General features: G+C 41.9%; 3 protein-coding genes across 8 annotated transcripts; 1 reads left to right on the top strand and 2 right to left on the bottom strand.

Annotated features, from left to right (window-relative positions):
* Window positions 1–11965: 11965 nt before the first annotated feature.
* Window positions 11966–24494, bottom strand: CBX3 (chromobox 3). 6 transcript variants are annotated; one of them, XM_054384718.1, is made up of 6 exons: window positions 23481–23588; window positions 21721–21771; window positions 17782–17924; window positions 15750–15915; window positions 14302–14396; window positions 11966–12757 (listed from the first exon to the last, which is right to left on the bottom strand). In XM_054384718.1, exons 2-6 carry the CDS (start codon window positions 21742–21744, stop codon window positions 12631–12633), a joined length of 555 nt encoding a protein of 184 aa, XP_054240693.1. In that variant the 5' UTR covers window positions 21745–21771; window positions 23481–23588; the 3' UTR covers window positions 11966–12630. The 6 variants fall into 6 exon arrangements, with proteins under 6 accessions (XP_054240693.1, XP_054240692.1, XP_054240696.1 ...); XM_054384717.1 differs by lacking the exon at window positions 23481–23588 and adding an exon at window positions 19766–19890 and having other exon boundaries at window positions 21721–21753; XM_054384721.1 differs by lacking the exons at window positions 21721–21771; window positions 23481–23588 and adding an exon at window positions 24397–24494.
* Window positions 23779–35891, top strand: HNRNPA2B1 (heterogeneous nuclear ribonucleoprotein A2/B1). The gene is made up of 11 exons (XM_054384715.1): window positions 23779–23924; window positions 29196–29306; window positions 30196–30342; window positions 31646–31856; window positions 32091–32192; window positions 32275–32355; window positions 32972–33034; window positions 33486–33605; window positions 33890–34012; window positions 34976–35058; window positions 35213–35891. The coding sequence occupies exons 1-10, from the start codon at window positions 23895–23897 to the stop codon at window positions 35035–35037; spliced, it is 1050 nt and encodes a 349-aa protein (XP_054240690.1). The 5' UTR covers window positions 23779–23894; the 3' UTR covers window positions 35038–35058; window positions 35213–35891.
* Window positions 35892–43854: 7963 nt separating this feature from the next.
* On the bottom strand, window positions 43855–57526 carry NFE2L3 (NFE2 like bZIP transcription factor 3). Its single transcript, XM_054384836.1, has 6 exons — window positions 57517–57526; window positions 57189–57250; window positions 56631–57140; window positions 48391–48480; window positions 47424–47507; window positions 43855–45063 (listed from the first exon to the last, which is right to left on the bottom strand). The coding sequence occupies exons 1-6, from the start codon at window positions 57524–57526 to the stop codon at window positions 43855–43857; spliced, it is 1965 nt and encodes a 654-aa protein (XP_054240811.1).
* Window positions 57527–65516: the final 7990 nt, after the last annotated feature.

Below are 65516 nucleotides of genomic sequence, written 5' to 3'. Positions count from 1 at the left end.
CTGTCTTGGCTAGCCAGGTGTTTTGATATGGGAGCCCCAGCATTGGTGGTAGGTGACAAGTCGGCCTCTCAGTTGGGGATGCTCTCAAAGGATACAGGCATAGACAGGCACCTAGGCAAGTGCATTGGTAAAGTTTCTCTGTGGGCACGCCTCCTACTGGCAGTCTCGCTGAGGTACCCCAGCAGAGATGATTTACCATGGAACCCTAAGCCTTGGACCACAATAGCTGAGGGAATCAAGCGTCTGAGAGAGTTTGCTGTGAGAGAAGTAATGTATGGAGATCATAAGACTCTGAATCCTGATGAAATTCCTGTTGGAACAGGCCTTGCCAAAAAGCTCATTAAGCTTGCTCCTCCTAATTATGCTACTATTCTGGCAAGCAGGATTGTGGCAAGAAATTATGGTGGAGTGCCTCCCACTGTTGGCCATTTCACTGACCAAATGAGGCAATTGGAGGATAGCCTTGCACGTACTTCTTTGGTTTCAGCCACTGAAACTCTGTCTGGAAAGATGGAGAATTGCATGAAAGAGCTGAAGGAGGAACGTAAAACCTCCATATCCAACTTGATGAAGAGGGATGATTCTGATTCCTCTTCCTCCAGATGGATACAAGTTTCAGCTGTCAGAAACAGACGTGCTCCAAGAAGGCCATTCCAGAATAGGTCAAACCAAAACAGACAGCAGAGGCAATCACGTGGCAGTATCTGGATAACTCTACGTGATCAGTTTGGTGAGAACATGAACAGATGGGATGGTCAACCAACTTCTGATCTTTTCAAGAGGTTACGGGAGCTGCAGAGGGGCAGATCCCGAGGTAGCAATACCAGGAGGGTAGCTGTCGCTTCCTCAGTTTCCCAGAACAACTCTGATAGCTCCAACAGTGATCCTAATTCTGGTGCTGGACGTTGTGCCAGCTGTACATGTGGAGGTAATCCCCACCATTAGGGGTGCCCTGCCTTCCGCCAGGGGGAGGTAAGGGATAATGGAGATAACAGAATCTATTGGGATGTGTACATCCAGTGGCCTGGCACTTCAAAATTTCAGAAGTACAGGGCCTTGGTTGACACAGGAGCTCAGTGCACCATAATACCATCAAATTATCAAGGGGGAGAATCTCTAACTATTCAGGGAATCACTGGTGGATCTCAAGAATTGTTTAAGATAGAGGTTGATATAAGCTTAACTGGGAAGCAGTGGAAGAAACATACTATTGTAACAGGACCTAATGCACCTTGTATTTTGGGAATTGATTTTCTGAGAGAAGGGCGTTTTAAAGACCCTAAGGGTTACAAATGGGCTTTTGGAATAGCAACTGTAGAAATTGATGGAGGAAAATTGAAGTTGTCCATTAGACCTGAGCTTTCAGATGAATCTGCAGTTGTGGGACAACATGAGATAGAGGATGTAAAGCTGCCGGTTGCTTCTCAAACTGTGCATCACAGACAATACAGAACCAACCATGACTCTTTGGTGCCCATTCAAAACTTGATTCGTCAGTTGGAGAGTCAGAAGGTCATCAGCAAAACTCATTCACCTTTCAACAGTCCAATCTGGCCTGTGAGAAAGCAGAATGCAGAGTGGCGTCTGACAGTTGATTTCCGTGCCTTGAATGAAGTAACTCCACCCATGAGTGCAGCTGTACCAGACATGATGGAACTCCAATATGAGCTGGAATCCAAGCAGGCCAAATGGTATGCTACCATAGACATTGCTAATGCTTTCTTCTCTATTCCCATAGCAGAGGAATGCAGGCCTCAGTTTGCTTTCACCTGGAGAGGCATTCAGTACACATTCAATCGTTTGCCCCAGGGGTGGATTCACAGTTCAACCATCTGCCATGCAGTGATCCATGATGCTTTGGAGAAAGGTGGAGCTCCAGAACACATTCAGTTCATCGATGACATCATCGTCTGGGGTGAGACTGCTGAAGAAGTCTTCGAGAAAGGTAACAAAATCCTTGACATTCTCTTGCAAGCTGGTTTCGCTATCAAGCGAGACAAGGTGAAAGGACCTGCCAGAGAAATCCAGTTTCTGGGAGTGCGGTGGCAAGATGGTCGCCGTCACATCCCAATGGATGTGATAAACAGAGTCTCCACCATGGCAAATCCCATCAACAAGAAAGAAACTCTGCGTTTCTTAGGCATAGTGGGATTTTGGAGACTGCACATTCCTGGATACAGTCAGATTGTGAAACCTCTCTATGATGTGACTCGAAAGAGAAACAGTTTCCAATGGGGTCCTGAGCAACAAGCAGCCTTTGACCAGATCAAGCGAGAGGTAGTCCAAGCGATGGGTCTGGGACCTGTCCGAACTGGTCCAGACATTAAGAACATTCTGTACACGGCCGCGAGTGACAATGGTCCAACCTGGTGCTTATGGCAAAGAGCTCCAGGGGAGACACGAGGACGTCCTCTTGGTTTCTGGGGTCGTGGCTACAGAGGCTCAGAGGCAAACTACACTCCAACAGAGAAAGAGATTTTAGCTGCTTATGAAGGAGTGAAAGCTGCTTCTGAAGTGATCGGAACTGAGTCACAACTTCTTCTAGCTCCTAGATTGCCAGTTCTGAATTGGATGTTCAAAGGCAAAGGTTCTTCACCACATCATGCAACAGATGCTACCTGGTCTAAGTGGATGGCTCTGATAACACAGAGAGCTCGAATGGGAAATCTCGAAAGGCCTGGTTTGGTGGAGGTGATCACAAACTGGCCAGAAGGCACAAGCTGTGCAAAACCTCCAGAGGAGAGAGTAACTCGTGCTGAGGAAGCTCCTCCTTACAGTGATCTGTCTGATGAGGAAAAGAGATATGCTTTGTTCACAGACGGTTCCTGTCGTCTTGTTGGGAAAAAGCGGAGATGGAAATCTGCAGTGTGGAGCCCAACGCGCAGAGTTGCAGAAGCGAGAGATGGAGAAGAAGAATCCAGTCAATTTGCAGAGGTAAAAGCTGTCCAGCTAGCTCTTAACGTAGCTGAACGTGAGAGATGGCCAAAGCTTTATCTCTACACCGACTCGTGGATGGTAGCCAATGCCTTGTGGGGTTGGCTGAAAGACTGGAAGAAGAATGGCTGGCAGAGGAAAGGAAAGCCAATCTGGGCTGCAGATCTGTGGCAAGACATTGCTGCTCGCATTGAGAGAATCCCAGTGAAAGTGAGACACATCGATGCTCACATTCCTAAGAGCAAAGCTACTGAGGAACAACAACACAACCATCAGGCAGATCTAGCTGCAAGAGTTTCCCAGGTGGACACAAACTCTGATCCTGATCCTGATCTTGACTGGAAACACCGAGGTGAGCTGTTCTTAGCTCGGTGGGCCCATGACTCGTCAGGACATCAAGGCAGAGATGCAACCTACCGATGGGCTCGTGACAGATCCATTGACATTTCCATGGATGCTATCACACAAGTCATGCATGACTGTGACATCTGTGCTGCTATTAAGCAGGCAAAGCGGATCAAGCCCTTGTGGTACGGTGACCGATGGTCCAAGTACAAGTATGGTGAAGCCTGGCAGATTGACTACATCACTCTACCTCGTTCTCGATCTGGTAAGCAGTATGTGCTGACTATGGTAGAGGCAAGCACTGGATGGCTGGAAACTTATCCAGTTCCTCATGCAACTGCACGTAACACCATTCCTGGTCTGGAGAGACAAATCCTGTGGAGACACGGAACTCCAGAGAGGATTGAGTCGGACAACGGAACTCATTTCAAGAACAATCTTGTAAAAAACCAGGCCAAAGAGCACGGCATCGAGTGGATATTCCACATTCCCTACTATGCACCAGCTGCAGGGAAGATCGAACGCTACAACGGTTTGCTGAAAACCACTCTCAAAGCCATGGGGGGTGGATCTTTGAAAAACTGGGAGAAACATTTAGCACAAGCAACCTGGTTGGTGAATAGTAGAGGTTCAGTGAATCGAGCTGGACCTGCCCAATCAGATTTGTTGCGAAAGGAAGAAGGTGATAGAGTTCCTGTTATCAGAGAAAAGAATCTGTTAGGCAAAACTGTTTGGGTATTTTCTCCTTCAGGAGAGGCCAAACCTGTCCGAGGGGTGGTTTCTGCTGAAGGTCCTGGTCACACCTATTGGGTGATGCAAGAAAATGGTGAAATTCAGTGCATTCCACAAAGAAATCTAACTTTGGCTGAGAGAGGTTAAATTCAGAGTGTTGCGCAGATACAGCATCGCGCCCAAGAGGAGAGTCCATGAGATCTACGGTGCACGAACCCTGAGAGCCCTGAGTCACCTGAGAGTCCCTGTTCCTTTCTTCGCTCCATCTGCGAGGAAACAAGCTGTTTGCTGTTTTTCCTGTGATTTGACTCTTTTGAATCATCTACATCTGAAATAGCCGGAATGGACTATGGTCTTTATTCACCTATTGTTGTAGATATTATTTTAGATTAGATAAATGGTAGTAGCAGCCAATGGAATTGTTTAGAAGGGGTGGACTGTGATGGTTTGAAACTGTCTTTTTAATTTTTTCCTTGCAAAGTTCAGAACAGAGAAAGTGAAAGAATGTAAATAAGTCACTATTGGGGGTAAGAAAGCAAAATACTGATTGTTCTAAACACTTCCATTGGATAGATAGAAATGTTTAAGAACTATTACCCAAAACAAAGTGGAGTACTCTGCACATTCTGCGTTCGGCAGTGGGGGCAGTTGCTGGGCTGTCTGGCTGCTGTTTCTTCTTCTCTTCTGGCTGAAGATAGCACGTACTGACCTTGGCAGCTAAGTTAACAACTTTCTGCTTAACAAACTCTGCTTCTCTGTCCAGGGGAGGTCTGGGGGGAAGCTCCTGGGAGAGAGAGGCCCCTTTGGGAGGGTCCCCTTGGGGGGAAGCAAAGGGAGATCGGTTGTGCTTTTCTGTTGATTGTATATATTTGTAAGTGTTGTGAATTTTGTATATTTGTACATATTCATTGCATTTCATCATAGATTTTAGACTCTGCTTGTAAATACAGCCTTCATTTGCTTCCAGACTGGGCTAGCCTGGTTACTTGTTGGTGGGGGGGGGGTGGAATTTCAGCTCACACCGACACAGACAGATATCACAGAATCACGAAATGTTAGGGGTTGGAAGGAACCCCCAGAGATCACCAAGTCCACCCCCCCTGCCAAAGCAGTATCACTTACGGCAGGCCCCACAGGAACATATCCAAGCAGGTTTTGAATCTCCAGAGGAGACTCCGCAACCTCTGTGGGCAGCCTGTTCCAGTGCTTCTTCACCCTCACTGTAAAGAAGTTTCTCCTCATGTTGAGCTGGAACCTCCTGTGTTCTAGCTTGTACCTGTTGTTCCTTGTGCTATCACTGGGCACCACCAAAAAGAGACCATCACCTTCATCTTGATACCCAGCTGTTGATAAGATCCCCTCTCAGCCTTCTGAAGACTAAACAGCCTCAGGTCTCTCAGTCTCTCTCCATAGGAGAGATGTTCAAGTCCCACAGTCATCCTGATAGCTCTCCCTTGGACTCTCTTCAGCAGATCCCTCTCTCTCTTGAATTGGGAAGCCCGAAACTGGAGACAGTATTCCAACCTGTAATTCCTAGTTCCTTAAAGAAGCAAGTCTCTTTATTCAACTTTACATATGTCTCAGGTGTATTTTTGTAGTATCTTTTTTTTTCTTCACTTTCCCCACCTGTAGAGTTGCACTGAGCCATTTCTTTGCTGGAATTTAATACTGCAGTTAGAGCAATGAGGTGATTTCCACATACAAAATCCTGAATTGAGAGAGGTGCATTTACTGGAAGTCAACCATACTACAACTTACCGAAATCAAGAAGTGTTCACCAATAGCATCCCAAACAGTAATCAGATACAGCAGGTGGAATCATACAGAGTAATAACAAATGCTGCTCAGTAAAAGCTAGTGATGCTTCTGCAACAATTGCAGAATGTCTGGGACCTCAGGGTGAGATGCTGTTTCCCCTACAAATATCTGATTTTACTGCCTTCACAGGATTCATACAGCAATTGGAGTATTGTGTTTAAAAGTTCAGCATATAAGGGGATTTCTTTCCTTGCCCTGGTGAAAAGTGTCTCATTTCTTCTTTTACACATATGTGTGTCTGTTTATTTTGACTAATCAAATAATTGGAAATTAACTGCAATCCCAAGGTCTGCTCATATAATCCAAAACTAATTACTTAATACAAGTGTTATTTCTTAGTTATGCAAAAAGGTTTCCCTTTTGTAGCTATGATTTTACCAATATACATTTTTCTGTATTGAGCCATAAGGTCTCCCCTAAGCCTCCTTTTCTCCAGGTTAAACAACCCCAGTTCACTCAGCCACTCCTCACGTGCCTCGGGCTCTACAGCCTTCACCAGTTTTGTTGCTCTTCCTCCAGCCCAAGATGTCCCAGGTGATGTTCTCCCCAGCAAACTGGCATAGCTCAGGATTTTTATACTGTTCCTGGTTCATTCATCCTAGCTCCACTTGGCCCACACCCTGGTCACATTACAATGCATATGTGACTGCCAGGTGTGCTATCTCAGTGAGCAGAGCTCACACATCAGGTGGGTTGTTCAGGATGATCTTATCTTTGTTGAGGCACTTCTCACCTTCTTAATGTAATCATCCCTTTCACAAGGTGATTTACATGTTCAAGAGAGGATTCCCTCACATGGGTTTATGAAAGGCAGGTTCTGCTTGACCAGTCTGATCTCCTTCTATGACAAGGGAACGTACTTAGTGGCTGTTGTTTTCCTAGGCTTTAGTAAAGCCTTTGACACCATTTCCCACAGCATTCTCCTGAAGAAACTTTCTGCTCATGGCTTGGACAAGCATACACTTTGCTAGGTAAAAAACTGGCTTGATGGCCAAGCCCAAAGTCTTAAAGACCTTTAAACACAACCAGGCTTGGGGACTCAACCACCTCTCTGGGCAGGTTCCAATACCTGACCACTCTTTCCCTGAAAAAATGTTTCCTAATGTCCAGTCTAAATCTACCCAGTTGTAGCTTGAGGCCATTCCCGCTTGTTCTATCACTAATTGCCAGTGAGAAGAGACCAGCACCAGCCTCTGCACAACGTCCTTTCAGGTATTTGTGGACAGCAATGAGGTCTCCCCTCAGCCTCCTCTTTTCCAAACTAACCATCCCCAGCTCCTTCAGTTGCTCTTCATAAGATGTTTTCTCCAGTCCCTTCCCCAGTTTCATTGCCCTCCTCTGCACTCACTCCAGCACCTCCACATCTCTCTTGTATTGAGGTGCCCAAAACTGAACACAATACTCAAGGTGTGGCCTCACCAGAGCTGAGTACAAGGGGACAATCACCTCCCTACTCCTACTGAACACAGCAGTTTTGATACAAGCCAGGATGCCATTGGCTTTTTTAGCCACCTGGGCACACTGCTTGCTCATATTCAGTTGCTTGTCGATTAGAACCCCCAAGTCCCTTTCTGCCAGACAGCTCTCCAGCCACACTTCCCCAGGCTGGTAGCATTGCTACCACAGCTCTGTCCAGAGGGATCTGGATCAATGGGTTGATACCAATGATATGAGGTTCAACAAGGCCAAGTGCCAGGTCCTGCACTTGAGTCACATCCACCCTATGCAACACTACAGGCTTGGGGAAAGCTGCCCAGCAGAGAAAGACCTAGGTCTGAATATGAAGCAGGAGTGTGCCCAGGTGGCCAAGAAGGCCTACAGCATTCTAGCTTGTGTCAGAAATAGTGTGACCAGCAGGACTAAGGAAGTGATTGTCCCCCTGCACTCGACACTGCTGAGGCTACACCTGAATACTGGGTTCAGCTTTGATCCCCTCACTACAAGGATGTTGAGGTGCTGCAACAAGTCCAAAGAAGAGCAACATGACTGGTGAAGGGTGTGGAGCCCGAGGCACATGAGGAGTGGCTGAGTCAACTGGGATTGTTTAGCCTGGAGAGAGAAAAGGAGGTTTAGGGAAGACCTTACTGCTCACTACAAATCCCCAAAAGGAGGTTGTAACAATGTGGGTGGCAGTCTCTTTTCACAGGTTAACAAGTGCTAAAATGAAAGGAAACAGTCTCAAGTTGCACCAGCAGAGGTTTAGACTAGATATTGGGGAAAATTTCTTCACTGAAAGGGTTGTAAAGCATCGGAACAGGCTGTCCAGGGAAGCAGTTGAGTCATCATCCCTGGAAATACATGAAAGGCATACAGATGGGGCACTCAGGGATATGGTTTTGTGTTAGACTTGGTAGTTCTTAGGTTAATGATTTGACTCTTGAGAGTCTTTTCCAGCCTAACTGATTTTATGGTTAGAAGTTTTTTTTATAATTCATTCTCTTTATACAGACAAAACTTCCCTACTGTTAACCCTACTTATAAAGTCAGGCAACAAGGCTCAGTGTTTCTGATGAAGATTTTGAAGCAAAATACACAAAGATTTCAAATTGGAACTCTGTGCAGAGCAGCTTACCTGAACAAGAAAACTATTTTGGGTAGGATAAGTCAGACACAGAGGCCAATGAAGCCTGTGCTGGTCACATTGCACCAAGGAAATAAACCAAAACCTGCCATCCAATGCTGTACCCAGAAGGGCTACCTTTACACCAGCTTACATTAATTTTTCAGACACTGCAACGACTGGAAGTACTAAAAGCAGTTACCTAGCAAGAAAGTCCATCACAAAAGGTTACTGCATGCTCGAACGCCATGCCATCAACACCAGCATCTTTTGACACAAGAATATCAGCTCCCATCTGGCAGGTGCCATCTGGAGCCCTGGGAATCGTATCCAATTCTCTAACCACATTAATAATTCCCACAGCACTTTACAAGGAAGAAAAGCACCATTTCTGCTAGCATGGGGGTGGACCAATTGCAGGCTTTTTTTTTTTTTCTGGGACAGGTGCTTCAATTTTCCTCCTTTTTTTTTTAGCTTAAACCATCTATCATTTATTTGAAATTGGAGCTCGAAGTGTGTTGATAGGAAACTCTGAAAGAGAATTTGGGAGATGCAAATTTTTCGTTTGAACTTCAAATGGATCTGATGTTTCACAAGCTGACTGCTGGGATTGTCCCAACAGGAAGGAGGAGCAGGAGCAAACCCCAAAGCTCTTGCAGGTGTTTCCCAGTCTTGTTGAGAACACCTCAGCCACTCCACACCCTCTCAAGTCTAGTTACAGCTGAAGGCTGGGAGAACAGCAAAACACTCAGGCAGAAACTACCCGAAAACACATGAGACAGATACACTGACGAGCAGCTCATGCTTATTTGCTCTGCAAAACAACTGCAGCAAATGGAAGCATGGCTTCATAAGCCTGCAGGGAAAAACATTGGCTGTTTGATCCTGCAGTGTTTCGGTCCAGGAACCAGCCAAACATACTTCCATGGTACTGCACTTCATCTTGTAAGGTGCAGTAAGACTTTTTGTTTTGGGGAAGGCACCTCAGAAACAGATTTGGGGACATGTGGCTTTGCTAATAGCCCAAGTTTAGAGGCCTGTCAGCAGACATCTGTTAACATAAGCAGCTAAATTCAATAAAAAGTGTCAGTTTGAGAAGAAATTCCAGAGAGGCAACACTAATGGTAAGGAAAACACTGAGGACATTTGAGAAAGCTCACAAGGACAGGAAAAACCTTTTACAGTTCAAGAGCTCAAAACAAGATGAGTGATGACTTGCATTTAAAGGACAAAACAGTAAAAAAATTACTTCTAGTTATATTTGAAGTTCTGGCAGCATACCTTGAGTCAAAAACATGCTATAATCTATTGTTAAGAAACTGCCGAGCAGTTTTTAAGGAGAACTGGACCATAAATTTAGAATCACCATGAAGCATGCAGAAACACTTTGTGCTGAACAGATAAAGTTCACTTGCAATGCTGATAATTTTTTTTTTCCAGGTACTAGGAATACTTGCATTATTCCATTTAACAGCAATTACTTTTTGATTAATTTGCAATTAATTCAATACAAATTAGGAGTTTTATTATTTCCTAGCAAAGAACCACCAGGCTGTGAGAGGATGATGTCATAACTGATCTTGATTTGAATTTTGCATAATCTAGCACTACCAGGTTATGTTTAGCTCAAATGTATTTTCTTCATCTGGGGTGAGTAGTGGTGCAAGAACAACTTGGGGGAAAATAGCAAAGTGTTCTTTTTTTTTTAAGGGTATAAGCATCAACACAAAAGTAATCATGAAATGACAGTCTGGAACCTCTTTGTCTTGGTGTAAGAATAGACAATTACCAGAAATCTCTGCACAAATCACTAACTACAGAAGATACCTCATTTATTTAATCAGTCAGTTTTAAATTAGTAACATTTGTTAATTTTTTTTGCATATGTATGCAGCACATTCAGCATAACCTCACATAACTCAGAACTTTAAAGTCTTGCATTTCATTGCTATCAAAATGTAGTTTGACACAAAGTGGGGGGGGGGGAAGGCAAACAGACACCAATCAGCATTTCCACTGTCATTAACGTAAAAAGAATCACAAATCTAAATAATTGTCTAACAAGCTGTAAAGTTGTTTAGATGTAAATACAATGCATTTTTAGGCATAGTCAGAAAGAAGAACCAAATAAAATGTAAAAGCTCTATCTAGTCTTAAATCTGTATTTTAAAGGTTACACTTTGAGAATGCATTAAAAAAACAAATAAAACCTACCATTTAACCAATCATTTAAATCAACTGCTTAAAAACCCTGCAACTTCATGTAAGCATTTGCAACGAAGTACAGAAACTGCAGTTTCAGACAGTAAAACCCAAACTGTAGAAATAATGGTTTTAAGACTCTTCTAAAAAGCACTCCACACTGAAAAAAAGCAGGCAGGAAAACATCATCTGCTTTGGGATTCTTGTTTAGCCCACTTCCCAAGCTACTAGGCAAAACAAAAAGCAAGGATTTCAGGATCATTGCCTGTATAAATATTTCTATTATAGGCCCCAATGAGTTAAGCCATTAACTGTTAACATACAACAAATTTGGGGTAATTTGTCTAAGGAACAGGCAAGAGAAGCTAGCTAAACTCTGAAATTATCATTACCTGGTGCAAGGGAAGCCCTGCACTAACTGGGGTAACAAATTTTTCCTGAAGTCACAAACAGTAACTGAATTCTGCCCATATCCAGAAATAAGAAACCTTGACAAGACAAAGCAGTTACACACAAAAAAGTAATTTGACCTTAGTTGCTGCTGCAGTATTGAACTCTAAAGTGTTGTATGACAAGTTTTGATTTTGAAACTATGAGGACAAATAATTATAGTAAAAGTCTGTGAAACAGTATCAAAAGAGCATCAAGCACACACTAAATTTCTTCAGCACACCATATAAAGGTTTCCAGCAACGCTCTACTCCTACTCTACTACTAGCGTAGTACAGGATTTTAACTGTTTTTAGCTGAAACTCTAAATTGAGGGAATTCTGGAACAAGCTTGACCATTGACACATGGACAAGCACAGCTCAAGGCAAACATCACCATGGTACTTAAAACACAAATAAAATGTGTGTTAGATGAAAGCAAGTGAAAAGAGGAGTGGCAACTGGATTAAGAACAGAAAAAGGCAACTTTCCTCCTCCTGAGTTCTCCACCCTTTACTTCTGCCTATCTGAAGGCATTCTCCAAGCAGCTGATGACAAAAGTCTTTTATTTAAAGTATATGACTTAAGTATATGCATTAACACGTTTCACTTTAAACGTAGAGCAATAGAAGCACTTTTCAGGCAACAGCCTGAAGAATAATCCCATCCTAATCACTTCTAGTTACACTATAGCCTTGTATTAATATCTGAAATCAAAGCAAAAGCTGATACTGTCAACGTGTCAAATATTTCCTCACACATCTGTAGAGGCAACTTGGCCTTATGACCAGTAGCCATTATCTAGGCAGTATGATTGCTATCTGTGACTTAAAACAAGTACCCAAAGCACATCAATTTCACAGGCTCTTCCTGGCTAAAAAAAACCCCGACTTATCTGCCAGGCACAGGTCACTGAAAAAATACAAAGAATCAAAGCATAGTATTTATCTGATTACAGAGTAGCAACAGGGTAGTATAAATTGATCAATCCACCCAAAAAAACCCAACTTACAGTAAATTCTGAATCGAGAGCTTAATGTATCAAAAGCTCAAGAAATATAACATTTCAAAAGAGTCACAGCCTACCAGTATAAAGGAAGTATATAAAACTATTTTATTGACCACTGTTCACCAGTATTTACAATAAAGTAAACAATATACGGTCTGATAACATTCAAATTACTACAAAGTTAGTTTTCACTTGGTCTTCTTGAGACCAAGTGATCCCAAATACTAAAAAGAATGATTCTACAGGTTTAAAGAGCTAGGTTTGGGTAAAGAAGATACATGCACATCGATAGTACAGAAGACAAAAAACATCTGTGAGTTTGTTTAGACATTCATTATGATTTTGTAGTAACTATGGAAGTTTATGAATGTTTTATAAAAGCTTTTAGTAATATGGAGGAAGTAGTAGTATCAAATGTGATAAATGAAACAAGTCGCAGAAAGCTTTTATTTACTTGCTGTTGATGCAAAACATACTACTTCAAAAAAATATCAAATTTGATTCGTTAGAACATATGCTTCTCACATTGCTAATAAATCAAATTTCAGGTTTTAATATTCATATATATAAAAACAACAAAAAAAAAAATCAATGCAAACAATTATTGTGCTTCATCTTCTGGGCATGAGTGCCAAGTTAGTCGCTCTTCATAAAAAGCGATTACGATCTGAGGACACTTCACATTAGCTTCTTTGGCCAGCACCAGATCTGCCTCATCAGAATCTTTCCTGTTGTAGAAGAAAACGGGATTTAAGCAAATGCATACTTGTCAGTTCAGTACATTTAGCAGCTCTAAATAAGGTCAGTAAATTCTGAAAAGACTGTCAGCTAGAAATCAGTTTTCAGTATACGTTTCACTGTAGCTACCAAGGATTTCCATGCTAATGGCAAGGTTTCATAGCTGCATCTAACTGCCTTTTTTTTTTGTTCTGTTTGAAAGGAAAACGCTACTCAAAAGGAGCCATTTACACAATTACCCATTGCAGTATGTAATGAAAGAAGTAATTTTGTCTTTTAAAGCATAATCAAAACTTCAAGGTGAGCCTTTAGTAAAATCAGTATCAGAAGTCTTAAGAGACGGTATTTACAATCAAAATGTTATTACTGTTTATGCAATTGACTTCCTGTGTTTCATACCACTACTATTGATGCTGCCTCAGGGTAATAAAACAAATTTTTCAGTCTGACATGCTTCAGATTCCATTTTCAAGTGCATGCTGCCTTTGTAAGCCAGTTTTGTGCATACATATTCATATCTATCTTTGTTGCCTACAATCAAGTACAAAAACCTAATCCGTTGCAATGCAAGTAACAAAAAAAGTGCTTCTTTTTTAAGTTTCCTTGGTTTCATTTTGCCAATTGTCACTACAGAAATTCAGACGGTCATGATCTGTATTTTCCAACATTTTTAAGTTTCACATCAAATTTATGAAAAATTTAAAAAGGCAGAAGTGAGACAGAATGTTCCAAAGCACTAATGTACAGTAGTCTAGGCACATCACATGACAAATCATTTTTCTGGAGAACACTCAATTTAGCCCCAGAAAATGATGCCCTTCACAAAGTCTGTGGAAAGCTATCATTCTCATCCCACCACCGTAAGAATTTTGACCCCCAGCAAATGTGAATTCAATCTCTTGTATTCTCAGGACTGGAAAAAAGTACTAATTTTATCCTACTGGTTCACAGGGCAAGAAGTCCTTCTGTCCACACTATAGGTGACAAAATTTGTCTCCACCTACTCTCCCCACAAGACAAACTCACTCCATCCTTTTCCCCATCTTACTAGGCCACGATGATAAATCTCTCCTTCATATTGTTTATTCTTCATTTCAAATGCAGCTCCCTCTACATTATCTGCATCCATTTCCACTTGGTTGCAGCAGAATAGCTGGCATTATAGTTGGTTAAATGGTTGGCTATCTAGCAGCTGGCTTCTGCATTTTGGAACATGTAAAGCTGATTTCTGCCTGCCATTCCCTCAGTAAGAGCACTACCAAGATCCAGCTTTTCCACAAAAATGACAATTTTTCCGTATTTTACCAGAATGTATCTTTCAAATTTCTACTTCTGTAAAACTGAACCAACAGAAACTGAAGTTATTTTAGGTTCTGAAGGAAGAGGGATTAACTGATTACAGAAGCTTTGCTTTTTAAGAATGCAAGGTTAATAAGCAGACTACCAGCCTCTCTACCTCACTTTTGAAGTCGTCTCATTAGCTTAATTGCAGCATGCCCTCAAGATGGACAAAAACTGTGGATGTAAGACTTACCATTTCATGAGAAACATAAGCTCCCCACTGCTATCTGTAGCCCCAATTATTCTCTCAGGATCAAGACCCCTTGCAAACCCTCTTGGTTTATCAACCTGTTGAGTAAGCGAGAAGATTGTTACCTCGGTTAGGATAAAACTCAGTTTTGGCATAAAGCTACATATATGCATTCTTGTATATATATATATATATATATATATGTGCACATCAGAACAAAATACATAGGCTTACATAATTATACAAGCTATAATTAGACATAAACGTCTGAAGATGGCATTAATTTTATTTTTTTCAAGATTGATCTTTAGGTCAAGTCATTTACATGTGAAGTCACAATGAAGGAATTTTACATCCATGTTTCTAAGCAATTCTGAAAACTCAATAGATGAAACAAGTGATTTAAAAATCTTTGTAACACATAAACAAAAGAGCATGGCCAGTAAAAGAAACAAAATAGGCAAAGCAAAAATGCACTCCTAGAAGTGGGAAAAACACACCATTTTCAGCAAAACAACAGGTTTGGGTTGGCTTAAGCCAACCGTAAAACTGCACCCTTGAGGAATATCTTAACTCTTCTTGGCTCACTGAGATTGCACTAGTAGTAAGGAATGTCACAACTACTTCCTGTATTATTTCCTCTAGATTCACAATATTCATTTTGAGACAGGGGCTGCTACTGGACCAGAAGAAGACACACAACTGACTTCGTAATGAAATTAGAATATTCTTTGTATCATCAACTAATCCTTCTTATGCCTTCCAAGATTTTCTTACAATAACCACACATCCAACAGTTGTCTTCAGTAAACCACTGACACTGCCAACCAGTTTCATTGCAAATTGCTAGTCTGAAAAGTTAAGACAGGAAAGTGAACTACTGAGCATGTAATTACGTTAAGGGTACTTATCAGCACTAAAATTTGTCCTATCATTTGTTCCTTTAAATTGTACAAGAAACCCAGAAAGGTAGGCTTTCTTCAATCTCCCTTTCTACTCCCTCTCCACCACCATGTCTGGTCCTAACCTACATTAACTGCCTCATCTTCCTGTTTTGCCGTCTTCCCACTCTCCTATTTAAAGTCATATCCTAAATATGAAAGCTAAACCAGAACTTCATCTTTTCTCCATTCATGAACCTTTCGCTCTAATGCAAAGTTGGGTACTTAGTATTATTCATAAATAACTCTTAACCTGTCTTGCTTTCAATTTCTCAGTAGGAGTCATGGGACAATGCAAGAACTTCTACTCATCATTTGGCTAGTCTCATTAACCACCATGATTTATTACTCTTTTCAAGCCACAGTTCCAGAGGCTGTGTTTTTTTACAGTTTTAAACCTGTGTTTGGTCTCATTCTCAAAGTCACAACAGGATTTTGAGGGGGACAGGGATGGAAAGGTAGGGAAGAGATGCAGGAAAAACAAAGCTTAGCACATGAACATATACTTACAGAATCACGCTTTTTCTTTGATTTACTATCATCAGATTCGCTATCTGACAAAGCTTTTCTTTTGGCACCATCTGTTTTTTCTTTACCAGCTTTCTGAGAGTTCAGAAAAGCTTCGATTAACTCTGGACAATCTAAGTTTTCTTCAGGTTCCCATGTGTTGTCAGCACTGAAACATACACACATTTATGTAAAACTAGGAAAAGAAGAAAAACGTAAAACTAGCCACATGGCTCACCTTAAGCAATTTAATTTTTTTCTCATTATGTAAGGCAGGCTTCTTAAATTTAAGGATGCTTATCTTGCCATCTTTAGTAACTTTCATGTACTGCATTTAGTGACTGAAAGCCATATGCTCTATTGCTGAAGAACAATGTTCTTAATCTGGAGATACAGAATAAGCAGCTCTATTAACTCCCATCATCTGGGTGGGATCATAGGAGTTAAAAAGAATGATTCCTACTTTAGCAAAACCTATCTGTCCATTTAAACTGACTCCCTTCCCTGGTTCCTCTAAAGACTGTCCATGCAAACAAACTATATTACATAAACACTAAGACTTACAGAGAACCGAATGTACAGAACACTCACTACCTACAACCTAAGTTATCTACGTCTAAGCTTCTATACATGAGGTACACTCTCAAAGGCTGTCTGCAAGCACTGATCTCAACTATACCTACAACTACCTTCCTCCTTCAAGCGACTACAGGAGGAACAAAGGTTTCATGTCCAGAGCTGGTCGCTGCAAATGTTCCAATCAGTGTGCATTTTGTTAATTAAAATTTCAATAAGGCCATGAATGCTCCCTACAACAGCTAAGGACTCCATCAGAAATCCTCTCGCACATATACTACCAGTGCTACTGCACAAGCAGGGTGCCTACAAATTGTTTTCAGTTACTGAAATATATTTTTGTAACTTCAAATCTGATGCTGAAATACTAAATGCATTGCATGTTGCTCTTATGCAGTTACCACTACACAAATTTCAGGTGCTAGAATGGAGAATGTTGCAATGCTGTCACTTATTTTCAAATGCTAGGTGCATCACCTTTTTTCAGCTAGTAGTCTGCCAGAAAGTGTCAAGAGAGAGAGAGGAAGGAAGGGAGGGAGGGAGGGAGAGGAGGGGGATGAAAGGGATAGGGAGGAAGGGAGGGAGGGAGTGGGGATAACTGTGTCTTTAACAATCAACTTTTTAAGTCCACTACAAGGTCTTCTCGTACTTCCTTAAGTCCTGGAAAAAGAGACTCAAAAGAGACCTTTTTGGGTATACCTAATAATGGCAACCATGACACAGCATTCCTTATGCAGATTCATCTAATTTAAGAGTAGTTCAAAGAAGTGAGTAATAAGTAAACTGTCTTCTTCAAATTCATTGCTTCAGGGATGCATTTTAAAACCTTGCAAATTTCTTACTCGGAAGTAATACTCATTCCACCACACTTCCAACAACTGACAGACTAGCTGACTTTGGCAAGATACTGACACAAGTTAAATCAAGGGACAGTGGTAAAAGAATAATCACTAAGGAGTTGGTGAAAGCCTTGGAACATTTTGTGAGCACAAACACTAAGCTACCTATCTTTTGTTTTATTTCCATGCTTTACTGCCCTACTTGACGCAATGTACGGACATCATACTATTGTTTCGGTTGGAAATGACCTTTAAGATCACCTGGTCCAACCGTTCCCTAACTCTATCAAGTCTGGTGCTAAACCACGTCCCTCAGCACCACATCTACAAGCCTTTTAAACACCTCCAGGGATGGGGATTCAATCACCTCCCTGGGAAGCGCATTCCAGTGTTCAATTAACCCTTCCAGCAAAGAGTTTTCTTCTAATATCCAGTCTAAACCTTCCCTAGTACAACTTAAGGCCATTTCTTCTGTCTTTCCCTTGAAGTTTTTAAAAATATATCCCTATAATCCAATTCCCTCTCTGCACAGATATTTCAAATAAATGGTTAGTATGCACCATTCTATCAAAAAAAAGGGGAAAAAAAAAAGGGAAAAAAAAAAAAAGGTAATGCCTTACTCTGTAAATCCTTTCCACTTCAAGTAGTATTCCACCTTTCCATTTACAACACGTCTGTCCAGGACTTTCTCCACAACAAACTCTTCAGGCTCTGCCTCTTCAACTTTTTTACCTTTGCCATTCTGTTTCTTTCCCATTTTGTGCTACAAAAGAAATTCAGAATGACATTATTCATTCTTTTGTTTTATACATTTACTTCACTGGCCAAATCCAACTTTGCTTAGTAACAGCAAAGAATCATGTATTTATTCACACTAAAGCCAGAAGCTCAGACTCCTTTTATGTTAGGGCATGTGGTCAGGTAACCTGAGCAAGACATGGGTTTTTTCAGTTGCTTAATGAGATACCCAACGCCACTTTCGTTAGAAGGTGAAATATTTTTCTCCATACACTCAGTGCCTCTACTTCCCTTGTAAATTTACTTCTTGGTGCTACATGCTCAAAAATTTATGAAGCTTCTAAAAGTTAACTGTATGCCTGTGAAAAGGCAGAGGGCAAGAAACAGCATAAGGCAGAAGTAAAGAAAAGTGATAAGGGAACTGTGAAAATGTGTAAAATAGAAAAGGGGTGGTACTCAAAAAATGGTGGTTACTACCTTTTCCAACAACAACAACAACAACAAAAAAGAAGCTGATGGGAGCAAAGTTTATGATGTATTGCTACGATAGACAAAATACTCAACCCATAACTACTGAACAGGATGCATGCTAGGAGCATTCCATTACTATAGTCCCTTCTCATTCTTAGCCATGCACCAATGTAACTCACATTCAAACAGAGGTCACAAAGGTGCAGAAATTTAAGACAGCTACACTTAAGTACAGCACTTAACACGTAAACAAAATTTTGCTAACTTTAAAAACTTTGTAAGCGTTTGAAGTTTACATTTCATACCTCAAATAATATTAAGTTCTTAATATAAATATTACATCCACATCATCCTCAAGGCATTCCCAGTTTCATAAGGCACGATTAAATAGTAATGAGACAGATTGCAGAATTTCCTCATTTGTAATCTTAAAAATGTTGGAACGAGCCTATCATGTTATTGCATTGTGTTTCTGGAGCACTAGCAGACCAAAAGCAGTTTGCTTGCCATTTTGGACTGCACCTTATAAGGAAACTGTTGAAGTGGCAGCCACAAACTAATGAGAGCAGTATTAAGCTCCTAAAACATATAGTCATACAGCACCCCAAATCAAACCAGACAGAACTAATTCCTCACTAATGCACTTCCTATAAAACAGAAAACAAACAAGCAAAAATCACAAAGCATCTCTATTTGCTCAGTGGCCTTTCTCTGGTCCTCCCTAGAATTAATGTAGATTAGATTGAGAATACTGCGAAGCACTTTTGAAACTGTAAAATTTTTAGACTTTGTCTTGATGTGAAATGTAAAATTTAGGTGAGACACAAGGAAAACTGTCTTCTTTTTGGGAACTGAAGATTTTGAGCCAATTCATTCTTTCCAAAGCCCTGTCTTTGTCTCCTTAATTTTCGTAATTTTCCCTTCTCTCCCCAGAATAGCTTTACTCCGGCTAGCAACACATAAATTGAAAGTGCAAACAAAGAGGAGGAAAAGCTTCCAGCTTCTCTTTCAAACAGCAAGTTTCTGTATAGATCTCAAGTGATACATGTTTTGATTCAGAAGTATAGAGGAGAGATTATCTAAAACAGAGCATGTATTTCCAATTAGAGTTTAACTGCCTGCATATCCCAGGTGTATTTTGACCACAGCATTCACGTCTGAAAAATGTCAGCTTAAGCACACTGGCTTTTTTTGCCTCCACAGGAAAAAGTAAGAAAGACTGAAATTGAAGGAAAACAGAAACATGAATATGTCCAATGCTTCTATGAAGGTAGCTTCTTTCAAGAAATGGAAGTGTGAAAAAGAGAAACAGGTGGAGATGAGAAAAATAAAAATAGAAGCAAAGGAAAAAAAGACACAGACTCACTATACCATAGTAATAACAATTATAATTACTGGTGATGAGGAAAGCAGGCTACAAGTGGGGAACATCTCCATCTGTGCTCTCCGTTGGACTAAAATTCTTTGATTCAATGGAAGACTGCTTCCTGGTACTCTTTCGGCTTCACTAATTCTTGTCACTTAAAGACAAACGTATTGGATGTCTGTATCAAAGCAACTTTTTAAATTAAATTTCTAAGACTTAAGTATCTACATGATCTTCCACAGCAGAAAATCAATGTCACGAGAAACTATTTTTCTCTTGAAGTAAAAAAAAAAAAAAGAACATAATTCAAAATATGTTGCTTTTTGGTTTTAAATATTAGATATTTAATAAGTTCTTGTGCGCATCAGCGCTGCTTTCCAGACTCTGGAACCTTTCCAACCTATTAAAACAATAGTTGATTGCAGAACCTGCAGAAATACTGAACATGTTAAAAATCTATGCATTTTGAGATTACACAAGGCAACCTTAATCTTGGCCCACAAGTGAACATGGTACCTGACTGAAATTAAAGGGTATTAAATGTCCACTAGATCCCTGAAGTTTCCTTCTCTAGGGTTGCATGTTGTAAGCTGCAACTTGGCCATGTGACCACTGAATGCTAATTTACAGAGTGTTTCCCTTTCTGCATTTAGAAGTCACATATGACAGATGCAGATCTGTGGATAACTACTTTCTTTGAGGAACAAGATTTTAATCTTAGATCTTTAATCAAGATTTCAACACTGATGTGACACTGTGGCAAAAGATTTTAACGTACAAGAGGTAACAAAATGGGAATTACAGTTCCAGAGCTACACTCTCTCTTAATGCATTTATGTTTTGCATGCAAATACACAATGAAGCAGTATTAGTTATGGTTCCCATGGGAACCATAACTGATTTTCTGACCTGTGCAGCAAAATTTTCAACATCATCAGAAGATTAAAAATACTGCATTCACAGATTGTTTCCTCTCCCTGAAGCACCTCTTCCCCAGGCTAACTCATTCTCTTTTTCAAGTCAGGGAAAAATGGGCAATAAATTACTAAGAGAAAGTCCAGGCATTCACCTTGGTGAAATCTTGTAAAATAGTTTGTCATCATACAACACAGAGGAAGCACTCCAATTGCACTTCTAAGACAAGAGTTAATGTAAGTTTTCAACTTATCTTGATCTGGGTCAACCAGAAATCATTCCAGTAAATTTAAGAACAGACCTTTTGTGTGCATTATAAATCCATTGTTCTGCTTTCCAAATTTCAAATTCTGTGTATTTTTGCTTCCTTCCCCACCTCAACCTCAGATGCATCTCACGCTATACTTTTTAAGTTATGTCTTTCACAAAGCTATGTATCATTATTAGCCAAATGGTAACCAGCAACCAACTGCCCTCAGAAGTCCATATTTTAATGTCAAGCAAAGCTTTACAGGACTTGAGATCCATGAATGCATCATTATAACCGTCCAGGAGGGGTTGACATCTGATAATCTCTGCTCCTATGAAATTCAAAGAAACTGTTATTTGTTAAAAATAATTTCAAAGGCATCTTAACTATGCCGCGTCATTTCCCAAATATGTTATTTTTCATCTATAAAAATTGCCTTTTCTCAGGCAATTAGTTTTCCCCAAATACACTGGGAGAAATTAAATGAATACATGATTTGATTTTTCACAAATATGATAAATTACATGGTGTGCTGAAAGGAGTCTAAAAAAATCCTTAGTATTTTCCACTGCAGAACAGGTGAAATAGCACAAAGTCCTTTAATTATTTTTTTTCCCAACAAGTCTCTTTAGAAATGGCAGATTTATTAAAGCCAATGTCCTTTCTAGTAGCCTTACTTTCTGGACCTGAAATTCTGGTCAGAATAATGCTGGGGAGGGGAGATGTGGATGTATCTTTTAAATGGAGATGCCAAGTTATAAGTTTGAAGAAAAATATGTTGATTAAATCCTTATATACTTTAGGTGTGCATGAACTTACCAATGCAGTTTTATTGGAGGCCATTTTTATTGCAGACTTGCAGAGCTTTTACTAGAAAAATGCATGACAATTAAAAGGAAGTTTACATTACTCAAAGAAAGGCATCCCAATACAAGCATGGTCCTTGTTCCAACCCCCATGTATTCACTGCATATAACATTTCTAATACGGATTAAATCCAGAACAAAAAGTAGGTTACTACTTTGTCCGGTGTAACCCAGTAACGCACCGATATGATAACCAGGATAAACGATACTGACAAAGTGGTATTAGGGTTGAAAAAAAGGTTTTTCCCAAGGCCTTCTAAGGCATAGAGATGTTTCTAGGGAAAAGGGGGAGGACCATCAGGGATGCTTTTTTTCCTGAAACCCAACAGAACAAGAGCTCAGATTCTGGCAGTTGAGATATACCCCTAGGCATATTAACTGCGAATCTGGTGGGCAGCAGCTACATAATCTGAGGTGTAATAATGAGTCACCCATAATCTTACATTGTATTATATGCTTAAAACAGCAAGTATTTATCTTAGTGCAACTATAACGTTGCCTTCTGCTTCTCAAGTTTGCGAGAGTTAAGGTCCTAGAGCAATATTAACTCAGCTAAGCTGTACATGACATTTTTAACCTATGCAAATGATGCTGAACACAATCCATCCCCTTTTCCATGTCATTTCTCTTACTCGCCACCTCCTTAGGCATGTATTGTCCCCGCCCCACTGCAAACTATATAACTGTTAGGATTCCCCATACGCCTGGGCAAGGCAAAAGAGAAAAGTCGTTCAAGGCCAGAACACCGCCCGGACTCTGCAATCCCGCTGGACTCTTCCCTGACACGGGAGGCATATTTGGGCAGTCCCATAGGCGGTGGGGCAGGTGCAGTGGGAGAGGAGCTGGGGCTAGGGCCCCGGCGCCGAGGTGCTTGTCGTGTCCCCGTTTGAAAAGCAAGAGAAAGGGGAAAATAAACAGCAAGAATAGTAACAAAACCCCCGTGCCACCCCACCAGAAAATAAAGGCGGCCCTGCGGAGGCCTGCTGGGGAAGGCTGCGCCTCGGGCCTGTGGTGGGCGCACGTGAGGCCAACAGGGACGCACCGTGCAAGCTAACGGGACTACCCCGGGCGGCATGGGGCCTGCCCGCCGCCCCACAGCCAGGGCTAGGGCCGGGGCGGGGGTCCGCCGCTCCCGCACAAGGCAGCACTGGCTGCCCGGCAGGCCCCGTGCGCCGCGCACCCGGTGCCAGGGCCCCTTACATGCCGCCTCCCCCACCCCGCCACGTTTTCCCCGGGCCCGGCACACGCCGGAGAGCGGAAACGCCCGGCCGTGGAGGCCGCCCCTCAGCGGTGGCGGGCTGGCTTTGTCTCCCAAGCGTATCCGCCACCGCCGCGCGGGTGCTGCTTGCCCCTGTCCCTGCCCCCGCCCCCCAGCGCAACCCTTCTTCCCCGCGTCAAAGCCCACTCGCTCCGAGGCCTTCCTTCCCTCCCTCCCTGCCGCGGAGGCCGGGAGGCGCCGTCACAGCGCCGAGGCCGCGGCCCCCGGGCAGCCCTGCTCCGCCCGTTACCCCCCGCCGCCAAGGAAGCGGCAGCGTACTGACGGGGTTTTCGGGGCGGGGGGGGGAAGCGGGCGGGCTGCGCCCCGTATCTTCCCGCAACGGCCCGCAGGCAAGGCTTGCGCAGCGGGGCGCAAAGGGGAATCGGGGCGGGGGAAGGGGGAAAAGGAGACGGATGGAGCAAGAGTAAGAGGGAGAAAGAGAGAAGGATACAGACTTCAATGGTGTCCAGCCGCTCGGGTCTCCCGTCTCCTCCTTGCTCTCGCCCTGCGCGCACTGAGCAACGGCGGCAACAGCGACATCTGAGGGGGGTTGAGGCGGGGGATGGGGGAAGGGAGGGAGGGAGGGAGAGAGAGAGAGAGAGAGAGAGAGAGAGAGGGAGGGAGGGAAGGAGAGGGGGGGAGCGACTGGGCGGTAGCGCGGCGCAGGGCAGGGCGTGCACGGTGGCTGGTGGGGCTGGGCTGGCCGAGGACTGCGCGCCGGCGGCTGACGGGGCAGAGCACACGGCGCCGCCTACACGCGAGCTGTAGCCTCATACCATCGTCGTCGCCGCCAGCACAGGAGTGGGGCCAAGACGTCTCTCCAACGAGGGGCTAGCGCAGGACCGCGTCAGGCGTCCAAAAGAAGGAAGATGCCTCGCGGCGACAGAGAAAGCGACTGGGTAAGCCGGGGGCGGCGGGCGGGGGAACGGGCCCGTGGCACCCGGTAATTGCGGCCGCCATGATGGCTGCCGCCATGAGGGCGTATTGGGCCTGAGCGGACGCCGCCCGCAGCAAGCGGGGCTCTCAGTCGGTGCGGCCTTGGCAAGCTCTAGGAGCGGGGAGAGTGGGCAGGGAGCGCGGGAGTATGTTTGAAGCTTGTTGCGGCGTGTCTGAGGGGCCGTTTGGAGCGCAGCCATTTCCCGCGTTGCGGTGGGGAAGGCCTAATCGTTAGGGTGTTGGGGGGGAGGAACTTAAAAAGTCATTTATTGGTAATGAAAAGAGTCGAAATCGGCGGGAGTAGCTTTGCTCCGAATAAGGAGCGTTGATCGGTGTTGGCATTCCCCAGGAGCTGGGGAGGGGGGAAAAGAGGGGGCGGGAAGAAAGGAGCAGTTTCCAGCGCCATTTCCTTACGGCGCGGGAGGCAGCACTCACCCTTTGTCGCTGTGCGTGCGGGCCTGATGAAGAGAGAAAAATGGAGGGATAGGGGAAAGGAAGGATGACTGGAGTGCCAGAGCGGGCTGCGCGCCCGATGTCGGCGGTGCGGGGTAAAGTGGAGCGGGCTGCGGCGAAGTCCGCCTTTTTTTGCTGGTTCCCCGGCCCCCGCAATGTGTTGGTGCTGGCGCCAAAATCTGGGTAGTTACCACTTCCTCCTGCACGGGCGGAGGGGGAAGGGGACGGGGGGAAGGCTTCGGGGGTGCGCTTTGCTCGGCTCTTGCCTGCTCCCAGTCGGTACCACGGGTGACAGCGGGGAGCGCAATGGCCAGGGGAGGGAAGGCGATGCGGTGCTGCCTTCGACTAATTATAACCCTTCGCATTGAGTTTTGAGCTTTCGGGGGCCGCTCGGTAATTTCCGGAGAAAAAGCGGCACGGTGCCAATCGTGATCGGGGCGTTTCGGTTCCGTTCGGGCACGTATTGTGAGTCTCTTCCGTTGTCGGAAATTGCCGAACGAGCTGGATAGTCGAGGACTACTGCGTCTTTTTCTCCGGAAATTGCCGAACGGGGTACGAGCGTCATTATTTTCTGGTTCGGCAAATCCCGGAAATTGCCGAAGGGAGTCGAATGGGCTTCCAGTCTCGTTTCGGCTTTTTCCGGCGGCTGTCGAAGCAGATAAGCTAGACGACGGCAGCTCCTTCGGCTCATTTCGGAGACAGCCATTACTAACGGAGTTGATGAGTTTTTATTACGTGATAAAAACACGTAGGGGCGTTATACAGAACTGCTACCCCTTTGAAGACATTTAAGCTCAAGATTCAAGCTTTTTTTTTTTTTTTTTAAAAAAAAGCAAACCTAAAATCTCGGAAGCGAGCCTGGGCTGGAGGAGGGCGCTAGTACTACGCGGAGCTGAATTTCAAATTACGTAACAGTTAAGGCAGCCATTACTGACCAACCGTACGGTACTCTCTAGAAGGAACGCGTAAACCATGAAGAATATGGTACGTGAAAAGGGGAAATGAAGCGTTTGCTTTAAGGAGCGTGGCGCGCTTGGTTATGGATACGGAGTGAATTTTTCTTAGGTCTGGGCGTTACGACCGAGTAAAGATCTCTTCTCGGCGCAGGTCTGGGTGCCGCTACTAGCTCCCGGTCGGTACGCCCCGTGTTAGGGGGCTGGGTATCTTTCTGGAGAAGGAGGCGTTAGCGGGAAGGAAGGTTCTAGAAGCGGCAGTTGGGGCTAGCGTGCAGCTGAGAGGCGGAAGATGAAGTAGCCGTGCATGGCAAGTTGGCGAGTTCCTAAATCGCTTGCCCGTTGGCCGAGCCGCCGTTAAAGTGGTACTGGAGGAGGGGGTATACGGCTATGGAGGTCAGTCAGTGTGTGGTCTGGGGAATCGCCTTTGCCCTGCTAGGTGCTGACCGGCCGCGGTGGCGCTGCTGGTAATGGCGGTGGTGGAGCGGGGGAGGGGGGGTGGGGAGTTGGGGGTGGTAAAATGGCGGCCCCGAGATTCGCTGTGCCGGAGGTTGTGAAGATCGCCCCGGCGGCAAGAAAGCAAATAAGGTGGAAGGAGTAGTAAGGGATACGAGGCGGGCTGGCAGCTATAGCGTCTAGTACCTGTCGTGGGCGGAAAACAGCGCTTACAAGCTCTTCCTGGTCCCGTCTGTTAGGACACATTAGAAGCAGGATTTGGTTTCTCTTCGGCCTGAAGAGACACGGGTAATGGTTTTATTCTTGTTCATGGTGTTTTGTTTTGTGGGTGTTTGTTTTTTTTTTTTTTCCATTTTTTTTTCTTTCTAATTTTGCTTCTGTCTGGGCTCGGTGCATCCAGGATTTCTTTCCTTCCCGCCTCATCGCTGTCCCTGGAGGCGGCGGTTGCTTCTGGGCGCCATTTTCCCCTTCTAGCTTCGGGGGCCTTGTCTTCCTGCTGTCCGCCACATGGCGGAGCCGGCACGGTAGCCGCTTCCCCGACGTCCGGCAGTGGGGGAAGGGGCAGTACCAGGCACCAGGCTGTTGGATTGCAAAGACCTGTAGAACCTGGAGGGGCTAACTGGGTGCTTCGGCCGGGGCGAAAAGAGAGCGAGCGAGCCATGTCTTTCTAGTTTGGGACCAGTAAAAGGCAGCTTCGTTTTTAGCAGCGGGCGTAGCCATAATTCTTGCTTGTCTCTGTACTATTTGTTACTACTCAGGTTCGTAACTCTGGAGAAATCTGTGGGCACCTTGGAGTGTTTGTGCATATGTTATTGTTATATGAAATACATATTCTTGCTCTTACAATGAATTTCGCAGCAAGGCCGTGCGTTTTCCAGTCCTTCGAAGTGTTGCTTTAAGCCTGTGAAGGAAGGCTAAAAATAAGCACTAATGAAGATTCTACAGTTGATGGATTTCCTCTTGCATTGTGTTTCTGCCACAGAGTGTGTGATGTTTTTACCAAATGAGAATTTACATCAAGATTTTGAGAGGGACTGGAGTGGTAATTTTTAGCGTACATTTTACAGCTTTAGCATAAACTTCAGATGGTCAGAGCTCCCTGGACCGTCTAATGCTAGACTAACCGGAGCTTCTTAAAACTGACACATTTACGACAAGTAGTCTCTCTACATCCAGAGGCTGCGTGTATATTAGTGGAACATCATGTTCACGATGTTTTCACATAGTTTTTTATTTGAAGAACTAGTAATGAATTTCATTACTTCCATGTCCTGCCTGGTTGTTGTTCTGGCTACAGCATGATCTGCGTAACAGTACATGGTAAATTACAGCTTTTGCGAATTTAGATCTGTAAAGTGTGTTCTTAACAGTTTAATTAGTAATGTATGGTATTTTTGTTCCCTAAAAATAATTCAGTTGTTACAGCTGATAGATTCCATTAATTCCTTAGAGTTTTATTTACGTGTTTTAAAGGTAAACGTAACTTTCTGGAAAAATCCTACTAGCCTACTAAACTCACTTGATTTTTGTAATATAAATTTGCATTATTAGACACATGACAATCAGTTACATAGGACCACAGAAGATAAGTTCTGCATGCAAGTAGTCCCTAATTTTAAGCAGAACTGAAGCAATTTGAAGGAAGGGTTGGGTTTTTTGGTTTTGCCTAAAATTATTTATCCACTAGCCTAGTCAAATTACGAATTTGAACTGCAGCATAGGATTTTAGTCCGAGTCTGGTGTGCAACATCCTTTATTCTTTTAACATGAGGTGTTAAAAGGAAGCTTGTACAGACAGTGCTAGTTTACTTTTTGTTCCTTAGAAGAAAAAAGAAATCAGATCCAATAGCAGATTCCAAGTCTTCCTAACATTTAAGATAACTGTTCTCAAATACAGTATTTGGGGGGTGGTGGTGGGAAAGAAGGGGATTATTTTTGTCATGGTTGACCTCCTTGTTGGACTTCAGTATCCCAAGCTGTTAATAGGATAATGCATTTTGAACGAAAACCCGTATTACTTAGAGTAACTGTCTCCCTGTTGCATGCATCTAGCTCCAGAGCTGCCTTGGACAGCTTAAGAAAACACGTTTGATAGTCTGAATGCAGATTGGCTTAATATTTCTAAAAACATTTGTACATGGAACTATTCTACTTGTTTTCCAGATATCCTTGTTTGTTATTGGTAGTCTATTTTCTGATGTCATCTGCATAGTTGATCATGCTGTGTAAGTCAGTTACAGCTCTAAGGGTGAGGTATTTGGGTTGTTTATAAAAGTTCTACCACCCTAGAGAAAACACAAACCCAAACACCCAAGCAGACGTGTATATGTAAAATTATGTAGTAGTACAAAACTGAAGCAATCATTACGTTTGAGTTCTCTTGTCCCTAGCAGGATTGTTGTTTTTGAAGCAGCATTCGGAAATCTTAAGTTTTGTGGAAAGGGACTACTTCCTAACACGTTTTTTCTGATTGTTGCTCTTTGACGTGAAATGGCAAAACTCATGATCTAGTGATGCTATTGTGTATAGAAAATTACAACTATGATGTTTAATTAGTATAGTAGGTACCAAGTCATTATAAAAGTATGTTTATCTAGTAGAGGTTGGAAGGTTTTCCCTTATGCTTTGATAGAATACCACATAGAGAATAAATATAATACCTTACTATTGGTCTTAAAATTTTTAATTATGTACTTGTTGTTCCAGCAGAAATGTCTGCTGGACAGTTGTAGCAATAATTTCTCGGAAAGGTAATAGAACAAAGTCTTACTGAAAGCATAATTATGTTAGTGGATACATATGTGAGTAAATGCTATTCATATCACTGTTTTAAAGGGAACCCACTTAGTTTTGAGAACTGTGCCTCTTGAAGGTGGATTGGTTTGCCTCTACTTCCAGATTAATTTTACCGATGCTCCCTCTTTAGCTATTATTAGTATCTTAATTTAATTTTTAATGCTTTGGGTAAACAGCAAGACAGTGTTCATGTACAATAATTCAAGCCATCTGGAATAGAATCGGGCTGTGATAATGTTACCTGTAACAAGAACTTCTGATCTGTGTTTTATTTTCATTTTCTTTAAAAAGCCTCTCCTAAAAATCTTTGAAAAGACTGCTCTGGAAATCTTCGAGAGTGGTGTTCCTCAGTGTTACTGGAGGAAGGAGAGATAGGAAGAAGGACATTATTAAAATCTCTGTAGTAGAAGTGCATGAATTACTTAATTTCTTCAGCAGTGGGAGAAAGTTAAGAGCCAAACCTCATTTTGAAAAATGTCTTACTGAAAGTTTTTGACCCTTAGGAGACTCTTCAGTGTCTGATGACACTGATCCAGACAAGGTATTATATTAATGTAATCTTCTTTTCTGTGACAGAGGGAAAAGGAGCAGTTCCGCAAACTGTTTATTGGCGGCTTAAGCTTTGAAACAACAGAGGAGAGCTTAAGGAGTTACTATGAGCAATGGGGGAAGCTTACAGACTGTGTGGTAAGTTTGGCATACCAGGATGCAGTGATGGCATAGAATGTTTAGAAATTGTAAAAGTGGGGTGTTTGTTTTCTGGATAGTTTAATGAAAAGATGGAATATTAAATTTCCTTAAGTGTGTGGTCCATTGAAGCTGTGCACAGACTTGCCCTTGCAAATTCTGTTGATAAGAGTAAGGAATCATTCTTAATATATTTCCTATAAAATCTGGATTATCTCTAACCACCAATTTCAGCACCTCACCTACTGAAGTGCATTCAGGAGTGCTTATACAAAGCACTATTTACATGTGTGTGATTGATAAGCTTTGGCAGAAAATTGGTAATCATGGTAAACAGGAAGAGGATGTCTTTCTGTGTGATACTTTCATAGCATCATTTAGGTTGCAAAGACCCTTAAGATTGTAGAGTTCAAGTACAAACGTAACACTGCCAAGTCCACTGCTAAACCATGTCTGTAAGCATCTTGTCTATATGTCTTAAATACCTTGAGGTAGTTGGCTCTTGCTGAAGTTTTTCCACTGAGTTGTTGTTGGGAGCAGTGAATACATACTTCAAAACATGAATTTAAATTGTGATCTTCAGAAAGCTTAAAAAAAAAAGTTCTAAATTTTTTAAAAGAAAAAACATAATTAGTAACACGTGTCACTAATACAGCAGCATTTGTGACTTGCAGGTGAAGTCCTGAAGGACAATGGTTTAAATGTCTTTAATAGTAAACAGCGCCATTCACTTATTTAATCAGCATGGCCTGCTATTTCATTAGAATTGTGTTTTGAAATCCAGTCAAGGAAGATGTAAATTAAGTTTGCATGCTTTATGTACGTGTTGTTGGTGTTAAGCTTAACACAAACCACATAAAAATGGTTTAAATGCGTTCATTGTTTTTAGGTAATGAGAGATCCTGCAAGCAAGAGATCAAGAGGGTTTGGTTTTGTAACATTCTCATCCATGGCTGAAGTTGATGCAGCCATGGCTGCAAGACCTCACACAATTGATGGAAGGGTGGTTGAGCCTAAAAGGGCTGTGGCCAGAGAGGTAAGCATGGTTTTGAAAACAAATACATTTTATGCCATGAAAAAGGAGTCTCTGTTTTAGACAGTTAAGCTTGTTCATGTTTAGTTAAAAGCCTGTAGTTGTGGCATGATTCCCCACGCTTATGATCTGTTAAATGATGCTGTTACATAAATTTATATCATTGCAATGAATTGCAAAGTTATTCCGATGGAAGAATCATGCAAGGGACACAACTAGAGTGTCAAAAGTATTGTTAGTGGATACATACTGGAACACCTCTGATTATGCAAACTATTCCTTGAAACAGCTACTGTTGCTAAACCTTAAATCAGTAAACTCCCATCAATGTCTTCTGACTGTCAGGTATTTCTAAAATGTGTAAAACTGAAGTGGCTAAAATTAGAGAACATAGAAATAAGAACTCTTCCAGTGGTGATGTATAGAGTCATCTTAGGATTGTGCTCGTTTTAGCTGAAGATGTACTTGGTTTTGAACTTCAGGGTGCCACGTAATTGTATGCACAGGAATGCAGCACATCTGTAAATTTTTCAGTGAGGTTACTGTTTTACAGGGATACTCAAGGAGCAAGTGCAAGTTTTGTGTCTTTTGTTTTACTGCATTGTGAGAACCCTGGGAGGGTTTATCAATTTAAAGTTGGACACAGATGTTCAACACATTTGAACTGATTAACTGAAATTTACTGAGCTATCCCAGAGGTCAAGGGAAATGGAAATTTTAACTACTGGTAGCCCTGTTAGCTGTGCTAGTTTTCTTAACCATTTACTGCAGAATGCATGAATAAGTAATTTCTTACCTGGTGCAACACTTTGGTTCTGATGCTCAAAGTGTAAAAATAACCCATGAATATGAGAAGTTGTCTTCTTATTTTGCAAAGAGTTTGCAATGCACAGCTGTGGATTTGCTAAGATTGAAGGAGCCTATGTGGTTGACATGAGTGGAATGTGGGTTTCACTGCTGTTGGAAAAATAGGAAGCAGATCCATCTTTGTTACAATTTTTAAAATGATTTATGTTCTGAAATACTTGCAGTTCTTTGAAACAGTTGATCTTAACATTTTGTCTAAACATGTTTAGATTTTGTAGCATTTCTGTCTGTATCTTTCAATGATTTTAAGGCTTTGACATAGGGGAGGAAAAACCTCCAAATTGCCCCATGTTACTGCTCTTCTAGAATGAACTTAAAGCAAGGTTGCAGGGACGTGTTATAAGAGGGCTACCGCACTGAAAATCTCAGTATTTCTGAAATCCTTACAAAACAGTGATTTGGGGAATTATTTTTATTTGTGGTAATACTCTTTTAACAGGAATCTGGAAAACCTGGTGCTCATGTTACTGTGAAAAAACTGTTTGTTGGTGGTATTAAAGAGGATACTGAAGAGCACCACCTTCGTGACTACTTTGAGGAGTATGGAAAAATTGACACTATTGAAATCATTACCGACAGACAGTCTGGTAAAAAGAGAGGGTTTGGATTTGTCACATTTGATGACCATGATCCCGTGGATAAAATTGTATGTAAGTAAGCTTCATTTCATTTTTTTTTTTTCATTTGATGGTTCTGGCGAATTATATGGGAACATGTATTTTAAATAAACTACTAGCTTCTTAGCTTAAAAATCGTGTGGTATTTTAGTGTGTTGGGTTTTTTTAAGGAGAAGGAGTATGTGGGGATGAATTTGCAAATCACTTAATTTTTGGAAGCCTGATACACTCTTGATTTGTTGCTGATGGTATCTTCTAACATTACAGTGCAGAAGTATCACACCATCAATGGCCATAATGCAGAAGTAAGGAAAGCTCTCTCTAGACAGGAAATGCAGGAAGTTCAAAATTCTAGGAGTGGGAGAGGAGGTAAGTACAAGTAATGGGTAGTGGTTTGTGATTGATTTTTATGTTCATTTTCCACGATCTCACTGCTTTTAAATGTTTACAGGGAACTTCGGTTTTGGTGATGCGCGTGGAGGTGGTGGCAACTTTGGTCCAGGACCTGGCAGCAATTTTAGAGGGGGAGCTGGTAAGACAGGCCTATTTGTACCCTTTGGTTGGTGCTGGTTGTTTTTTGGGTGGTTTTTTGTTTTTTGGGTGTTTTTTTTTTTTTTTTTTTTTTTTTTTTTTTGTCCCCTGCACTCCCCCTTTATTTACACTGTGTTTCTGGTTCTGGGTAACCTGTAAACTACTGCTGTTTAATTTTAAGTGCAGCTGCAGCAGTCAGAGAATTTATTTTTTTTTAAAAGTTGAAAACCTCTTCTGTAGTACACAAATTGATTATGTAGATATCTAGTAAAATTAAGTTGGAGAGGGTAGGGGGTGAGTTTGGTTGGGTTTTGTATTTAACTAAAAGCCAAAATTAATCTAAACGTGTAAGGAATTCAGAGGCTTCTTTGTAATTCTATACGGCATTTGGCTGACTTTTGCAGTGGAAGGGCTCTGAAATTAAAACTGGGTTGCCTTACAAATGAAAGAAAATGCAGAGCAATGACTGGATGTGTTAATTCACAAACGCTTTTCTAAATTCATGTGTATGTGTGCTTCATTGGTAATCCTGCAGTTTGGTCCTTAGGGCTACAGTGATTTGAGAATTCAGTTCGCTTCAGATGAAATACTTGTTGTTTGTCTTTTTTCTCCAACAGATGGATATGGAAGTGGCCGTGGATTTGGTGATGGGTATAATGGATATGGTGGAGGACCTGGAGGTTAGTTCACTACTTCGGTGGTAAGGTTGTTTTTCTCTCATGTAGAAATGTTTTTGCATTTACACACCATTTGTATCAATTGCTAAAGTCGTCGTCTTAAAGAAGCACATGTGACTGTTGCCTTGTGTTAAACCTTTATATGACAAATTGCGTGGTTATTTCTTGGATAAGCAGGCAATTTTATTTTCTTTAGAATAGTAATGTTTCTTAAATTTTCTGCAAAACCAGGATTTTAATTAAGCCTTTTTCAGTTGAGGCTTGTAGGCAGTTTAGGTTTCAGTCACAATTCCTTTGGGGTAGGAATTGGTATGTGCTTTTAGCAACAACGTTCACAGAAAGTTCTACCCTTCAGCTGTAGAGTTACAAAAAGAGAAAAAATACCCTCTGATGCCATAGAATTTGGTTGCTTTCTACACTGAAAAGCTTATTTTAAAGGATTGTATTGTCACAGGTGGCAACTTTGGTGGCAGTCCTGGTTACGGAGGTGGAAGAGGAGGATATGGTGGAGGAGGACCTGGATATGGCAACCAGGGTGGGGGCTATGGAGGTGGTTATGACAACTATGGAGGAGGTAACTTACTGGCTTGAAACAACCAAGCATTTCAATTGTAACTAAGTACAAATCATTGGAGATTGCGGGGGGCTAGGGAGGGATGCTGGGTGAAAATGTTGTCTCAGGAAGCTCTTTTTTTCCAAATAGTATGAAACAGTTTGAAAAAGCAGTCTTACATACGATGTTGGGATGCTTCTGTGAGTTTGTACTTTATTTAAAATTTTAATAATGAGATAATTAAGGAGCACTGTACATGTTCTAGATCACCTAAGAATTTATCCATTTTTGTGTTGATAATGCAGGCAATTATGGAAGTGGAAATTATAATGATTTTGGAAACTATAACCAACAACCTTCAAATTATGGTCCAATGAAGAGTGGAAATTTTGGTGGCAGCAGGAACATGGGGGGACCATATGGTGGAGGTACTGTATATGTCCTGACATGCCTTGGAGGCAGAGGGGCTGGACTTTAGTCTTTTGAGGAGGTGGGAGGGAACCAAAAGAGGATGGATTATGATGGGTACAAAGAAGAAATTCGTTACAATGATGGTGGTGAGGCACTAGAATGGGTTGTCCAGGAAGTTATGGATTCCTCATCTCTGGAAAAAAGTGTTCATGGTTGGGCTGGATGGAGCTTTGAGCAGCCTGATGTAGTGGAAGGTGTCCTGCTTATGTCAGAGCCCTGACCTTTAAAGAGCACTTCCAACCCGAACCATTGAATGAGTCTAAGATCGATACGTAGAAATTGGATAACTTGTGCAATGGATGGACTGCAATGCTCACATGCTTTTTGAAAGTTTGCTACAGTTTCTCATATTGAGGCTGTTGTAAAGCTTGTCTCAAGGAAAATTTCCTATTTTTTTAAAAGATAAATTATAGTATTTTCTTCTTCCAGAATATTATGAAATGTTTTGCAGTTTGCAGACTGTAAAGATGCTAGTCAAGTTACATGTTCTTTTTTATCAACTAAGACTGTTTGTAGAATCTACTTAATGTCTGCTAAACTTGATTGGATTGCTTCCTCCCTCCCCCCCCCCTTTGTTGCAGTTTTTTTAATGCTCTCACCTTTTTGTTGTCTGTGTTACTTAATATGGTGTGTGGAGCTTATGAGATGGAAACTGAAACATAAAGCCGTTTCTTAAAAGGCTTAGCATGCAAATAAAGTCAACCCAAGACAGTGCAGTGCATCAAATTGCGTGTGACTCTTGAGTCTGCTAAGGTTTCAGCATGTAGTTCTTGTGGTAATTGTTGGAGGCTATTTAGAGGAAGACAGCAAAATGTTAAAATCTCTTGTCTATGCAGTCTCTGGGAGCAAAGGGGATGTTAATCTTCAGAAAGAATTTTAAAAACGTACTGATTCTGTTTCTTACTTTTTTACAATTGCAGGGAACTATGGTCCAGGGGGTAGTGGAGGGAGTGGTGGTTATGGAGGGAGGAGCCGTTACTGAGTTTCTACAAGCATGCCATGGGTAAGTATGTTTATAAATGTTAAAATTGCAGTGATTCTTGAGAGTAGCTGCAGGAGTTATAAGATTTTTAGGATCGTATTATCTTTCCTTTAAAAAATGGTTAGATGAATAATTTCATAACCTATTTTTTTACTCTTTACTTCTGTTGAAACAGGCTTCACTGTATAAATAGGAGAGGATGAGAGCCCAGAGGTAACAGAACAGCTTCAGGTTATCGAAATAACAATGTTAAGGAAACACTTATCTCAGTCATGCATAAATATGCAGTGATATGGCAGAAGACACCAGAGCAGATGCAGAGAGCCATTTTGTGAATGGATTTGGATTATTTAATAACATTACCTTACTGTGGAGGAAGGATTGTAAAAATGCCTTTGAGACAGTTTCTTAGCTTTTTAATTGTTGTTTCTTTCTAGTGGTCTTTGTAAGTGTAGAAGCATTCCTTTGATAATGTTAAATTTGTAAGTTTCAGGTGACATGTGAAACCTTTTTTAAGATTTTTCTCAAAGTTTTGAAAAGCTATTAGCCAGGATCATGGTGTAATAAGACATAACGTTTTCCTTTTAAAAATTTAAGTGCGTGTGTAGAGTTAAGAAGCTGTTGTACATTTATGATTTAATAAAATAATTCTAAAGGAAATATTGTGTAATTTTAGATTTTTTTTTAATACTGTAAAATAAGGCAAGGAGTGGGTAGTATAAGGTCCCACAAATTATATAAAGCTATTGTTGTACATGTAAAATTAAATGCTGGTCAGAAAATATGTTGTCTGTAAATTACCAGGTTTAAAGTATCTAGATAACTTAAGGGATATCTCTGCAAGGAGAAACACCTTTTTAGATCTTTTAGATGCTGCTTCTTCAATGGCAAGGAAAGGAAATATCCCCAGCGAGGTACTCTTCCAGGGACACAGGTCTAGTACAAGAGAAGTCTTGAAAACGTCACTAAGTTCAGCCAGTCTTAAAAAGCTGCGCTGTATTTCTGCAAAGCTTTAACTACAGTAGTTTATAAGGATGCCAACGAAGGCTGAGGGTCTAGAGCAAAGTAGTTCTAAGCTTCAGTTAAACTTCTTTAGGTAAGATCTTATTTACTTTTTTCTTTCTTAATGTTTCAAAACCAAGAAACTAATATTGTATGACAGTATTCTTTCAGTATAGTGATTGTCGTTATGTAGTTTAACATAGCAATGAATTGAGTTAACAATTACCAATTGAAAAATCTGTGAATCCTGTTTTCTTGTATTAAATTTTTTTACAAACAAATTTTTGTTAATTTCAGCTACTTAACATATTTTTTTCCTACTGGAATCTAGCTATGATATGAACCCTGGACAAGCATAGACTGCTGCCACTGTACACTGCTACAGTTGAACAAATGAGACCTGCAAGTGTCCATTAGTAAAGCTTTGCAAGGGTTCCATCCCTGGTGTTGGTAGTTAAAATGGTAGGTCACAAGTTAATTAAATCATACAACTTTATTTTTGCATCCTACAACATTTATTTTTTTTCTTGGGAGTCTGTGCATTATGGTGGTTGCAAGGTAATGCAGTGACGCTAGTTCTGTGCTGTTGAAAATGAACTCTGTTGTTGTGTCTTGTCTACTGTAATCTATTTTATATAACACGTTTCATCCTGAAGGTTCCCAAGTAACTGTAGACTGTTTACGTGTAAGGAAAAAAATTACACCACAGAATACATCTGCCTCTGTGAAGGAATCTGTCGTCCATTCTTTAACGACTGCATAAGCAGTTCTTTAGGAGAGGAAGTGAAAACTTCAAATGAAACTGCAGGTGGTATTTCACAAGTGTACAATGTCACTGTGTAAATTGGAATTGGCTAGAATGTTGAGGTTTCCACCATTTTTTATAGTTCTTGCAGCTAGTAAACCTTAGTGCCAAATTCAGCCAGCCTTACTCTCTCACTACATTGAATGCTTGCACCTCAAATTAATGAAAATTTGTGGAGTAATGAGTTACTCGGAGTAAGGATGGCATACTCTGTTAGATTTGTTTTTTAAATAAAATAACAAAACCCAACAAAAGAAGGCACCCAAAAATGCCCTAATTTCAAACTTCCATTGCCTTTAAAAGGCTACTCATTGAAGAATGTGGACTCAGCTAACAAGTCTTTGTGTTACAGACACACCAGTGAACTGCTTATACTTTTTTTTATAAATTTAAAAAAAAAAAAGAAGGCTGAAGTTCCCCTATTGGTAATTTGGTTTAGACATATGTGATAAACATCTTCAGATACACTTTTTTTTTCTTTGGCAGGAAGGTGCCATGCTGCAGGTAACTAATGAAGAAGTGGTCAACCACAGAAACGCTTCAAGAAATAAGAAATTCTGTATCATCAGAAAATAGTTGTTTTTTGCTGCCTTCAGTAAAAAAATTAGTGGTTAAATGAATAATGATAAAACATCACAATTAGTACAGCTCCCTGTAATGCTGGGTTTTTTAAAAAATATAGTAATAATGTCTTGTAAACATTTCTAATAAAATTCAGATTTGTTAGGAAAAACAAATTGCTAATGTTAAAATAGCAAACATTCTGTGAGTAGAAAGTTTAACTACATATTTTTATAACTTTCATAGCTTTAAAATAAAGTATTTTTTATACCAAAGTAGTTCTAGTGTAATGCTTAATAAAACATAGTGTGTGTCTAACATTAAATAATGTTTATGTGCAGCTTTTAGACCCTTTCATGATTGGAAACATTCCATTTTAAGGTGGATTTAAAACAAAGTCAACTTGACAAGTGTATTTACAGAAGTTGTATCTGACCACAGGCATCTGTTCCCTGTTGGGAGAAACAGTGCTATAAATTAAAAATGCTGATCTTTTTGCTGTTGGACACAATTGCTTTAAAATAGCTTTTTGGCTGTGTTTTATATCACTTCATAAAATTAACTCCTCCTTTCCTGTTAATGAAACTAACCGCTTAAGACTGTCAAAACAATAGCTTTTTAGCTTTTTCATTTGTAAAGAGCTTTTAGCATCGAGAGAAAAGACAATGGAATGTAGAGTTCCTGCTCTACCAGAACTGTGTTACTGATAGCTGCATCCTGTGGAGAAAAAAACCCAAACCACAAAAAACCCAAACCCAAAAACCATCAAACCAAATAATTTTGAGAGAGCTTCAGTTTGGAATGTCACTGAGGAAAGTTACCTTCAGTCTGTGCTGTTTAACCTGTTGCCTACATATGTGGTTTCTTTTAAACTTGAACTTTACGTGCTTTACTTCGGCAGAACCGTGATGTCTTTAACCTTCTTAAATATTTCTGAATTATATAAAGGTTTTATACATGACTTTTTTTTTTTTTTTCCCCTGGTTTTTAAGTTGAACTTTGGAATACTTGCATAGGTCATCAGTGGGCTGCAGTGGAAGCAGAAAATGAAGACGCACAAAATTGCTTTATTTTCTTCTTTCCAACAGAATGAGTTGACCAGATGATCAGGAATTTGCCTTTTTCCCTGTAACTTAGATTTAGTTGAAGTTTTTCTTTACAGTTGCCAAGTCCACATTCATATGATGTTAAAACACCACAAACTTCAAAGGGGGTTAATGATTCTTTTTGTTTGAGATGCTTATAATCTTTTCAGTGACTTTGCAACAAGGTTTAAGATTTTAAGTATTACGTTTTTCTGCAATGAGGTTGTTTTAATTTTGATGTATTAGCAGTGGGGGGAAGGGAGTGCAGGGGACAGGACATGCAAAAATATTTAAAGTCTTGAAAGCGTGGAGTATTTGAATAAGTTTCCTTTTTGTCTTACTGTTGGACTTCCATAACTTTACTTTCTTGGTACAGTCTTAAGAATTAAAGTCAGTGACAATCTCAGTGTTCACTGATGAATTCAGTGAGAGAAGTCACCATTTTGAGGCAGTCTGATACTGAAAGCTGGCAGGTTTGAATGAAAACAACGGTGTGTGGTCAGTTGGTGGTCCTAATTTTTAATTCCTGAGAAATTGGGTTTATGTCACTCTACAGACTGTTTTCAAAAAGGGACACATTGCCAGTCAGTACTAAGCCCAGCTCATTCCCAGCAAACTGCAGCGAACTGAGGAAAGAATGTGAATGACAAATGACAACTTAGTGGAAACCAGTATGGGAGGAGGGGTAAAAAAAAACAAAACAACTGTGTGTTACTTAAAGTGGTGAAAAGAGGCCATTACCGGGGTCCTGGCCACTCAGACTGTTCTGTGTGTTACAGTGAAAGTTGAATTTTACTCAATCACAGGTTATTTGTGCTTCAGGTGTTGGAAAGTATTTAGGAAAACAATAAAAAATGGTATTTTAAAACTAACAGGAATTGAACTTGGTCACGCGTGGGGAGGGAGAGCGTATTCTTTTGTGATGAACATATGTGGGGATGAAATCATACCACTCCTGGAGAAGAAAAATCCCCCAAAACATGGATTAGGATTTTGAAATAGCTGTCAGCTTGCGTGTGTTTTGACAGCTTGACCACATTTGAAAGAGAATTTGCTGAGAACATACTGGAATGGACATTCCCTGTAGCTTTAGCATTTTGGTTTGTTTGGCAAAGCAGAGTGCGTGATGCCAGTGAAATCCTGTAGTGATGCTGTTAACTTTTCTTTCTAAGGGAGGTGTGAATTTCCGTTCTCGTGTATCCAGTAATACTGGTAGGAATGTGCAGGACTATGACATGGAAGGGTTTTTCCTGGGTAACATCGATCTGTTTTACCAGAAACCATACTGCTGCTTTTAACAGCTGTGTTCTTGCTATATAGCTAGTGTTGATTTGTACCGCACCAGAAGTTTCTGGTGTTATTCCAGTAGATGTAGGTAGAACTGGTTTATTTATCAACACTAGAAATGCTCCAATGGTTGTGTGACTTGCCTGAGAGGTGCTATGAACATACTGGGTCAACAGCATTTGGGTTGTGTACAGACTGGCTTGTGTGACTTCCCATGCTGCTTCACTGTATGAATGCAACTATGGGCGCATCCTAGAAAATGGTTGTGGTCGCCCACAAATTCTCACCAACACATCCATTCTCTCCTTTTCCTCCTGCTTCTTATGTGGTCTGCTCTTTCTTGGTCCATTTTTGGGCTTTCTTGTATGAAAATGATGCATTCACTGGAGTTCCAGTAGCTGTAGCAGGTATTGAGTTGCAGTGCATTTATGAAGTGTTCTCCAGTAATATGACTCCACGTGGTTTCATGTGTCATAACCAATTGATTTAATAAATAGTTTCACAAGAACCCGGTTCCAAGTGTCCTGTTGACTCATTTAGAAACTTTTACCTACTCTTGCCCTCAAGGTTTCCATTAGAACCATACTTCTGACTCCTGTGACTAGTGCAGAGTGTGTGTTTTGGGACAAACTTAAAACTGATAACACTGATCTTGATAAGGTTATTTTGTTCCTGTTCCTTATTCTGGTTACCCCATCTAAAACTAGATTGTAAGCTCTTGACCAGAAAGAGTCTTAACTTGGTTTCTGTAAAAAGCCATGTCTGTTAAATAAACCCGAAGGTGACGCTGCACTCCTCTGCGGTACTGTCAGCAGCAGAACGCCACCACTCGCCTGTGAGTGCCTGTTTGCATTGTGACTGTACGTGAGTGTCAGGAACAATACTCGCGGTATTGCATTCTAATGAAGTGCTAAACTGACTTGTTTGTAATGGGCGTTTCTCTAGGTGTGATCTAAGGGCAGCGACTGTTCTATAGTGCATTTATGTGTTGTTACCAGCAGTAATGGGGAAGGCAATCAGCGTGCTTTGTGATTTTCCCCACCACCCAGTGTTTTCCTCTGTACTTGGCTCAGTCGGACCTTCTGTAACCTTTTGCAGATAATCTGATAACCTGTCACTTTCCGTTATTAACGTAACAAACCCAATGTTCACCACTCAAATCTTACAGATTGCTTAGTAACTTGACCATGGGAACAATAAGGAGCACTCCCACACTGGTGTTTTGTTTTGTTGTTTATTGCATTATCAACAGGTAAATTGACAATCCTCTGCTTTGCAGTTTGCCAGCAGCATAGCAAGTCTGAAAGTGTTCTCATTGTTTCTTCAGAGAGATGCCTTTCTCCATGTTGGTGTTAAGTGAGGCAGGACAGCCTTAATAGCTCTTCTGCTAGACACCTGGCTCCAGAGTAAGTTTGATACTGCAACATGTCCTTTTACACAGCATAGTTTCTGGTTTGTACACTTGGGATTTTGGTTTTAAGCTAAATCTCATCAGTAAGAAAGCCAAGACAAACTTCAGTCAGGAGGTTCCTGCTTTTTCCAACCATTTGAGTTGGTAGTTTTGACAGCTATTTTCTTGTATAGCTGCTTGCTTCCTGTACAGTGTGTCCTTGTCATACATAGGTTGAAAGGCCATTATAGGAACATAGTAGCCTCAGGAACTGTTTATCTTGGGATGAAAGCTTACTACAAATCCTGCTCTCTTCTCCGTTGTCTAGCTGAGCTTCCACAAATAAAGAGGTGAAAATGTAAGGCCTATCCAAGACGATGTTTGGGGTTGGTTTTGTTTCTCAACACAGGCTAGTCACAGAATGGGAAGATACTTCAAAAGTGTTGCCAGGTTAGGGTAAAAATGGCAGCCTACTAAAAGGGGAAAAAGCAGGACATTGTTCTGAATTCTGCCTATGGTTTTGTCTTCCCTGAGCTGGTAGGTGAAGGTTTGAGAAAAGCGTATAGTGCATCCAGACCTAATGCTCCATGTTGTGTCACCAGCAGTGTTACAATTCTCAGTTCACTCAGTAACTCACCTGAGAGGTTTTGAAGAGATACAGGTGTTAGCTGACCACAGGAATTGAGATTATAAAAGAAGAAATGCAACTTTGGAGCAATAACAAGTGGCATTTGCTGAGAGCAGCTCATGATACTTTATAATATGCAAATTTACATGGAATGGAATGGGGCTGGGACTGATGACTTCACTTTATCTGCATCATTATGCTGCTTTCTGTTGGGGTTGCTTGCTGAAACTCAGAATTGCAACATGCTTCCTTATTTTCAGCATATGCCAAAATGTAACCATGTAACTATTACCCAGTTGGCCTGCTTGCTTTACTTCATTAGCAGGTGGCTTTACAGACGTCTGCAGCACTGTCTGTACTGAAAGACTGAGCATCACAAGGTGAAGCCTTTTCTCCTTTTTTTTCTCCCTCTTTCATCATAAGACCAGAAACCTGCAATGCCCTAAACCAGCAATACACGGGGTTTGGGGTTTACCAGTTACGGGCCTCATTCTAATCCTTAACAGAACTTGTGTACATAGGGCCATGCACAGACTCAAATGCTTACTATGTCAATTAAAACGTGGCAATTGAACTGACTCAGACATGTACTCTGGTGTTCTGTTGTTTGTTTGTTGGTTTTTCCCCTGATACTAGAAATAAAGTTCCTCACCTGTACCTGTTGCATGTTTTGGTTGAAGTTGCTGAAGTAGTGGTTCAATAAATTCCTTGTGAATACCAGTTCAGACAGGTGTGCTTCACACTGCTGCTTAACCAACCTTTCAGGGCATCACTCAGGAGTTTCCACTGTGAATTTACCCTATTGATTTGAGGCTGTGGCAAAACTGATAACAAATGCACACATCTAAAGACACTTATTTTTGTTAATACAAAATGCTATTTGTTCAAACTGGCTGATGTAATTATCAGTAATTCAGCACGCGTTTTGCACTTTCTCTTTAGAAAGAATCACTCAGTGATACCAGTTACTGTAAACACAAGTGCAAACAAAGGTGATTTTGCATGTTGATGGCAGAGTTTTATCTTGAAAAAGTATCGTTTACCTTTTAAATTTCTATAGGGTGTATGTGTAGTGTTGAAGTGTTTGATCCAACTGCTTTTTTTTTTTTAGCATACTGACCATAAAGTTACTATGTTGTCATGACATGACCAATGGTTTTGTTTGTCTTTTAATACCACTTTCATGGAGTTTGTTTACAAAATATGTAAAGAGTGTTGCTGTCTAGTCGTTAGTATCTTGCAAACTAACACACCTCTTGCCATTCATTGCATGTCTTTTTTTTTTTTTTAATTGTAGACACTTTCCAAGTTGTAAAATAGAAAAGGCTAAGTGGTTCTAAGCGTATAAGTGAAAGAAATGTCTTTTTCGTAGCATAAATAAATATTAAACCCAAAAGCTCTTCATTGAAAGCCAACTATCAGAGTGTAACCTCATTAGCACAAGTACAGACAAATAGTAATTTGGTTTGATTTAATTTACTTTAATGATCTGGGGGAAAGCTAAAGCAAATTAAATCCGTAACTTTGAAGATGCTTTAAAAATAGCAGAATGGTTCTGGATAAATGCAAAGCCTCTCTTAGAAACACAGAGATCCACAGTGAATTTAATGTGAAGATGAACATGAGCTACTCTTTCAGTGCTAAACTAAATAAGGTCACTTTGTGTATGAAGAATCAAACACTGAAGACTCAAACACGTTTTTTGTCCCTGTGCAAGCTAAAGCTTGTTGCTTGGGGCCAAAGCAGATTTTGTCCCACTGATGTTCTTCCCTCCCCCAGCAACAGAACCTAAACTACCAGTTTTACATAGGTCTGTATAACTACTCCTATGCTGCTGGCCTAGCTTCTTTGATTAAAACTAAACATTTCCTCATTTAGAAGCTTCAGCTGGTAGACAATTCTAGCACCACAATTCTCTGTGTTTGCCAGACCCTTGACCATGCAGTCTTCCTCCTTAAATGTAGTTGTCTTTCTGTAATGCAGTAATCACCAGCCTCCAGTCCTCACACAAATACCTTTGGCCTTCCTTTGGAAAAATAAAATGTGATGTTCAGCCACCTTATTTTGGTATCTGCTCTTTTTCATTAGGTTGTTTCTGTTCTGCTTTGACCGAGTATTTGGGTATTAGGAGAACGCTGCCGTCACTGCTGCAGTGAATGACATACTGGTAGGGGTTAACAGGTCTGCCTTGGTCATCCCTCAGGTGACTGAAAATGTCACGGTGCAAGCCTTTCAACTTTTGCTTCAGCCGGCTGATGGATCTGCTACACTGGGAGTGCTCCCTTTTAAGGCTCTCCTTTTGTGTTTGAAGGTTACACACTGCTTCTTCCAAGTTCAGAATTGCCTTCAGTTTGCGTTTGCGACAGTTTTGGGCAGCGACTTTGTTTTTTCCTCGTCGTCTGATGTCGCGCAGAAGCGATACCTGAGTATGTGGCAGCTGGTTCTTTGCTAGCATGGTGTTGAAAGAGTCAACAGGCATGCTCACAATTTCATCAACTGAAAAGGGTATTGTCAGAGAGTTTGCGTGGTGTGCATCACTGCTGAGCTTTTTATCAGTTGTGTTACAGCACCTCTCCTTTACTTCCTTTGATGGCTTCATCCACATCTGTTGATGGAGAACTGGAGTGGATGCTGCTTGACTTGGCAGCTGATGATAAGTGTGTTTATGAAGAAACTGCTTGAGTGTGGCTTTTTTAGAACACTCTGAGTCACCTGGATATTCCACATGGTCATATTTAGTGTGTTCTTGGCTATGGCCACCAATGGCTTCTAACCCATGTGAAGAAGCAGAATTAGCATCACTGTTGTACCCAATAGCAGCACCTTCACTGCTGACTGAGTAAGAGGCAGTGCTGTGACCTGAATTCAAAACCAGTGCCAAATCTAGGCTAGATTCTTCAAAAAGCTGAGAAACTTCTATAGGATCACAGCCATCCTCCAAAGACATTAATTTAATTTCATCCAAACTATTATCATGGGCAGTTAGGTTTCCAATGTCAGCAGCTGGAAACAGCCCTGTCAAGTGTGACCCACAAAGCAGTGATTCTGGAGTTGTGACACTAGAGTCTGACTGAGGAAAACAGTCTTGCTTTTGTGAATGCCTTGTTTCTGAATGTGATTCCGTGGGGTGGTCTGTTTTCAGTAGTGGGGCCTCATGAGGACTGAAACAGTGGCAAAGCATCTGGGTCAAACTTACACTGTAGTGTGAGGATGATGGTTCTTGACCCCTACCAGAAGTAGCTACTTCTGTATCCTCCAGTAAATTCACCTAAAAGATGGAGGGGAGGGGAAATGGAACTTTTTATAAAATAGATGCCTCTACATCCCTCACCTACAGTCTTGATCAGTTATTTTTTTAATGTTCTACTACTTAAATCTATTAAAGTCAAAATGTTAGTTACCCTAAACGCTGCTTCCCATTTGTATACAGCATAACCTGTGTTGGCGTATGGCTAGAGGAAGCAGGAAGTGTGCAGTAGAAAAGTGATTAAAGGGATGCGAGGAGGAGGACTTGCAAAGCACAGTGTGGGACTGGTAGGAGTTAGAAGTGAGACTGTTGCTAAGTGTACATCAAACTACAGCCTACATAACCTGGTCTTAAGAAAAGATCCTTCTAGGGGAGGTGGTCCTGCTCCTTCCCTGGTAGTACTTTGTATCATCAGCAGATTCCAGGGTGAGCTGGTTCAAGGTGGTTGAACTGTTAGAAAATGAACCTTGTAAACACGATAAACAGCTCACTGGCAGGACTTAACCAGTGAGAACAATGGTATAAGAAAAAAAAGAGGAGGACAGGAATGCTAAGGTCCTGCTGGCACATTTTCACTGTTTTTCTTTCACAGTTTTTACAGAGCTTTTGGGGCTGTGAGCTGCCACATTTGGCTTAGCTCCTTCTTAACTGAGGTCTGTTGCATTCAGATTTCAACTCAATTCTTTTACTGATCAGTTTGGAGGAAACATCTTCCCCACCTGTGGATGTTTTTTCACTTTAAATTACTACTAATTTTTTCTTTACAAAAATAAAACTACTGTATGATGCTTCAGCCCTGAAGTCCATAGAGTAAATGTTTCAGTAGTATTAGGGCCCAATTTTGGTGGGCTTAAAGTTATAGCTGTTCTGTTGCATCTTAGAAGTTCAAAGCCACTGCACAAGATTAAGTCAGGGGCATTGCTGACGAGTAGTCAGAGAATACATAGATGCAAAAAATTTGAGAATATAAATACATTAAGTAGGAAGTGTATGATATGATTCTTCCCTAGCTGAGCATCCCTACTGTGGTGCAGGAAAGGACTTTTCTGACTGCAGTTCACTGAACATTGTGAAGAGCATTTTTCACAGGGAAGAACTGATGTACCAGAAAGACCTTCCTAAATTCTCTCCTATGCTTACTGGGAGCTCATGTAACAGAAGAGTCTTGCCTTATTTCTCCTAGGGAGGTACTTTGTGCTAGACCACCTGTAGTCTCACAGATGAAGCTGGTGTTTCAGTTAAGCACTTGAAAAGAAACATTCTTAGGAAGTTAACCATTTAAAAAAATTCCTCACACTGAAAAAGAGTTGGCACCTGGCATAAAAGCAGGCACTCCCATTCCAGCAGCTGGATTATCCCGAGATGGCAGTGCATTAATAGTCTTCAGTAAAATATGCAACCGCATAGCAGCATAAAGGCTGCAACCAAATTCCTTTCGAATTAGGAATAAAGAACAGGGAAAACTGAACTGATAAACTTCTGAAGCTTGTTGGTGTACAATCCATTACCAAATCTGAGCAGATAAGGAAGCTAATTTATGGGCTGGAAGGCACTATCCAACTTAAGAGATTTGTAAAATAAGATGTTCCAGAGGAAAAATGGAGCCTGTAAGGCTCCTACAATGGGAAATGTATGTAAGATGTCCTTACAGTATTGCCAAAAACGGGAATGTAGGCAGTACCTTAATGGTTAATGACAGTAGCTATGAGGTGCAGAAGAGAAAGAGAGACTGCAACAACGGCTTTTTTTTTTCTGAAGGTGGGTAACCATAAATTAAACAACAGTATCAGAAGCCCATGAGGTTAAGAAAACAAAACGGTTTTGCTGCTTATGCTGTCTAACCTGATTTACAGCAAAGATAGGTCTGTTCTCCTTGAAGGTAAGGCCTTGTAAGCATTTGACCCAGTATTTATAGAATAAACTCCAGAAACTTTGGCTGCAATTGCTTAATAGCTGCTAGTGCTTCATAACTAAATGTTGTTCTAGAGAAACACAGCAAGAGCTACTGTGTGAGTACAGATTGGCATTAGGTTTCAGAAAGGGAATTATTAGTTGAACTAATTCACTTGTCCAGAAGCTCCATTCCAACTTTGAACACCAGGTGACAGAGAAGACAGGACTTTACAATTTTGAAATCCCAGACAGATTACTGGGGAAAATTTTTTGAGTAGAGCCAATGACAGCTGCTGTAAAAGGTGAACACCAATGTCTTTAATGTCTTCAGGTAAGTTTTACTGCATTGATTTGTTGATATATTCATTGTCGTGTTTTCTGGTTGTGGTTTTGTTTTGGTTTTTTTATTAGACAAACCACAGTAGGTCTTTATCTAGTAATCACTGACTGTATCCCAATCTATGAGCAAAATATGCTTTTCCATTTACCTCTAGCATGTTTTCCATCTGCGATGACAGAAGGTGTAAACAGCCCTCTAAGGAGAGAAGGGAATCTACATGGTTGTGGTTACTCTGTAACAGAAGAAACAGAAAGGCTTTGTAAAGCACAGTTATTTTATGTAAAGAGGACAAAAATGGTTAAATCTGAGAGGAAACAGAGCACAGATGTGCGAAACACTGCTGCTAATCCTGCCTCAGCATGAGCAGAGTGACTCCGTGGCAAGAGCGTCCTACTCCGCCTCCTAAGAGCAGAACTGGGCTTTCCTCCTCTCTTGAGACTGCTCCTACCCACCACTGTGAAAAATGGGGTATTTTAATAAGCCTAGCTGCCAACAGAGGGGCTGGCAAGAAACCCAGTGTTCTCAGTTCTTGATAAGGTCTTAAGAAGAATGAATGCTTTTTTCATTGTGGCTCTGAGAGAGAACAAAACCCACAGAGCACCCATTTTGATTTAACATCATTATTTCCTGCCTTCTAGTTACAACACACATGTTAAGATCTGAACAGTCCTGTTTCCCAGATGTAATTCTACATCTGAGTATCAAGCTTTACATCAGTACAATTTAGCATCCATGACTCAAGTGTTTGTAGGCCAAAAAAATCCTCAAACATCCTTGCCCACCAACACAACTTCATGAAGAAAATAAAAGTGAACCGGAAAGTGGTGACTTGCAAGCGATTTCTGTGAACTTTAGAATATTTCAACTACATAAACTACACTGGGGGAGGCAAGTTTTGAGGTGTACAAGGACATCATTCACAAATTATCATCCGAAGTCACTGTTTCTTTCCTGCCCTTACAAAGGATGCTCCAAATGAAAAGAGGAAATCAAACACTACTTTCAAAATCACTTACTCTCTTTCTTCCACTACTCTTTATCTCATTGACAAGACCTATATTTTTCCTCACTTCTTCCTTACAGCTTTCCCTTCTTCCACTTTTTTCATAATTTACCTGATTTGTGTCTTGCAGTTTCAGCTGATCACCTCCTTGGTGTGGAAAGTAGTTATCCAAAGCTTTTTGATATGCTTTCAGGTCAACATCCTGAAGACACAAATAAAACAATTCTATTAAGCAACACACTGCTAAAATTAATTTTTCAAATGCACTTTTTCTTTCCTTTTTTTTTTTTCCCCTACACCTACAGCATTTAAAATAAAATATACAGTGAATAGTTAATTCATGGGGATGAACTGTCTCTGCAGACTTTGGGGGCAGAATGAGACAAACCAGTTCAGGAGTGCAGACACTGCCTCCTCTTTAACTGTCCAGGCACTGAACCCATCTGTGGTACTAACAGACATTCGTGAACATTGGAAACAAATTCTTCTACCAGATACATGATGATGTGATTTCATGGAAAATTTGGGCTATCAGTGTCTTTTGGCTGTCATTTCAAAGCAGATTCAAGCCAGATGTATACTGAGTGATGGGATCTTTATAAAGACAATTTTATATGGCCAGTCAGCACAATCCCTTGCTTTTTCTTTCAGGAAAGCAATCACATTAACATGTACTGTAATAGCAGCTCTGTTTCCCCATCATTTATTTCCATGTTAATATCTAGTTCCCATTTATCCAAATTATGGGGGTTTTTTAATCTCCAGCAATGAAATTGTTCTGATCTAGTAGTCTCAAAACCATTTGTCAAGTTATATTCTGTCTACAGTCATATCAGCAGACTTTTTTGTTTGTTTGCTTGTTTTGTCATAGGCCTGGGGTATGGCTAGGGTAAGAAGAAATCACTCCTAAGAACTTTACATATTTCTGGTTTTTAAAACTTTGGTAGTTCAGCTTGAGAGGGCAAATCTGAGTTACTGAAATGTGAAACTAGGTGAAACGGCAGCCAGAAAAAAACAAGTAGCCACACTGTGTTGGTTTCATATATCCCCAGCAAAATGCAGTGGCAGGAGCAGAAAAAAAAACAAACTCTCAAACAGCAGCAAATGTAACAAGAAAGTGTTCTGTTCTAAAAATCACAACAGATTCACTTTTGTTGTGGCTGAACCCCCGCCACCAACTAAGCACCACACAGCTGCTCCTCCACTCCTTGCTCCCCACCCCCTAGTGGGATGAGGAGGAAAACTGAAAACATGTAAAACTTAAGGACAGTTTAATAACTGAGATTATTTTCTGATTATAATGATGATAATAATAACAATATAATAATAATATTAATAAGAACAACAATAATATAATAATAATAGTAGTAGTGATAATAATAATAGTCATAATAATGAAGGTAATAAAAAGAGAGTGAAATAAAGCACCATTAAAAACAAGTAATGCACTAATACACAATGCAATTGCTCAGCACCCACTGACCCATGCACAGCCAGCTTCTGAGCAGCAGTCTGCCCCTCCCAGCTAACTTCCCCCAGTTTATATACTGGGTGTAACATCCCACTGGATGGAGTATCCCTCTGACCAGCTTGTCCTGGCTGTGTCCCCTCCCAGCTTCTTGTGCTCCTCCACCCTTCTCACTGGCAGGGCATAAGAAGCTTAAAGGTCTTTCACTTAGGACAAGCACTACTTAGCAACAAATAAAACATCAGTGTGTTATCAGCATTATTCTCATGCTAAATCCAAAACACAGCACTGTACCAGCTGCTAGGAGGAAAATTAACTCTATCCCAGCAAAAACCAAGACAACTTTGTAAGTTATAGATGAAAGTATACAGTATATTACAAGGACAGGCTGAGGGAGCTGGGGTTGTTCAGCCTGGAGAAAAGGAGGCTCTGGGGGGAACCTGATAGCAGCCTTCCCGAACCTGAAGGGAGCTACAGGAAGGATGGAGAGAGACTGTTTACAAAGGCCTGCAGTGACAGGACGAGGGACAATGGCTTCAATCTAGAGAAGGGCAGATTTAGATTGGATATCAGGAAGAAGTTCTTCACTGTGAGGGTGGTGGAACACTGGAACAGATTGCCCAGGGAGGTGGTTGAGGCTCCTTCCCTGGAGATGTTCAAGGTGAGGCTCGACGAGGCCCTGGGCAACCTGATCTAGGTGGGGATGTCCCTGCTGACTGTGGGGAGGTCAGACTGGATGACACTTGGAAGTCCCTTCTGGCCTGGAGCATTCTATGATTAAAACAGCAGTTGCAGCAGTCATCAAAATGTGCAAGAGATTTTTTTTTTTAATTACATACAAACCACAATAAAACCGAAACGTAAAAAGGTCTCAAAACAAGACCACAGAATAAAAGTCAATATAATTTGAAAATAAAGTTTATTAATTTCATTTTTATTAAACCTTTTTAAATTATGAAAATAACATTTATTTGTTGGCTTTCTCCATTTTCCTGTACTTTTTTTTCAAGGGCTGGAAGGCAATTTTAATTTTATAAACAATGATTTCTAACAGCAAATAGACAAACAGGGCACTCATCTGTCAGTCTGATATATGAGGTACTTCCCTTCAATGATGTCTAACACAATTTCCAGTTATTAAAAATGATGCTCCAATACATTATGTCTTTGTCAGCTGCAGTTGGAAATGACCAAATGACTTGTTATTGCCAAATATATAAAAAAAAACCAAAAACAAAAACAAATTTACTTTCCTAAACACACAGACAAACCTCCACATTTTCCCTATGTAATGAACAGCAGGAGAAAGAAATCATTATACAGGACACTGAGAACATGGTAGCTAGTTAATTCCAAACTCCACTGTCTGTGAGTTCAGTGGAGCTACTCACAGGCATGAAGCTAGTCCCATAATCACATATTTGCAAGATCAGGGCTAGCCTTTTACAAAGAACCAATCTAATACTTGACAAACTAACATGAGTTATTATCATCCTAATTAATAAAATTCAGCAGCAGATAAGAAGACAAGAACAGCCACCATTAAAGGCCTTGAGCAGCTTCTCTTGAGCTGAGTTGCCTAGAAATCAGCTCCTGCTGCTAAGGCAGAGTATTTGGCTCCTGAGCAACAGCAAATTCATTACTGGCTGATCAAGAGGCAAAAGCAGGAAACAGAAATGTGATAATTATAATGTGATGCCTTGGGAAAAAACACCACCACCACCAAAAACTCCATAAAACAAAACAAAACAAAAAAAAAAAACAACCAAAAAACAACAAGCAAAAACTCCAAACAGCTGTAAGCTTAGGTTTCAATACAGAAAGTATATAGGTGAAAACTTGATGGTTCCTTCTAGAATTACTGAGGGTACAAACATGTTCTACCACCTGGGAAACTTTGCAAAGATCCCACAGTGTGCCCTACAGATCGTTCTAAACCCTCACAGTTTAACTTGCTTATGGTGGAAAGCTGCCTGCAGACAATGCTGGCCTGCTGGAGTCTATGATGGAGACGGTCCTTCCTACCACCATTGTGAGGATCTATGGATTTCTGATGTGCCTAATAGGACAGCTTCTTTCTGAACAGAAACTGAATGCTCCCAAAGCTCATAGAAATTTGTCAAGACCATCATACGTTTAGTTTTCCCAGGAAATCAAAGAAAAATGGATTTTTCAGGTCTTTTCCTATCAATATATAGAGCTGCTGACCACTAAGAAGATGGGAAATACTTCTGACCATGAATTTTTAGATTTATGTGGAGTCTGCATTCATTTTTATATATCTTTTAAGAAAGAATAATGCCTTTGACTATTTTTTTTCTGCTAAGCCACAGACAGTGTCTTGTTAACAGGCACCAGTACAGGTTGGGGGCTGGCCTGATGGAAAGCAGCTCCACAGAGAAAGACCTTGGAGTCCTGGTGGACAGCAAGTTCGCCATGGGACAACAATGTGTCCTTGTGGCCAAGACAGCAAATAACATCCTGGGGTGCATCAAGAAAAGCGTGTCCAGCAGGTCTAGGGAAGTTCTACCTCTCTACTCTGCCCTGCTGAGACTACACCTGGAATACTATGCCCAGTTTTGGGCTCCCCAGTTCAGGAGAGACAGAGACCTGCTGGAGAGAATCCAACAGAGAGCCATGAGGATGCTTAGGGGACTTGAGCATCTCCCCTATGAAGAGAGGCTAAGAGCCCTGGGGCTAATTTAGTCTTGAGAAGGGAAGACTGAGAGGGGATTTCATCAATGTGTATAAATATCTGAGGGGTGGGTGTCAAGTGGATGGGGCCAGGCTCTTTTCGGTGGTGTGCAATAATAAGTCAAGGAACAATAGGTTCAAGCTTGAACATAGAAGATTTCATCTCAGCATGAGGAGAAACTTCTTTACAGTGAGGGTGGAGCAGGCTGCCCAGGGAGGTTATGGAGTCTCCTTCTCTGGAGGCTTTCAAAACCCTCTTGGAGATTGGAAGGGACCTCAAGAGATCATCGAGTCCAACCCCGCTGCCAAAAGCAGGATCACTTAGGGTAGTCTGCACAGGAACACATCCAGGTGGATGTGCTTTCAGCTGCCAGAGAAGGAGACTCCACAACCTCCCTAGGCAGCGTGTTCCAGTGCTCCATCATCCTCACTGTAAAGAAGTTTCTCCTCATGTTGAGGTGAAATCTTCTATGTTCTACTTTGAACCCATTGCTCCTTGTCTTATCACTGTGAACCACTGAAAAAAGCCTGGTCCCCTCCACTTGACACTCAGCCCTCAGATATTTATAGACATTGATCACATCCCCTCTCAGTCTTCTCTTCTCAAGACTAAATTAGCCCCAGGGCTCTCAGTCTCTCTTCACAAGGGAGATGCTCAAGTCCCCTAAGCATCCTCATGGCTCTCTGTTGGATTCTCTCCAGCAGGTCTCTGTCTCTCTTGAACTGGGGAGCCCAAAATTGGACATAGTATTCCAGGTGTGGTCTCAGCAGGGCAGAGTAGAGAGGTAGAACTTCCCTAGACCTCCTGGACACACCTTTCTTGATACATCCCAGGATCATGCTGTTAAGATTTACTCTCTGACATTACACTGCCTACCAGCTTGTTAAATCTTTCCCAGCAATGAAGAACATCTGAAAAATACTGCTCATTAACTTCTTTCCATGCCTGTGCATTGCTTGGGATTGAGATTGCTGGGCTACAACTATGGGGAGAATTGAGATTGCTGGGCTACTGCTATGGGGTGAATAGGAGGAGTGCCTCTCCTAGAAACAGTCATATCCTATTTTTTAATAAGGCATTTCTTTAAAGATAGCTAATTTTGCAGTCTGAATATATATCTAATGACAAAAAGGATTAGGCGTAAATACTATTTAGTACTGCACTGCCACACTTAAGTCTTTCTGCCTTGATCACAGAATCATAGAATTTTTGAGGCTGGAAAAGACCTCTGAGATCATCAAGTCCAGCCTGTGACCTAACACCACCACATCAGCTAAACCATGCCACCAAGTGCCACAGCCAATCTTTTCTTAAAGACCTCCCCAGTGACGGCAAGTCTACCTCCTCCCTGGGCAGTCCATCCCAGTGCCTAATCAGCCTTTCTGTCAGGAAGTGCTTCCTAATATCCAACCTAAACCTCCCCTGGCACAGCTTCATACCCTGCTTTCTTGTCCTGTCACAAGCTGCCTGGAAGAAGAGCCCTACCTGACTACCACTTCCTTTTAGGCAGTTGTAGAGAGTGATAAGGTCCCCTCTAAGTCTCCTCTTCTCCAGGCTGAATGCTTACTTTGTGTTAATAAACAGTAATTGAGTTATAGTAATATCCCTCTGAACCCAAGAGCCAAATCAAGACCACATGTGGTTCATCATTATACATAAAAAAAAAACAAACTGAATTTTTGCTAATTATAGAAGACTTAATATTAGTACCAAACCCATTTATTGCAGCAGCCTTTCTGCTTCTACCACTGGAGGGTGTGAGAGTTCACACCTCCCACAGCAGGCCATTTCCAAAGAGTAAACTGCAAATCTACCTGAAGACAACCTTTGATTTGCATTTGGAAGAATTTCTATGCAAGCACAAGACAGATTTACACTACAACTCCCATTAAAAAAAACCACAAACGAACAAACACAAACTCAACTCCCCCAAATACCTCAAACTCTAATCTTCCTTCTGCCATTTACTAGTTTCAATTGGTCTGGAGAACATAGTCTGAGAAAAAATTATCCACCAGCCTTGTAGGCTGGACAGCTGGGCTCTCACTGGGCATCTGGCTTTCCCCTAAGGCACAACTTAATTGTAAGTCAAACATTGGCTTCATTTTGTCTTTGAAACAGGAAAAATAGTAATTTATGTCAAACATGCTACTTAGAGTGGTCCAGGAATCAATATGGATGTGAGAGCAAGTATGATTTTGGCGTGGTCTGGCCTATGGTTAATTGGAAGGATGCTGTTTGCTCTGGCAGATTTCCAGGATTTCTTACTACGTTAAAAATAGAACCTTCAGCTTCCCATTAAGCACCTCAGGGTACTGATCTCAGCATGAACTGGGGACACTGTACATCAAACTATCCCTCCACAAAACAGCTCCCCTTACTTCCCACACCCATACACTATTTATTGTCTATAAAACCTTGTGAGAGAGTAGAGCCTACAATGATACCAAAATATTAACAGGTCTATGGTGATGCATTGGCTGGGTGAACACCACTCCTCTCTAGGAGCAGGAGAAAGTATAAGCAAACTGGTTTCAGCTATTGATCACTGCACAGTCAGCAAACAGGGCTAAAACTACACAGCTCAGGGCTACAAGGATCACAGGACGTCAGGGGTTGGAAGGGACCTCTGGAGGTCTTCAAGTCCAACCCCCCTGCCAGAGCAGGGCCACAGAATCTAGTGCAGGTCGCTTGCTGGGAACACATGGAATACAAAGTCTAGGGTTGACCCCAGTCTGCAGGGCAGCAACCTGGATGTAAGAATCCACCTGTTGGCTTTACTCATCGTCAAAGCTGAATTGCTCAGGCTATCCTAACACTGCACTAATTCTCACCTTAGCAGAGAGTGGAAAAATAGGCCAGGCAACCCAATGCAGTTTAGCATGCTCCAACAGCATGCTTCTGCCACTGGATCAGTTTTCCATCTGCAGTGGTCTTCCAGAATGGTTTAAAATACCAGTTCCCTAAAGATGAGGATCAACAACTTGCAAGGTGCTGCCAGCAATGCTCCCAGCAGGGAACCAGAGCCCAATGAAAAAATTAATCCAGGGTCGGGTGAATCCAGCTGCTAACTTCTCAGAACGTCACACAACCCCACACTACTGAGCAGAACAAAGCAATCACTTTCATCTGTTTACACAGCCTCCTTGTCCTGATCTACAGGGGATATGAGAAATGCTAAAAATACCTGTGGTCTGTTTTCACAAAAAAGCAAAATGAAGGTTATAAATCAGCTAAGCCACTTTGAAATCCATTATACTGTTGCAGTAACATTTTTACAGCACAAGTGGACTTACTCAAACGTACAGAGGTCACCTTTAAAACAAAGACCAACTTTTTCCTTTTTTTTTTTTTTTTCATGTTTTGGACCTGTCATGCACTTCAAAAGAAGTCTGGTGGAAGAGACATGGGGGTGTTCACTTACAAGCTCATTTACATTTTAGGTTAAGAACTTAATATTGCCTTATCTTGCTCCAATCATTCTTTCACTTTAAGACAATGTACTTGAGAGAGAGGTTCACACCTCCATATAGCAAAGAAATGAATCATGTCTCCACTGAAATGAGTGATCCCTTAAAGTTAAGATGCTGGAACTAGATGTATAACTACTTTAGAAAAATAACCAAGATAACACATGGAAGGGGAAGGGAGAGGGAGAGGAAAGTGAACAAGGTAAAAAAGAACCTACCATGCAAGAAATTTACCAGTACCAGTTCATGCTAGAACGTTAATTCATAACAACCAGCTATTCATAATGGTTCAAAATCGACTTGAAAAATCTTGGTAGTTCAGCTTGGCATTTCAAAATGTACTAAACAGCAGTATGACAAGACCACTATCGTGGCATTACTGCATCTTCTCCATCTGCACAAACTACTCAGGAAAAATGAAGGTCTATGCCCACTAGTGACTTAACTCCAAAAAGCAGTCCTTGGTTCATCTCATCTTCCAGTTACCAGCATGCACACCTCTCCTGCAGAACGAAGGTCTGAGCAGGGTCATGCAGAGGTGCAGCAAGGACTGCATGTTGTGCAACGAAAATAGAGAATTGGGCCACTGCTGCTGGCTACTCAACTGAGTGAGTGTATTGTTCTAGATGCCACACTGAAAACAGAGACAGATACCACTAGGCTGGAGGACCTGGCTCAGAAAAGCGTCCTCCTTCGCGTCCCCACAGTTCGCCCCACACCGACACTCCCAGACCGCCCAAACGGACATAGGGTGCAGGGGCTTCTCGCTCGGCCGAGACAGCACAGCAAACCCGGGAGCCTGCTTCTGCCGCTGCCTGCCCCGTCCCCGGGGCCATCCCGCAGCTGCCGCTGCCGCCCCCTTCGCCCTTACCTCCGCGATGGGGCCGCCGCAGCCCCGTTCTCTTCCGCGGCAGAGCGCGGAGCGGCTCACCCAAGCAGGACGGGCAGCAACGGGCGGCGCCGCGGCGGACACCCGCTGGGGTAGGTGCGGCTGGCAGCGGAACCCAAGGAAGCTCGGGAGAGTCGGTGACCCATGCCAGCCTACCCACAGCCGACGCGCTCCTTGAAGTGCGTGAGGCAGAGGGACGGCGGTGCCGGCTCTCGCGGTACGTATAAACCCTGCCCTCCGGCCCGGCCCCGCTCTGTACATCCCCCTCCGTGCCGCCGGACCGGCCCTGCCCCCGGTCGGGAGGAAGAGCGAGGGTGAGCCGGGGGTAGCGGGACAGGGACTGGGATTCGGAACAGAGACGTTGGTATCCAGATCACTCGCGTCCCACCTGCGGCCTGGGGGCTTCCTGCGTACCCGGAGGGAGCAAAAGCTGGCGGTCGCTGGAGTGAACTAGAAAGAAAGGAGACGAGTTAGAAAGTACTAGAGGAGGGGGAAACTAAATAATTTTAAAAAAATGTTATTAAAAAAAATTCTCTACCACCCCCTCTGGTAGTAAACGTTCTCCTTCTCCCCGCCCCCCCAAATAAACAAACAATAACCAGGTACAGGTTTTAATTACAGTCAGCCTGGTATCTAAATACCTATCCGATGCCTTTGCCACCTGTTTCCCACCTGCATTTTCCACAACATTTCTAATTAGTGCTACATGAACTTACTTTCACCCATCCTAGAGTTGTCTTTTCTGGTTTATTGTCTCCTCTGAAAAGCCTTTTACCACTTCTCACCACTCTTACTTATCTGAGTGTTTCAGACTTGTTTCAGCATATACGTGGCATAAGGCTGTTTGGGCAGACCCTGAGAGAGTCGCTTTTCCAGTGATAACTTCTGTGTGGAATGGGTGCAGTTTCTCATTTATCTGTTATCATGGGTGACATTCCCCTTTTCTCATTGTGTCTGCTGTGATACTGTGCAATGGGTGTATTACAACCCTCCTATTATTTTCTTGTGTCTTAGTCTCTGGAATTCCAATAAAGTTTTTCATTTAAAGTTTTCATTTGAGTTTTGATGTGGGGCTTTTGGTGGTTTTTTGTTTGTTTAGGGGTTTGGGCGAGTTTTTTGTGTGTGTTTTTCTTTTAAAAGACAAAAATGTTTTCTTTCAAAGATCCAGATGAAGTAGAAGCTGCTGGGGTCTTCCATTACCAGTTTTTTTCCCATACCAGAGAGCTCTGGCTTTTTAACTCAAAGCATAACTGAAGGTAACAATATGTATTTTGTTGTTAAAAAAATAATAATAATTATATGTGACCTACGCTAAATTCAGGAGACTTCACATTATGATTCATGGCACAAATGCCAAGACAGACATCCACCACAAGAAGTCTTTATATTCCACGTTACTCATTGGCGGTAAACCCTCTCTCCCCCCTTCCCCCCCACCCCTTTTCTTCCCTAGCACTGTCCAAAACTTTGGAAATGTTTATTAAACTTGTAAATCAGCTCTTCTAATGCTTAGAAACGATATGACAATTGCATGTAGCCCATAGAGTTTCTTGCAAGAGATGGAGAAGGAAAGGAGCATGTGTTTGAAGGTATTGGTGGGTATGCTGTGGGAGAAAGACCCTGGGGCACTTTTGGACACATCTCAGAGGTAGAAACCAGTGTCACGTTTCCCTTAACTTTTCAGTTAATGCGCGGTGCATCTTCAGCACCACCTGAAGCACAGCTGTTGTATCAGGGCACTCTCCTGCCGGTCCCAGCGCTGGGAGGGCAGTCTGGCACACGCCACTCCCCGGGGCTGACAAGAGCCTCTCTGTGGCCACTGTGAGCCACTACAACATCGTACATAAAACAGACAACCTTTGCTCAGAAGAGATTTTATGCTGGTAGATTTGGGAATGCTCTTCAGGTCTCTGTCTCTCAGTGTTCAGGACTTCTGCTGTGAGGGAGACAGAGCACTGGAGCAGCCTGCCCAGACGAGTTGTGGAGTCTCCTTCAATGAAGACATTCAAACCCCATCTAGATGTGTTCCTGTGTGACCTGCTCTAGGTAGTCCTGCTCTAGCAGGTGGGCTGGACTAGATAATCTTTTAAGGTCCCTCCCAACCCCTAACATTCTGTGACTTCAAAATCGTGTGCTCAAACAGTGATGAGTAAGGGTGTGCTCAGCTAGGAGTGTCTCACAGAGAAGGCACTGGTGTCAAAGAGCTCGTGTGCCTTCTCCCAGTCAACACCATGGCTGTTTGTATGTCAGCCTTCATCCTGATCTGCAAAGTCAGCAGTATTTCTCTGAATGTTTACTAAAAAATCAATGTAATGACTGCTACATAGGTGTCATCGTAGAGTGAATGCTTCTTTTACCATGAACTCCTTAAACAAAAGATCTTCCAAAACCTCAATGTAGTTCAGTGAAGTCTCCTGTCAGTTTTAAGTACTCTGCTAGTCTTACATTCCACTGAATCTAGTAAATATGTATTTGGATTTTCCTGACTGCTAAATTCCAATAATAATTTATTTAGTTATATAACATGCCAGTAGAGTTTCTTGCATGTGACATTTCATACATCATTTCTAATTATTTCAATTTATAAAGGTAAACAATTCATAGATGATCTTCTTTTAGAGAAGCATTAACATCAACTTTAATAAATATGTTACTCAATTACTTGGTATTGATTCTGCTGTATTAGATGGGTGAATCGCTTCCCTGCATGCCTTTGTGCTTCATGCCAGTGCTGAAAAGGAGAGACAAATCTTTAGCCTCAGAGGCTAAAGAATGGAGTAGAAATTCTTGCAACCGCTGGTGTAAGTGTTAATTTTGGACCCTTAAGCCCAGAGCAGGCAGCTGTTGCCCATCACAAACATACAACTGTCAAGAATTTGATGCCTAGACTGCAGTAGTTTTCCTGCTTTGATATCTGATTTCTCACCATTCCATTAGTTTGTCTCCCAAACTGTGACCAAGTAACAACATTTTTACTATTTTCCTAATGGATGCCCCTGTTCTAATTTTACTTTCACCCTTGCAGTTTAAGAGATCCTACAACCAGTACTGGTTTTGACCACTCTCTTGTGAATCTTTCTTTACATAAGGGTGCACAGCTATCAACACTAGCAGTGCTAGCTGTAAAACACTTAAATTGCTAAATTTGGTCACATATTTCCTCTGTGCTTTGATAAAAAATAATGTATTAAAGGTGTTTCACAGAATCACACAATGTTAGGTGTTAGAAGGGACTTTGAAAGATCATCCAGTCCAACTCCCTTGCCAGAGCAGGATCACCTAGAGCAGGTCACACAGGAACACATCCAGGTGTGTTTTCAGTGCTTCCAAAGAAGGAGACTCCACAACCTCTCTGGGCAGCCCATTCCAGTGTTTTTTCACCCTTACAGTGAAAAAGTTTTTCCTTATGTTCATGTGGAACCTCCTGTGCTCCAGCTTGCACCCACTGCCCCTTGTCCTATCATTGGACATCAGTGAGAAGAGCCTGGCTCTGTCCTCCTGACACTTGCCATTCATCTATTTATAAACATGAATGAGGTCACCTCTCAGTCTCTTCCAAGCTAAAGAGCCCTGACCCCCTCAGTCTCTCCTTGTAAGAAGGATGTTCCACTCCGTTAATAATTTTTGTGGCTCTGCACTGGACTCTTTCAAGCAGTTCCCTGAGGTCCTTCTTGAACTTTGGGGCCTAGAACTGGACACAGTATTCCAGATGTGGCCTCACCAGGGCAGAGTAGAGGGGGAGGAGAACCTCTCTCAAGGTATGGGCATAAAAAGGAAAAAGAGAATGAATCTGCAGTGGCCAGATCTGACAAGCTGCAAATCAAGTGGCATGAGCTCAGCATACATCTGGGATCCACTCTCTTTTTTTCACGTCACATTCACACAGACACTACACCAGTGAAATCACCGCACAAATACCTGGGTAGATCATGTATCTTATTAAGTTCTTACTACAAATCCTTTGTCAGGGCTCTGAAATAGCTGCATTATTGCTGCTGAGGCTGCAGTTTATATAGCTGGACACAGATGTTGGAAGAGTAGTTCACTAAATCCTGCTAAACAGGTCTGTAATGCATCCATACCTTGTCTGCCAGTACATCCCCTCGCAAGGGATATGTACAGATAGACACATACTCAGGGATGGAAAGTCATAGAATCATAGAATCATAGAATGATCTGGGCTGGAAGGGATCTCTGAGGTCATCTAGTCCAACTCCCTCTGCAGGGGGCATCCTTAACTAGATCAGGTTGCCCAGAGCCCTGTCAAGCCTCACTTTGAGCACCTGCAGGGATGGGGCCTCAACGACCTCCTTGCGCAACCTGTTCCAGTGTTTCACTACACTCATGGTACAGAACCTGTTCTTAACATCCAATCTAAATCTGCTCTTTTCTAATTTGAAGCCATTGCCCCTCCTCCTGTCACTGCAGGCCTTTATATACAGTCTTTCTCCATCCTTCTTGTAGACCCCTTTCAGGCATCTGGAAGGCTGCTATTAGGTCTCCCTAGAGCCTCCTCTTTTCCAGTTGTGTCTCAAGACAGAAAGACCTTGCATTCAAGATACTGAAACAGTAAAAAGCTTTGTTCCCTGGATGTTCACAGATTCACAGATTCACACCCATTCACAGATTCACACCTATTCACAGATTCAACTAAGTGTGCAACGAGAATTGATATGAAGCTGCAAATCACTTCCATTTTGCAACCTATCCCCTGGTTTCATTCTAACAAGAAGCTGCTGATTCTCCTCCAAATCCCCACCCAAAGTGTCCCCTCTTGCTGGTGTTCCACATATGCACAGTGGGCTCCTACAGAAAAGTGGTGCGCCCAGGTTTTCTCTTCTGACCCATACCCTTCTCCATCCACCTAGTGTATTTCTTTTGGCCATTGGAGAAAAGAAAAGAAACGTATCATTTTCCCTTCCTTGACATACAGTTCAAAACACAGCAGACCTCCAAAGTACAGCACTGCTTTCTTTGAGGTGTGCTTGGATAGGATCCTGCTCTCTCTCCTTCCTCCACAAGGGAGGTTTTGCCCTACCCCAGCAGCCTTAGTTCAGGAAAATCCAGCATTTGTTCTTCTGTGGGCATCTTTTCATGGCACCAACGGATCTCAGTGCAAGGACAATTGGCAGTGGCCCTATACAGATGGATGTTAGGCACTTATATGCTTTTATTTTGAGCCTGTGCATTAATGCTTGCTTTCTTCTTCACGTTGTAGCTTGGCACTGACTGAGAGCATGGCTCACCAGGAATTCCTCCTACAAGCACAGTCACAAGGGCCTGTGCCAGAGAAGACTGTGCACATACAAAAACATAGTTGGACTCCAGGGCTAGTGGAAATAACAGTTGTCACCAGAGGAACACTTGCCTTCTTCCTGGAGAGGGTGATAAACTGATCCTTAAATACAGAAAAAAGAACTCAACACCCAAAGCCAGACTACAGCAAAAATCCCAGCAGAGACATCAGCTGAAAGTCAAGGAAAGGAAAAAAAGAAAGAAAGGAAGGAAGGAAGGAAGAAAGAAGGAAGGAAGGGAGGGAGGGAGGGAAGGAGGGAGGGAGGGAGGAAGGAAGGAAGGAAGGAAGGAAGGAAGGAAGGAAGGAAGGAAGGAAGGAAGGAAGGAAGGAAGGAAGGAAGGAAGGAAGGAAGGAGGGAACGATGGAGGTAAGGAAGGAGGGAGGGAGGGAAGGAAGGAAGGGAGGGAGGGAAGGAGGCAAGGGAGGAAGGAAGGAAGTTAGGGAGGGAGGGAGGAAGGGAGGAAGGAAGGAAGGAAGGAGATCCAAGAACAAAAGCCTCTAAACAATCTCAAACAGGACAAAATATACTGAAATGCAGAAAATAAAATTACCTGATACAGGTATCTGGAATGCAGAAAATTAAATCGCCTGATACAGGTATCTGGAATGCATTGGTTTTGGTTGGTTGAAACTACCCCCCAACTAATTTGAGAGAATCAGCCCCCCAAAATAAAATTGCCAGCCCAGCCCAGGGATGGAAGCAAACAAAGCTGTATTTATAAGCAGGCTAAAATCTAGAAATGTGAAATGCAATGACTATGTGCAAAATACCCAATATTTACATATATTAAGAACACAAGAACCCCCATGGACAAATCCAGGGGGTTACCAGCAGCTTCCCCCTCTCTGCCAACTTCCCCCTGTACAAGGGAAAAGAGAAAGAGAAGAGCAGAGGGTAGCTTGTTAGTTACTTAGCCACAACAAGAACACAGCCTAGGTCAGCAACAGCCAGGCAAAAGCCACCAGCTAGTATCAGCTAGACTGAAGAGCCAAAAAGAGAAAATAGTTTATACAACTAAGTTTATGTTAGATCCCAGACCAATGGGATTATTTAGACTTTCCCATTATTTTCCTCTTACATCCAATGGTAATTTGGTTACATTCTACCACTTTCTACTCAAGCGCTGTGAAAAATTGCCTAGGCATCAGCCTAAAACTGCCACAATATGTGATGTGATGTGATAAGAGGTCCTGACTTTTTGTAGGCAGCCAGTGTCATGATAATCTTGATAGCCTAAAGTGCTATACTACTGTTGGCTACTAACTACCAAAGTAGAAGAAAATAAGAATGACAGAGCACTTGGTGCTTTCAATATCTGTTTGCTGTACATTTAAAACTCTTGGAAGAAAAAAAATATATTGTTTATATTTATATTTTTACTTACTGATGTGGTGGTATGTCAGGAATGACCTGTCACTAAGAGTGCAGAAACCCTGAACAGGAAGGCAGGACAGTGCAAGGTGAAAGGGGAGATTGTGTTGTCCTTTGCAGCCACATCATTTAGAGAGATAGTGTCCAGCCAGCAATGCTGTTCATGGCTGACTGACAAATATGTTTTGACTCAGGTGGATTTGCTGGAACAAGAAGAGCTATGTAGCTCTGACACTTCAGTCTTAAATGATTTAGCAGTTTTAGGAATTTAGGTGAGGTTGGAGATTTCAAGTGGAATTTGAGAGTTTCTCGGAGGCAAAGGCCTCTGCCGGGTCAAAAGATTTATTTTTAGACATTTAGGAGTCCACATCTGTCAGAAACTATTTTGTTATATATGGCCAAAAAAAAAAAAATTAACTCTGAGGTTTCTTATTCAAGCAGCATTTATATTATTGCTAGTTACTTGAGCAATTTTTGAAACTTCAGTTCCTGTTTGTGCTTACAGTTCTTCCACAACTGCATCTTTAAAACATTTTAAAGGTTCCTAAATCTCTTTCTGTCTGTTTTTACATTTTGATATCTTAAATCCATACAACTCATGGATCCCTCATACCAGATTGGTATGTGCCAACAATGCACTGTACAGAACTCCTGTGGCTTTTGGATGCTTTCAGAGGAAAGGGGAAAAGGTAGAAAGGGTCATGTTGATCTAGATTAGTAAAACAGCTGCCACATTTGTAATGGCTGGATCTTCACTGTCACTAGATCAAATACATGGTGAAGCTGTGTGTGCCTCATACTGCCTTTTCTCTGTTTGCAAACAGAAACACTGCTAATGCCATGTTTACTTGGACACTGTTTGGGTTGCATCTCTCTTTTTTTCTCTTTTGTTGATGGTTTCAGCATCAGTATCAGCCTCTTTCAGACACTGGTCTTCTCCAGTGGCATTATTTGTTGTTGGAATGATTTACACAAAACAGTTCACTTTTTGCCAGATTGAAAGCCTTTTGCAAAAGATCTTGTGCACCAATTCCTCTAAGTGATGAGCATGTTGGCAGGCACCAGGTGTGCAAGCTCAAATGAGTGGCTGACACACTGGAGGGTTGTGCTGCCATTCAGCAAGACTTAGACAGGCTGGAGAGTTGGGCAGGGAGAAATTGAATGAAATTCAACGAGGGCAAGGGTAGAGTCTTGCACCTGAGAAAGAACAACTCCATGGATCAGTATAGGTTGGGGACAGACCTGTTGGAGACAAGTGAAGGGGAAAAGGACCTGGGGGTCCTAGTGGAAGGAAGGTTGACCATGAGCCAGCAGTGTGCTCCTGTGGCCAAGAAGGCCAACGCCATTCTGGAGTGGATTAGAAGGGCTGTGGTTAGGAGGTCGAGAGAGGTTCTTCTTGCCCTCTGCTCTGCATCTGGAGTGTTGTGTCCAACTCTGGGCCTCTCAGTTCAAGAACGACCTCAGGGAACTGCTTGAAAGAGTCCAGTGCAGAGCCACAAAAATGATTAAGGGAGTGGAACATCTTCCTTATGACAAGAGACTGAGGGAGCTGGGGCTCTTCAGCTTGGAGAAGAGGGGACTGAGAGGTGACCTCATTCATGTTTATAAATATGTGAATGGTAAGTGTCAGGAGGACACAGCCAGGCTCTTCTCAGTGATATAGGACAAGGGACAATGCAAGCTGGAGCACAGGAGGTTCCACACGAACATAAGGAAAAACTTTTTCACTGTAAGGGTGAAAAAACACTGGAATGGGCTGCCCAGAGAGATTGTGGAGCCTCCTTCTTTGGAACACTGAAAACATACCTGGGTGTGTTCCTGTGTGAGCTACTCTAGGTGGTCCTGCTCTGGCAGGGGGGTTGGACTGGATGATCTTTCAAGGTCCCTTCCAGCCCCTAACATTCTGTGATTCTGTGAAAATCTAAATAAAATCCCTTATATCTGCTGGGATCCTGCACCTTGGGTTTATTTTAAAACCCTTAGTATGTTTACTATTGGTAAAATACCAAGGATGAAAACAAAAGCATAAATAGTAATATTTGAAGAGC

This window comes from Indicator indicator, chromosome 11, assembly GCF_027791375.1.
Source record: "Indicator indicator isolate 239-I01 chromosome 11, UM_Iind_1.1, whole genome shotgun sequence".
Taxonomy (NCBI): Eukaryota; Metazoa; Chordata; class Aves; order Piciformes; family Indicatoridae; genus Indicator; species Indicator indicator.
Note: the sequence above shows the minus strand (reverse complement) of the source record. Positions and strands in the feature narration are given on the sequence as shown.

Bases quoted from the DNA above. Each gene is read 5' to 3' on its own strand.
- CBX3 (XM_054384717.1), bottom strand. From the start codon at position 19,807: ATGGAGATGTTCCCCACTTGTAGCCTGCTTTCCTCATCACCA. The intron at 17,925-19,765 runs GTAATTATAATT...TTTCTTTTGTAG, and splicing joins GCCTGCTTTCCTCATCACCA to CACAAAATGGGAAAGAAACA. The intron at 14,397-15,749 runs GTAAGTATATGT...CTTACTCAACAG, and splicing joins CAAAGAAAAAGCGTGATTCT to GTTGATAAACCAAGAGGGTT.
- HNRNPA2B1 (XM_054384715.1), top strand. From the start codon at position 23,895: ATGCCTCGCGGCGACAGAGAAAGCGACTGG. The intron at 30,343-31,645 runs GTAAGCATGGTT...CTCTTTTAACAG, and splicing joins AAAGGGCTGTGGCCAGAGAG to GAATCTGGAAAACCTGGTGC. The intron at 32,193-32,274 runs GTAAGTACAAGT...AAATGTTTACAG, and splicing joins TTCTAGGAGTGGGAGAGGAG to GGAACTTCGGTTTTGGTGAT.
- NFE2L3 (XM_054384836.1), bottom strand. The intron at 47,508-48,390 runs GTAAATTATGAA...CTTCTGTTACAG, and splicing joins AACTGCAAGACACAAATCAG to AGTAACCACAACCATGTAGA. The intron at 45,064-47,423 runs GTAAATGGAAAA...TCCATCTTTTAG, and splicing joins AGATGGAAAACATGCTAGAG to GTGAATTTACTGGAGGATAC.